At 35.9% G+C, this 72,089-nt stretch overlaps 1 protein-coding gene across 2 annotated transcripts; it reads right to left on the bottom strand.

Annotated features, from left to right (window-relative positions):
- Window positions 1-36,859: 36,859 nt before the first annotated feature.
- HMGN3 (high mobility group nucleosomal binding domain 3) lies at window positions 36,860-62,861 on the bottom strand. 2 transcript variants are annotated; one of them, XM_039853042.1, is made up of 6 exons: window positions 62,687-62,861; window positions 48,289-48,339; window positions 41,958-41,987; window positions 39,152-39,202; window positions 37,884-37,997; window positions 36,860-37,345 (listed from the first exon to the last, which is right to left on the bottom strand). In XM_039853042.1, exons 1-6 carry the CDS (start codon window positions 62,699-62,701, stop codon window positions 37,307-37,309), a joined length of 300 nt encoding a protein of 99 aa, XP_039708976.1. In that variant the 5' UTR covers window positions 62,702-62,861; the 3' UTR covers window positions 36,860-37,306. The 2 variants fall into 2 exon arrangements, with proteins under 2 accessions (XP_039708976.1, XP_039708977.1); XM_039853043.1 differs by having other exon boundaries at window positions 37,925-37,997.
- Window positions 62,862-72,089: the final 9,228 nt, after the last annotated feature.

The raw sequence follows: 72,089 nt of genomic DNA, 5'->3' as shown, positions 1-72,089 counted from the left end.
TTCCTTCTGCCTTTTTTAGCAAGCCCATAATAGCCTATAGACAGCCTTTAAAGTACGTGCTCATAGGGTTGGACATTGCTTGTTTTTCTCTAATCTTTTCCTCTCTCAGTGGCACAACTGCTGGTCCCTCTTTTTCCTTTCCCTACTCTTCATTCCTTTCCTCCAGTTTCCCCCTCTTTCTCCTCTACTCCTCTAAGTAATTAAGGGAAGCAGAGATCTGTAGTAATCAGAGCTGGCCAGGAGTTGAGTTCTGTCTCTAACTCTCCACTGGAAATACTTTAGGTCTTAGATCACTGAGATAGAGGATTCTATTAGAGTAATAAAATACTATAATTATCTTGCTCAGCCATTTGCTTGGTGTATAATGTTAGATAAGTTATCTCTCTAGGCCTCAGCTTTTTATATGTATAATGAAACTAATATGTGATTGATGAGCAGAGATGGATTTATTAGAAAGTCTACGAAGCTTAGCTTCAAGTCCCCTCATCTGCCCAGATCCCTTTCCAAGGGCCATGTGAAGGGCCATGGTAATTTTGTATTATTTTCTTAAAGATCCATGCTCCCTAAATCATATAAACTTCAACCCCCATCAAATGTAGCTTTGCCTCTACAATAGGATTTTGTGAAAATAAAATGAACAATGTATGTAAAGCATAGTTCTGGTTTAATAAAGTTTTGTTTTGCAATAGTAACAATATTTTTCAAAATTTTTCAAATTTATTTTTTCAAATTTATTTTTTAATTATAAAGCTAATGTGTTTGTTATAAAAATCTAAACATTATAAGTAAAAATATAAATCTGGAGTTAAAGATTCAAATTTTTGTTCTTTTTTCTCCCCTCCCTGACAATTGCTCTTCCTTCTCCAAAAATATTCTCTCAGAGTAACCATGAATTAATATTTTGGTATATATTTTTCTATGTCTTGCATTTAAGAGTAAAGATTTCTATCTCAGGAACAAAACAAAACAAAAAAAGAGAGGTATAACACACACACACATACATTTCTAGTAGTTTCTTTAAATCAAAATACCCAGGATTTGAGGAAATCAGGACTGTCTTCTTAAAGATTTGCCAACTTATGAAAGACCATTTTACTAAATTTTATCAGTGTTTGCTAAATAACAATGCACAAATAACCTAATGTCAACCCATGCTGAAGACCAGTTCTTCAATGTGTTCTATACAGGTCACCGTGTGAAAGGCAAGGGAAAGCAAACTCAAATAAGGGAGATGGTGTCAGACTCATGTCTCTTTTATCTTTCTGCTTAGTTGTAAATATTACGTATGTAGCTCCCATATTAAGAATGCAATTAAAATTAGTGTTGCCTCTGTATGCATTTTTTTAAGTTCAAGAGTATGCCAAGCATAGAAGCTGACATATAACTATCAGAAAATTCCTTAGACTATGTGTATGTGTATTATAAAAAATGTATATTGTAGGCATTGTGAAGACCTCTTGGTAAATTTTTAGGTAATTTTTTGCTACCCTTATAAATACTGCCTTAGAATTATTTCCAGCGCTTAGTGTTACATTCTGCCTGCAAAATATACATTTATCCAAGAAAAAGTAAAATCCTTTGTGCCATATTCTTCCAAAAAATAATTATTTTTCAGAGAGAACAGAGATGATTGTTCTTACAGGCTAATTCTTAAGGACATTTCATAAATACTTTTTAAAATGAACACGTCTTATAAACTTGCTAGTTTAATTTATTAAGCATAATTTAAAATTAAATAACAGCTAACGTTCTTGGGGAAGTCATTAACATAGTGTTTACACAGAATTTTGCATATATTTATGTATTCATAAAATGTAATATATTTGTAGCTTAATGTAAAAAATTAAGCTACAATTACATATTATTTTGTCTAATTTATAAATTTGATTTGTTTTATTGTTTTACTATTACCTACACAAATAAACCAATTTAACTTAAATATTAAATTTAAGAGAAATATATGTCAGGTCAGTTAACAAAGAACCTAAATTTAAAAATATATACTATAGTGAGAAACCTGTAATATTGCATAATGTGTTTTTATGAAAGAGTTATGACAACTTTTAATAAGCAAAGAAAGCTCTCATTTGAGTAATTAAAATTTCAGGCCATCTTAAGACATAGATTCCTGTGGTAAAATCATGATTGGCCTATTTTCCTTTTGTATATCTTGTAGCGCAAAATCTATTTCCTCTTGTGCAGTTATACATTTAGTAGAAAACACACACACACACACGCACATATACAACTTTTTCCACAATTATTTCTTTTTCTGCTAGTTTGGTGTATACCCACAAACTATAACTAAAGTGGAACTTGCAAGTCCAACCACTACTAAAGCTTAATTGCAAGCAATGAAAACAAAGTCTGCCTAATTAAACAGAAACAAATTGGAAGAATACAGTTTAACTCACAGACTCAAAGGGAAAGCTGATGATCAACGCTGTTAAGGGCAGATCCTAGAGCAGTTCCAGGGATGTAGGTAGAAGGAGCTAGTGGACACTTAGCTCGTAGGTATGAGTCTGTGCCTGCCATTTTTCTGTCTCTGCAACACTCTGCTCAGGATTCAGATTCTTGGGAAGAGAGATCTACCTAATCTACAGTGAGATTGTAATGATTAGGTATTCATAGTGCATATGGGAGCAAAGAAGAAGGCACCCTCTCCACTATAGAAAAAGATCAGAGGGCCAGGGATGGTTGTGAGGGAACTCAATGGAGTTTGGTTCATTCATTCAACAGTTATTGAGCTCCTTTGTGAAGACACTGTGTTAGGCAAAGGAAAATGGCCATGGAAATGCAAGATAGTCTAAGATATGAGAGTGAGGGAAGAGGGAGCAGAGAAAAGGAAAGACATTTTATACAGAAAAAGCCAAGAAACAGCACACCTGCAGTTATTACTACATAAAAACAGAATAATACTAACAGCTAACACTTAGTGCTTGCTCTTTTCTAGGCACAATTTTAATTGCTTTCCATGTTCCAGTTTATTTTTGAGACAAGAACTGTTATTATTCCTGTTTAACAATTGAAAACAATAGAATGTTTAAGCAGTTTGCCCACAGTAATGTAGCAAGAATGCAGCAGGTTTGGGATTTAAACTTAGACAAGTCAGGCTTCAGGGGCTGGGCATTTAACCACCATGTTCTATCAGCTTTCTGAATACTTGAGTTGTAATAGATGAACAATCAGTCAGTATAAATTTAGTGGGGTTGATATATTTTAGAACAATTTAAATACAGAGCCAGTTTGAAAGAATGAATTAGTACTCACAGCTATACACATTCTTCTTACAATTACATTATCATTTTCTTTGTATAGGTTTTTTTTTTTTTTAAATTAACCTTAGGGCTAAATCTCCTCCATATTCAGTCTCTAGGACAGAATCTTTGGCCAGAAAATAACACTTGGGTAGAGGTGGGGAAAATTTGATCTATTTGGAACTTCTTGGGTTAGAAAAAGAAAACTTCAAATTAATAATAATAATAATAATAATAATAATAATAAAGAAAAAAAGAAAAACATCTTTTGAAAATTGAAACTGTGGTTATTTTGTTTGTATGAAAAATAGAAATTCTAGGTCTTAATAATTCTAAGTGAGAAATAAGATCTTTTGAAGTTGAAGAAAACCTGAAAGACAATAAATTAATGTACTATTGCAGGACAATCTGGTCATACTTTTCCACTCAGTTGTAACATTATCATTAAGAGTTATAAAGTTTCTTATTCAATTATATGGCTTTTTGTTTTCTTAGTACCACTCATTTTAATAACTATGAATTTTTACAAATACATTATATGAGGATACATAGTTGTGTAACTAATTTTGTTTTTTGTTGTTTTTAATTGGTAACTGAAAGAATTTAGGCACTAAAATCTTTAAAAATTAAACAGCAAGTCCTACCGAAATCTCATAATAGAGCTACTCAGCACGAACACGTTTGGGGTCTCATGTAAGAGATAACTTTTTGGTCACTATAGAATTATTTTCATTTAAACAATGAGAATCTTAAATCGAAAGCTCTAACTTTTTCTCTCAGAATTTATTCTAGACCCTCGAACCCATAGACATCTTTTCTTCCTCTGAAATTCCATGACATTTACTCTCTTTTCAACATATCATTGGCCCTTGTCATACTCTGCCTGAATGATAAAGGATTATTGTTTGTGTATGTATATTGTTATTACCTTGTTGGAATGTAAGATCTTCCAAAATGGGAACAGTGGTTCATATTTCTCTGTATCCTCTAAGTACAACCTACCACATTGTAGGGCCTCAGTAAATATGTATTAATAAGATAATTGATCAAATAGTTACCACACTGGGTAATTCAGGCTAAAAAATTTCACAAGAACATTATTTAAACAGTTTGACAGTCTACATTGAATCAAATGGATGATTTCAAAGTTTCATTTCACATTAACTGCCTACTCTACTCACAAATATATCTGATTAAATGCATCAGGGAAGTCATATTTAAATCAAACAACTGTTTCAACTGTGAAAACAATGTTGACACATATGGGCCTGGTCTTCTAGTTCCTTTATATATTTTTTCTCAGCCTCCAGTATACTTCCAAAAAAATTCAATAAATGCTGTGTCATTTTGAGTGTGTATTTATATGACTACAACTTTGTGAAAGTGGTTTTATCATTGTTCCACAACTGTATTCTGATAGACTTCCACATCTCTTTTACTAGTTTACTATATTAGTTTATTATATTACTATATTATTTTATTAAATAATTTGAAGTCAGAAAAGATAATCAATTGTTCCTAGCTAATGTAATGAAGTAAAAATAAAATATCTTTTTTTCTAATAAGTAAACCACATTTTCAATATGTAACTCCATATTTTTTTTTAATGTTTACTCCATTTCTCCCTATTCAGTCTCTAGAACAGAATCTTTGGCCAGAAAATAACACTTGGGTAGAGCTGGGGAAAATTTGATCTATTTGGGTTTTCTTAGGTTAGAAAAAGAAAACTTCAAATTAAAAAATAATAATAACAAAGAAAAGAGTTATATGAATATGACTGGTAGATCTAGAAGTTAAGTTTTACCAATTATACATTTAACAATTTCAAAGTTTCTCTGGCAACTAGATTTACAATTGAAACTGAATAGTATTTTCACACCTATTTCATACCATCAAACTAATAGTTTCCCAAACTCATCTTTGACAAGTGACAAACACACTGGTCTTGATACAGAGTTCTTACTCTTTGGCATGTTGCCAAGCTATGAATACATAATGGAACTTTGGATACATTATATCTGGTAAATAGATTTCAAATACTTAGTTTATGTCACAATTCCCTTGGAAGTTTTGTAACATTATGATAAAACAGAATCTCATACATAGCAAGACAATTGTTCTTTTACATAAGGCAGCTCTCTGCCTTGCTCCGGCTATTCCACTGGCATCCCCTAAGAAATTCACAGTGAATACAGAACATGTTGTGCAGTGTTTTAGTAAAAGCCTGACCTTACAGATACTGGACTCACAGTCAAGCAGCACCAGCCTTGGGCAAAGCCCGTGATTGCACCAGTCCTTGTGGTCAGTCAGGGCTTAAGGCTTGGAGCTCACTCATCAACCTACCTGGTTCTGTTGAGGAAAGGACAATGATTAACATTTCAAAATCAAAGACTTTCCAGTGTATAGCAATTTGCTGAGCTTAAGTCACAAATTATTACACAGCTATAAATTAGGTCCCAGCCACACCAATCAAGGTTGTTCCATGCCAGTAGTTTCCAAATTTATTGACAATGAAAGATTGTCAAAATTTTAGTGCTCATGTATGTTTGGATGAAGGTACATAATAAAATATTACTTCACATACACCTTATATTTATGTAATGTTTTATATGTCATTTATATCTTAATGTAAAAAAATTAAAAATTTGAAAAAGAAAGGACCTCATAAATGATTTGAATTCTGCAAGAAATGATTAAAATTTGATCCGTGGCTTAAAAAAACCATACCCAAGCTCTAATAATGATAAGAAATTAGAGAAATTAAAGCATTTGAATCGTAAGAGTAAAAGTAATAATATATAAAGTTAAAGTAAATGTGCATTTTATAATTTTGTGAGGAAACATGTCTAAAACACTAACATTTTAAATCAGGAAACTGATTTCTTTTTAAATTACCAATTACTTATTTAATATCGGGGCTGATATTTTTGATTCATACTTCAAATACATTTCAAACTTTGTTTTTATGGCAAATTTATGAAATTGAAAAATAAAAACCATTTCAGCACTCTATTGAAGAAAGGATATGAATATTATTTTTCAATAGTCAGGCATCTTGAATTCAGCTAATTTGTATTAGTTTGGATATTGTTTTGGAACTCCAGACCCAAACAGCCAACTGCTTCTCCAGGGCTCCATTTGGATTTCTCACAGGAATTTCAAATTCAGCGTGTCCCAGGTGAACTCTGTGTACCTTCACCCTGCACACCTGCTCACTGGGTCTCTGGGGTAGCTTCTCCAGGTAAACAGCACCACCAGCTGCCCAAGCTGGAAACCTGGGCTGTTTCCGAACTCCTCTTCAACGGCCCTGAAATCCACTCAATCCCCAAGCCCTGTCACTTGTACTAGTTAAATAGTTCTTACATTCATTCTCCTCTCCCTACTCCCTTGTTCTGCTTCAACGTCTGGACTCTGCTCACTTCTATCCCTCGTTACTCCTCCTACCAGTCCCCAGGTCATGTTGAACCAAGTTCAGTTCTTCCAATGTACAATTCTCTTCCATTTTAGGACTTTGCCCATGCTGTTCCCTCAGCCTGGAGCACCTACACCCACTCATTCACCGAGCTATTGTCCACTCCTTTGGGTCTCAACTTAGATATTACCATTTTCAGGAATCCTCTTCTGGCACCCCACATTTGCTTCTGTATCCTCTAGTACAACATGGCAGGCCCTCAGAGAATCTGCTCTGAGATATTTGATCAACTAGATACCACATTAGCTAGAAAATATTCACCCTCTGTTCTTCCTCTGTGCTCCCATATCTCCCCCATTATTGTGCATTTGTTTTAAAGGTCTATTGACTTCTCTAGGTTCCTACTGGATCATAGCAAAGAACTCTTTATTATTTATTAAAGAACCTACTAGGTGCATAAATATGAATGAATTAACATATAGTCCAACAGAATCCCTGAATCTATTTTTTCTCCACATTCTTGAAAATATTTTTTTTTAACTCAATATGAACTTTGAGGAAATTTTTCCATGAATTAATTATCCCGATTTTATTTATTTTTATGATTTAACCTCATATTTTGCTACGCTGACAAGATAATGTTTAATTTTAATTCAAGCATCTCTTCATGGGCATAAGAGCCACACTCTATTGCATATCTCCAGTGAACCTGCTTTTAGATATCCAGTCTTTTCCATAATACATTTAATTAAGGAAAACATGAGATAATCTTAGGCCCTGTGCCATTCTTGGAGAACGCACCTCCACGTAGCCTCCCCACATAGGGAGGTTGTACTCAGACCTGGTCCTCTGCTGCCACTTGAATCCCGTTCTACAAGTTTTCAGCTGAATCTGCAGCTCTTGACTCTGGTTTCTTCTTCCTGACACCTTTTATTGTAGTTGGTTTGAACCTGGCTTCTCCTCCATGCTCTCGTCTCCTGGCCCAGAGATGAGATGTGCCTGCTGCTCGTGTGGTTCTGATTCCGACATGCTCAGGTCAGAGCATGAAGCTGCTATGGTCATTACTTTGAATGCTCTTGCTTTCAAAGTTGCTTTCTATCAATAGTCTATCTTACTCTCAGAGCAACCAAGTACGGGAAGGCATTCATCTTCAAATCTTTTTCTGTTTATAGTGGGGCTCCAAATTTAATAATGTTTTTTCTCATAACTGATTTACTCTTTCTCACCCACTGGATAATGCAAGTGCTTTAAATTTACAGATTCACTATAACTGAGTTTTTGATGGTTTAATCAGTCTCTGAGGCATGTTAATCTCTTTGAGAAAATGCTAATTATATGACATTTTTCTCTTCTTCCATGTACTCAACTCTAAGATACTGTCATGATGTCATATGGGAGGAAAGTGGTGATGAGAAGGAGCTCTGGATTCAGATGATGACCTTGGTGAACCCTCACTGGTCTCTGCAGTTGAGTGCTTGGTCTAGTTCCTGGATTGTGACTGCTGGTTGCTCATAGTCCCATTTGCACTGTGGGTCATTGTGTGAGCACCCACACTGGACCATTTGCTTCTTTGCCTCACCCCTGAATCTTGTCAGTCCACTGGGCCTTCCTGGATCTTTGCTTTCCCCACCAGAATATACAGGCACTTCTAGATCCCCTGATCACTGCACTTAGGCCAAGAGAGGCAGGAGACCACACTTTACAGTCTAGATAATTTCTCTCCACTAAGTGCCATTGCTGAGCCATTCACCCACATCTCTTCCTAGGATTCCACAGAGGGAGAAAAAGCAAAAGCCCTCTGATTTCAGGTTCTCCAAAATAGTAGAGGCACCACATTCCATCAGTGCTTCTGTTTGCAAAGGGATGGTTGGGACTGGGTCTTAATTCTTACCCCTGTCTCTCGTTTCTTTGCTGAAAATCTTCCCTAGGCCAAAAAAAGTGGCCTGACCTCTCCTTCTCCTTCTCCATGATCTTCCCAAGTTGCAAGGTCTTCCCTCAGGTCTTATCCTGAATTCTGTCTATCCTTGGCATTTGATAACTTCCATGGACAAAGTCAGCATGGAGCTAAAAGTATTTAGAAAATTGTGCACTCTTTCAACAAAGCCTGGATTTTACAAGTGTTTTCTTGCTGGAAACTCAAAAACCCTGCTTTGAATATTAAAAGCTGAGTATTGAAATCCTTTTTATTTTTGCATTCTAGCTATACTATAATCTCAATGCCTTGGGCAGAATGAGCAAAGGTCACACACTAAGAAATGCAAAAGAGAACAACTCATTATATATATATATATATATATATATATATATATATATATATATATATATAATTTTATATATATATAAAATTCCCATTACAGTATTGATATAGAGAAAACATATTAACTATAGCAAAATTCCACTAATTTAGACTGATATTGAAGTCAGGATAAATTAGCAAAATGTTTAATTTTGACAATTACTAAAGAAAAGTATTATTAAAGTATGTAGAAAGAAAATAAAGTATGCTTTACCTATATGAACCAATTTGTCTTAAAACTGATTTTACAAAGGAGGAAACAACACAGAAAGATTGATTTGCCCAGTGTCAAGTATTTGGTAAGTTTTTTTGCTGGGTTTGCCTGGCTTTGGAATCCCAAAGGATAACTTTCATAAGCTTATCTTTAAATAATAAATTCTATGAAAAGTCCTTTAACAAATAGATGAAAAAATGTAATTAGTATATTTTGTATAGAAATGGCAATCCTTGAAAACGTTTTATTCTTCTAGTAGTAAATCTAAAAAAGTCCATTGTATATTTTCATAAAAAGTACTTCATAAATTTTACAATGAAAAAATTAGCTACTGGTTTATCTAACTATTCAGAAAGTCCACCTTATAAGGATTTGCCTTAATACATTTTTACTGTATGGTTTCCACAGAACTAAACATAATCTTTCCTTATGATATTTGCCATTTTATTTACTTTCCTTAGGTACTTTGTAATTACAAGATGTTAAAATATTTAGTCAATTCACTAAATAGTAAAAAAAAAAAACAAAAAAACAGTCAAAGGTCACAGACACTTAGCACTACTTAACCAAATAGCCACTTGAACTGACTGAATTGGCACAATGTAGAAAAGTTCAAATTTTCCAGACTCTTGATTTAATAGTAAGATATATAGAAATAAAATATATATGTAAATTACTTGTTTGAAATAAAAGGCTTAATATTCAATATGGTCAGATATTTTAGACTAAATAGACTTTTGAAAATTGAAACCGTAAAAAAATTAAAATTTTATAATAACAAACTATAACAGAAATCATTTAAAATTTTCTCAAAATAAACAAAAAGGCAGTAAAAGAATGATTTAAAAATATTTTATTAAGCTTGGTGCCCAGATCTTGGTTTCTAATACCATTTTCCAATAAAAGAAATCAAAGCTCCTTAGGAAATGGCTGATTCTAGGATGGAGGCAAGGAATATTCATGATCAGCCTGGAGTATCTTGTATGCTGAAAAATAAGGAAGTGCTTAACTCCCCTCACCCCTCCTCAAAAAAAACACACACTTACAATGACAGGGTTATGACAAAGGGACACAGGAGACAATTAAAGAGCTCCTAGTGACCAAAGCTGGAACAATTTGAACAACAATTAAAGTAGTATAGGTTTTACCCAAGGTATATAATCATACTGATATAAATAAATGATTAAATAAATCCATGAATCATACCGATATAAATAAATGATTAAATAAATAAGGGAAAAGAAACAAATCTCCCATGCAGAAGAATTAAAAAAATTTATGTAAATATTCCACCTAAAAGAGGTGGAGCATAATTTTCCACTCTGTAAATAGGAGCTTCAAATAGAGCTTTCTTCCATAGGGGACTATATGGAAAGAGGGAAAAGAGAACAACTTTACATTGGAGAAGCCTGACAAACACTGCCTCAGCCAAGTGATAAATCAACTGTGATAAATCATGTGTATAATATATATCTTTGAAATGATAAGATGAAAATGGCACTTTACCTTTGTGGTCTTCCTCCTCAAAGCCTTTCTAGTTTAATCACAACAAAGACATCAGACTAATCCCAATTGTGGGGCAGTCTACAAAATACCTCACCAATACCCCTCAAAACAGTAAAGGTTGTTAAAAAAATAGGGAAAGACTGAGAAACTATCACAGCCAGGAGGAGCCTGAGGAGATACGACAACTTAATGCAATACAGTGTCCTGGATGGGTTCCTGGAACCGAAAAGGAAAAAGGGACCTCTTATTTTGTTTATTAATCATAACAAATGTACCATACTATTTGAAGTTGTTAATAATAGGAGAAACTGGGTATAAACTCTTTATACTATCTTTACATTTTTCTGTAAATCAAACTAATCTAAAATAAGAAAGTTTATTTTTAAAAAGAAGCTACATATGGATGTTATGTTGGACAGCACAGTTCTGTATACAACTAATAATATTCAGGAAACGCATAAGATTGAAAAACATGTTAAACTATATCACAGGATGCACTCAGTAAAATCTAGGCTGTAGAAAAGACTACGGGACAAATGACCCAGTTTCTTCAACAAATAAATTATAAGAGGAAAGAAGAGAGAGAGTTGAAAATTAAAATAGAATTGAGACGTAGCAATCAATCACAATATGCAGATCTTATTTGAATACTGACTGAATGAAACTGCAAAAAAATATTATAAAGCATTTGGAAATTTGAATACATACTGAATATTTGATGCTATTATTAAATTAGTGTTAACTTTATTTGGGGTATGATAATGCTATGTGGTTATTTTTTTAATCCTATCTTTTACAGTATTTAAGTATTAAATTATATGATCTTAGATGTTTGCTCCAAAATAATATGGGCTAGGGGAGGGTAGATTGGAGGTACAGATGTAGCAAGATTAACCATAAGTTGTTAATTGTTGAAGCTGGGTTAGGTGAATGGAGGAATTCTTTATACTATTCCATATGTTTATGCACATGTCTAAATTTTTCTGTAATAAAAAAATTAAACGAAATAAAAACTACAAAGTAAAAATAACTTTCTAATGAGCCTTACTGTATAGTACTCTATTTCTAAATAGTAAAGTGTTTTCCATTTCACCAATTCTCAAAATAGTAGCTTGGAGATAGAAGTGACATTTAAGCTATGTCTACAGAAAGCCAAAAATCTACTGGTTGATTTGATTAATTCAGACAAAGAGCTATTCAATTTAAAAAAGGAAAAAAAATCAAATTGCTCATTTTGCTGAATTTACGGAATAGTATCTTGTATAATGCTATACATATAAGTGATTAATACTTTCTGGTCAATAAATCAGTGAATTTTACACTTGTTTTGGTACCTTAATGAAGACACAATTTGGCTGTCAACAACAAATATAAGAAAACCCAGAAACAAAAGTAAAAGTCTAGCTCTAGCAAAATTATGAAAAAGACATGTATTTTCCAAATATTCACAGGCAATGGACATCGCTATAAACAAACACAGCCTAAGTTGATGACGAGAACCACATCACAAAACTATTAGTTTAAATTTTGATAAAATTCTACCAAAAGTTATAGCAATATATATTTCTGCTCTATTGGTATGTCAATGGCTTATAGAATATGTATGTATTTTTAAGCCTAATGTAAGGACCTTAATATGTAGAACCCTTTAAAATTTACAAAACACTTTTATGTTGTGCTATATCATATTACCTCATTTTGTGACTTAGGCAAAAATAGGTAACATTATCTCTGTTTTTCAGGTAGAGAATAGGCTCTCAGAGGCCTCCTAGTGTCATCAGTGCCAGAAGCAGAGGAATGGGAAAGGGAACCCAGGCGTTTTGGCACCAAGTCCAGTGCTCTTAATGTTCATGCTTAGCTGTCTCTCAAGGGGAAATATATCATATATTCTTGTGGCTTCTACTTGGGTTATAATGGAAAGAAAGTTGACATAAGTAAATATCTCTACTTTAAAAACACAACCTTATCTTCTGCCAGTCTCTAGCAGTCAAATCATGACAGTGCTTTTTTTTTAATGACTGATTATTATAAATAGTCAATATTTGGGGCAAAGTAATGCTCCATTAATATTACATTCTGTTTGTCCGGTGATGCACTTTTGAAATCCAAAAATTAAACTCTGTGAGGATGCTAAACACTCTTCTCAACATTATTAAATCCTTTGATGTTGAAAAGAATACTTATTAAAGAATATTAAAATATTATATAATAACTTTACAATGTCAATTAATATGAAGCTCATCATTCTGGTCCATTATTTGACAAATGGCTTCATTCTTTTACAGTGTTTTTCTCCAAGAAGACATCTGTTTCTCCTCAGTAGATTTAGTCCGTTTATTTATCATGCCTTTAGTGCTGCTCGAATCCATTTTCCAGCCTATTTTATGTGCAAAGAAAACCATTCATAATAACTTATGTGTGACTGTTTCTCACCTCCAGTCAGTGACCATTTCCATTCAATCTATTTTAAGCAATGTTTTAGAATCAGTGTATCCTTTGCCTTTGCATATATTCTTTTTCTAACTTTCTCCAATGACTTGCTTTTGCCTTTGTTTTTAATTAAACCTTCCTCTTATGGTTTCTTCCTGAGTATCCCCTTTGGAACTAGACAGATACTTGTTTTGCGCAATAGTATGTTCAGTCAAGAATGAAAATACAGACATGCGTTTGTTGCAATAGGTTTAAGTGGATTTAATCAGAATGCAGTTTAACAGTTCAAATACATTCATATTTCAAGGACTACAGAAGAACCTAACATTATAGGCACTCAGTTTCAGCAATATGAATAAACCACATTGTCAAACACTGTACCAGTAGAAAATGAATGTACTTCCAAAATCTTTTTCCTGATCCACTGCAAATTGCTTGATCCCACTGGAGACAGAGCCACAGGGTTGCCAAAGTGTATTTTCCCACTTTACCTCATGCAGAATAATTAAACTGAGAGGATTTGAAATGTCACTTCACAAACACAAACTGAGGAAACTGGATAAGATAAACTAGAAGAAATTTCTGGGTTGGAAATAATGCCTGGTGGGCCATGGCAGAGCCACAGTGTATGTACCTGAGAAGCCTCATATATGGGTGAAGGTCAAAGATGAGGACCTGGTGCTGAAGTTCAGGGAATTTGATCTTCCTGGAGCATTCACACCAGGGAATTAAGGATGCTATCTGCATATGTCTTCAGGTGACTCACTTTCCTGCTTCACCAAATGTATTAGTTTGTTATTGCTGCAGTAACAAATTGCCATAAATTTAGTAGCTTAAAGCAACAGAAACATATTATCTTGCAGTTCTGTAGATCAAAAGTCCAGTAAGGATCCCACCAGATTAAAATCAACGGGTTAGCAGGTCTGCATTCACTTGAAGGTAAGCATAACAGATTGAATCTCTCTCACAAATCTCACCGACCCTATTGTCATCACACCTCTTTCTCTGATTGTAGTTGGAAAAGAGTCTCTGCTTTTAAAAATTCATGTGATTAGATGGAGTCCATCTGGCTATTTCAGAATAATTTCTCCATCTCAAGGTCTGTAACTTTAATCATATCTGCAAAGTACCTTTTGCCATAGAATGTAATGTATTCACAGATTTTGGGAATTAGGAAGTAGATTTCTTTTGGGGGGGGGCATTATCCTGCCTACCATACCAAGTGAAGGGTCAATCTATAGCTTTCATGTAATGTGAGCAAGAAATAAATGTTTGTAGATGTACTGAGATTTGGCTATTATTTGTTATTGTAGCAAAAGGCAATAGTGATTGTCATTCTGCTTACTTTTTCATTTCACCATAAGATTATCTATCTATCTATCTATCTATCTATCTATCTATCTAATCTATCTCTAGTATTTTCTTGAGTTTGCAGTTTTTATACTCTGGTTGCCTTTAATTAACATACTTATTTACAGTTGCCAAGGACCGAGTCATTAAGCATATAATTTCTCATCCTTGGAAATAGTCCTTTGTTTGCTTGCTTGCTTGCTTGCTTGCTTCCTTGTTTCTTCCTTCCTTTTCCTTCCTTCCTTCCTTCCTTCCTTCTTCCCTTCCTTCCTTCTTTTAAAGTAAATTGGTAGGTATATACAAGGAAGGAAGCTTGCATCACTGGGACTTTAGATCCCAAGCCTGTGCTACATGCTCACTATTTTCTGAAAAGCCAAAATCCATCGCTGTCTGTTTTCTTGAAATTATGTTATAAAATACATGTTTTTTTTCCTAATTATTTTTAATTATGCCCCTATAGAATTAGTGCAAATTTCCCCTACTTGTTTATCTGAAAACCCAGTATGTGGAGGGAGGGTATATTCCCCGATGGCACTATTTACATTTTAAAGTATCTAAACAGGATTAACTTCTGCAAATCCTCTCCAACATGGACATATCAATGTCATTTCAATTTTTGTGTTTCCACTAAATTTCCCCAATCAGTGATAACAGATGTTATTTGCATGTGTGAGTTTATTAAGTATATTATTTTTTAAAATGCATAAGATTACCAAGAAATCTATCCCTTCCCTAAAAGATGCTATAATTCTACACTATCAACTTTTCAAATATGTGAGATGTAACACTTTTGAGGCATAGTAATATATATCTGTTGAAAATTCATCCTTAGTAGAAGGACAGACTAGCTTTGAAAAGCAGCATGACATTCTCTTTATTTTACAATTGCTTTAATGGGCCTAACTGAAAGTGCACCACTGGCCCTGTTTCAAGACACTCCTAAATCTGAATTGTAAAAAAAGCTTTATTTTAAAAAAAAAAAATCTTTTTTAGAAGTTACCAGTTGCAGTTACATAAAATCTTAATGCTATTTAAAACATCTTAGATTTAAGCAAAGAAAAAGAGTAAAACAAAAGTTAATATTCAATAAATTAGGTTAAAAAATAATCCAGGATGTTGAGAATGTCAGAATATTTTTATGCCTTTTTGTTTTTTTGTGAGTTCAAATGTATCCGTACTCAAAAATAAAAATGTCCAAAATAAGGGAAGAAGGATTTCAAAGGAGGTTTATACCGTAAATTATAGTAGGTACTCAACAAAAGTTGAGAGAATAAATTGGACTGAGTTAAAAAAAAAAGTGTCTTTTCTTCAGGGGCTAAGAAAATGGGAAAAGGCACTTTTGGAACATTGCATGATTATCTAAATTTAGGTTAAGTTGATACCTATTTAGAATTGATTGTGAAAAGAACATGTTTAATCTCTTGACTATAGATTTTCTTATATTAAACTGAATGCTTCCTTAGCAAAGAGAAATTTTACTTCTTTTAGGTCGAGACCAGCAGAGTGTTCAAGGTCACCTGTGAACACTGTTTTCTGAAGCTGACTTTGCATTAGTGAGGACAGTGCCATGTAAGTGACCAGGCACAGAGCAGATCTTAATAATACTGGATCCAGGAGTCAGGAGCCTAGGGGTGAATCTTAGCTCTGGAAGGCACCAGGATGCTTTGGCCAAGTACTTATTCTTTTCTAAATTTCAATTTCTACCCTTGTAAACAAAGGATAATGATGTCTCTGTCACAAGATTGCTGGAAAATTTAACAAGATTCTATAAGTAAAATGTAATGAGCTAAATGGTGGTCCCCGCGATGATTATCTTTGTCCTAATCCCTAGAATCTGTGAATGTCCTAATCCCTAGAATCTGTGAATGTTAGCTTATTTGGGAAAAGAGTCATTGACTATATAATTAAGTTTAAGAATCTTCAGATGAGGAGATAATCCTGGTTTAGCAACTGGGTCCTAAATTCAATGACAAGTATCCTTATAAGAGTGAGGCGGAGGGACATTTGATAGACATAAGAGGAGAAGGTCATTGGAGACAGATTGGAGGGAAATAGCCACAAGTCAAGGAGTGCCTGCAGCTATCAGAACCAATGGATTCTCCCCTAGCGTGTTTGAAGGGAATGCAGCTCCCTCTTCAAATGCTGGCACCTTCGTTTCAGTTGTCTGTCCATTCAAACTGTGAGAGAATAAATGTCTGTTTTAAAACACTCAGTTTGTGATAATTTGTTATAGCAGCCACAGAAAACTAATATGGTATATAACAGGTTTTTAATAAATTTTTTTCTTTTTATTCTCAAGCCATTATTTTATGAGAGTACATTTTTAAAAGGTATACAACATTCAGTGATCCCCATTTAGGGACTTTGAAGTTATTCACTCAGTGAATGTCCACATTTCTATGGTCCTTAATGGCTAAAGATACAGAATACAGGGAAGCCCTTGGAGTCTAGATGCATCAACAGAAAACTAGCCCAGTCTGTGTCAGTGGGACATCTACTGACATTAAGGGCTGGAAAATTATTTTAAGGGATAGTCTCAAGTCATGCAATGTCTCTTGCGTTTCTCACCCCTGCTCTCTAAATGCTAGTAGTACCTTTTCAATCGTTGTGACAACCCCAAATCTCCCATCTTGTCCATTGCCCCACCTGCTGTGATATTAGCCTAATTTAAATCACTTAGGTCTGCACTTTAAGTCCAATTTACCTCAGGCCCTTTAGGGTTGTCCTATATATCTCCTCAGAAATGACTCTTAGCTTTGCCCTCTGTCCTTAAAAACTTTGTCTAAAACTGGCCCTGTGGTTGCTTCTTAGAACATCCTAGAGTAGGCTCTTCACCCCATTCTGGCCCCTCAGAATTCTTGCTTCAGTACTGGCTGTTGAGCATCCCCCAAAAAGAGAGGCAGAATTTGGAGAGAAATTTAAAAGTTAATAAAAGAGCCCAATGTTATCAAAAATAGAGCTCGCTTATTTGTGTATTTAAAGCTACATATAAAGTGTATTTCACGCCATTTAAAAATGTAAAATGTAGTGTAAGTTCTCAAAAGATAGGTTTAATGTATCTCAAATGTTATATGTTCAATTAATTTTTTTAAAGTTATTCTTTTTTCAAGTTAGAAAAATCTGTGAAAGTCTTAATGTTTGTAATCATTAACTCAGTGAGCTACTTCTAGAAATCTATCATAAGGGAGGAATAAAGTCTTAAATGTGACCAAAGAAAATATACAAAGATATGTTTTGGATTATTGTTCATCATAATACAAATTTAAAACAACCTAAATGTCCAACAATAGAAGAATGTAGATTGTTTTTATAGATTATGGCACATCTAGACAATGGACTCATATGCAACAATTAAAAATCATGTTTACAAATATTTTAATGATGTAGGAAATACTTTTGATAGTAAAAGTGGTATATAAAATTTATTCTGGACAAAAATAAAGAATAGATATTTTTCCAAAGAAAACATACCAAAGGCCAACAAGGTACACGAAAAGGTGCTCAACATAATTAGTCATCAGGGAAATGCAAATCAAAACCTCAAGGAGATTGCACATCACACTTGTTAGAAAGGGTATTATTATAAAGACAAGAGATAAGTGTAAGTCATAGATAAAGGGTAGAGATTGGTAGGTGCCAGAAGTTAGGGGTGGGGAAAATGAATGATGGTAGTCAAGAGCTAGAAGCTTTCAGTTGTAAGATAAATAAGTTCTGGGGATGTAACATACAGCACTATATCAGTTATGTGACTACAGTTAACAATTATATATTTGAAAGTTGCTAAGAGAGTAAATCTTAAAACTTCTCATCTCAAGAAAAAGACCTTTAAGTATGTGAGGTGATGGATGTTAACTAAACTTACTGTAGTAATCATTTCAGAATACATACATATATCGAATCATTATGTTACACACCTAAAATGAATACAATGTTATATATCAATTATATCTCAATATAACAGGAAACAAAAAAACAAAAATGGACTAAGGTTTTGAACAGTGATTTCTCTCAGAATGATATACTAATGGCTAACAAGCATATGAAAAGCTGCTTGACATCACTAATTGTTAGAGAAATGCAAATCAAAACCACAATGAAGTATTACCTTACACCCATTAGGATGACCACTATGAAAAAAACAAAATAACAAGTGTTGGTGAGAAGGTGGGGAAATTAGAACTCTTATGCACTGCTGGTGGGATTATATAATAGTGCAACCACAATGAGAAACGGTATGGTGGTACCTCAAAAGTTAAAAATAGAGCTACCGTATGATCCAGTAATTCCACTTCTGGCTATGTATTCAAAAGAATTGAAAGGAGAGTCTCAAAGAGATATTTGCACATCCATGTTCATAGCAGCTTCATTCACAATAGCCAAATATCCATCAATGAATGAATGGACAAACACAATTGATATAGACATACAATGGGATATTATTCAGCTTTAAAAAGGAAGTAGGCCACAGCATAGATGAACCTTGAGGACATTATGCTAAGTGAAATAAACCAGTCACAAAAAGACAAATACTGTTTGATATCATTATATGAGGCATCTAAAGTACTCATTTTCATAGAAACAGAAAGTTGAATGGTGATTACCAGGACCTAGAGGGAGGGAGAAATGGGAGTTGTTGTTCAGTTGGAATAGTGTTTCAGTTTTGCAAGATTACAATGTGACTATACTCAACACTACTGAACTACTGAACTCTAGTGAACAGCTGTATACTTAAAATGGTTATGATGAAAAAATTATTTTGGAAAGACTTTAAAATGAATAGATAGAAATATGTATAATAAAACAAGATTAAATATTGAAAAAAGAGAATATAAAAAGGAAGACAAGAAATCTGAATTAAAAAAAACATAAAATTAAGCTACTGGTTTAATTTTCTTCTTTTTACTTTTATATATTTTCTGAAATTTTCAATATTGACTTACAACTTATAATTAGGAGATTGCTGTTGTGCCTTTGATGAATTTGGTAGAAATTTGTTAAGTTCTTCAAAGAGGGAAAGGAAAAAAGTGTCATGTGCGCAGATATAGTGCCACATAAAATGGCTGCAAAGGGAAAAGGGAAAACTGCCAAGAAGGATTGGCCTTGGTGTTGTTGAAGGGCCACTGGCCTTATTCTCTGCATGGAATTTAAAAGGTGTGAAGCCCTAGGTCCTTTAAGGGGACAGAGTGCTGAGAGAAAGAGCTTCCCCGGACCACAGTCTTATCTCATGGACTCTTGCCATGAGTAAGGAACAAGGTGCAGGAGAAGGCTTAGTGCAAGTGGGGAGAGAGGCTGACATTCTAGCATTTTCTTCCGATGAAAGAAAAAGTTATTGTTTGCTTTCGTTGTTGTTTCTCCAGACCCCAAATTTACTCCCAGGCTGTAAGATTCCATTAATTCAGGCAAATTTTGGGTGAAGTCAAATGAAAAATTATGGAATTTGTTCATGATTCTGAAAAATGTTAACAGTTTTATTGAAATGCAATGTATAGACCATAAAATTCACCCACTTAAATGTACAAGTCAATAGTTTTCAGTATATAAACAGAGTTGTGCAGCAATCACCATAACCTAATTTTCATCACTCCAGAAAGAAATCTCATATCTATTAATAGTTACTCCCCATTCTCCATCTCAGCCCTAAGTAACCACTAATCTACTTTCTGTCTCTACAGATTTGCATCTGATAGACATTTCAGATAAATGAAATCATATAATATATAGTGTTTTGTGACTGGCTTCTTTCAGTAAGCATATTAATTTTTGAGATTCATCTATGTTGCAGTATGTATTAGTATTTCATTCTTTTTTATAGCTGAATAATATGCCATTTATGCTATACTATATTTTATTTATCCATTCATTAATTGAATGACATTTGAGTTGTTTCTATTTTTTGGCTAGATTCTTAAACTGCTACTTATAAGCTCCTACATGGAGCCTATTTCCTAGAAGATGTTCTTTATGAAAGTCTTATTGAGTGTTTAACCCATTTATATTAATCAAAGACATAGAGTAATTGTTACTCAGAGTGCCCAAATAGCAAGATAATCAATTACCAATCATTTATCCTTTGAGATAATTAGTGTACTAAACTGATATAATCTCAGTCACAAAACAGAAACTTGACATTTAGCTCATACAGCTTTAAGTAAAATGTCTTGTTTTCTGTAAGGTTTTCTGATATAATGAAAATAATGTACAGATTCCCATCATTACCTCTGAGGCCATTGAGGGGCCTGGAGATAGGACCTGAGGTTGGCAGTCTCTGTTTCAAATTACGGAAAAACATAACAGGCACTTAGCTTTATTGTTTTCAATTACATAAAGTAACAAGCACTAATTTCCAAAGCATTGACATAAAATATCCCCAGGGGATTTGGTTTAATGAACAGCTAAAAGTGATCTACAATAAACGTATTTGCTATTGTATATAAATGATGCTCTTAAAGAGCTCTAGAGTTTTCTTCTTAGGGAGGTGAAATCCGGTTTAGCCTACTCATTTGTTTTTGGTGCACAGAATGGATCCTTCCCCAGTGCAGTTTGTCCCAAGGATCTCCGGTGGTCCCCAGAAAAGTGAGCTCAAGTCCTTTCTCTCCCTGTTGTCTTTTCATGCAGCTTGCTTCCACCCCATGCAGAAAAGGGCTGATCCCAGAGATCTGATTTCAGCACATGGAAGGGGCTACTTTTTCCAGGATTGGAATGAACTATCAAACGAGTTTAAAGGTCCAGCAATTTCAGGTAGAACCTCTTTTCTCTAACTCCATTTTAGCCCCCCTTTTTTTTCTTTTCTCCACCACCGTGTTTAGCTTTGCTGCCCTGGTCTGAGAAGCAGAAACAAAACAAAGGCAATGGCAACTCTTTAATGATTTTTTTTTTTTTTAAAGAAGGCCTGATGTTGATGACAAAGTAGGTAAAGTCTCTTGAAACTGAAGCTATCCGAAGACTAACACCTTTTTTCATACTCCCTTACAAATTTGCCTTGGCCTTCTTCTGCCCATAGGCTAGGTCTCTTTGACCTCACTTCGCCTTTGTTAAGAATATCTGTAGCAGAAGGTCCAAGTCAGCTCTATTAGTCAATCCAACTACTGTAACACACAGACCCAGACCTCAGTGACTTAATTCGATAAAAATGTATTGTTTTCTTACATCACAATTTAATGTGGTTGGCAGTCCTTCAGGAGGTACTCAGGCTCTTTCTATCTTGTGACACCACCATAGTGAACACATAGCCTGGTCATTAAGAAGGGGTGGCCGGCCTGCAGGTAATTAACATCACTACCTCCCAACTTCCACTGGCCAGAACTCACATGGCCCCAACCTAACTGCAAAGTAAAATGGGCTTGGCCAACACTTGGCAATGTCTGCCAAAAAGACTCTGGGCTAGGGGACAAAAGATAACTTTTCTTTTTCTCTGGAGGTCTGATTCCATTTTCACTGGAAGAGGCTTCTCATCACATTTTAGCAGTAAATTCTGAGACTTAGATTTGAATTTAGTGATTAATGGGCATTTTTCTGGGGCTAGATCCCCAGATAGTCCTGGTTTATCAGGCTGAAACACCATCTCAGTAACATCTAATAGTACCTGAATCAATAGTCAGAGATTCTGAAAAGTAAAATTCAAGAGCTTTGCTGGATCTATAGGATTAAGTGGATTTTGTTTAGTATTATATAAAAGTAGGAACGATCTAATAGTGTACTATGGCTCTGGCCCTTTTCTGATTTGCCTTGATGGAATTTTCCTACTATTGAAAAGGTTTCGACTTTGGCGAACAATGCTGCTGGAATTTTCATTTAGGCTATGTCCGCAAAGGACTATAACCTGACTATAGGGAAGCAGTAAAGCCAATTGGTTAGAAGCACAGGTTCTAGAGTAGACTGCCTTGGGCCATTTATTTAATTCTCTGGGCCTTAGTTTCCTTATCTATCAAAAAGGGGCATGAAGATGGTAATATAGTACCCACCTGGAATCATAATGTGAATTGCCTTGCTTATCTTACATTCTACCTCCCTCCTTGGGTCCTTCCTTTCCTGTAGAGGTTGAAAAGCTAAAAATCTGCATTTCTCAACCCCCTTTGCAGCTAAAGGTTTGGATGTGATTTAGGTCCTGTCATTTGGATGGATTTGTTTGAAATTTGGAAGGCAAACATAAGGAGGCCTTCCTCTCATCTCAGTTGGCTATTTTTCTGCTGGCATGCAAAAACCTGGAGACTTGAGGTTTCATCCACAGCAAGGTTCCAGTATCCTCTTTGCAGCTTTCTTGGTGTCGAATACTGTGACAGTGGAAGCAGCATCTTGAATCTGGTTTCCTGTTCTGAGACACCTTTATGAATTTACTAGCTTCAGTGACCTTGAAAGCAGTTGGTCACCCAGCAGGCCCGTCTGTATTGCTCTGGAAATTACTTCTGGAGGCTGAGCTCAGAAGCTACTTCTCCAGCCCTTCTAAAAATTTTGTAAACACCTAATTCCTGTATTAAATTCTATCTTGTTTAAAATACTTAGGATGGTTCTTTTACTTAATGAATCTTGATGTAATCGACATCTCAGAGGATTTCTCTGTTTTTTTTTTTTTGGAGATAAAATGATAACTGTAAAGCACTAAAGCCGGGTATGTAGTTAAGTACTTAATACCTGTGAGTTTTATTATTATGCAGACTAATGACCAAGAAAGTGAAGTGAATCTGCACAAGATCTCCAAAGAATTCCTTTTCTGATGATGAATCTGATTCTAGCAATATGTCACCTGGTAGCAAATAAAGTGAAGTTTAGTCATACTCAGTTAATTTTCCCACATTCCTTTCACATGCTAATTCAGGAAAAGCTATTTGGCCCTCTGCTGACCCCATTAGAGTGATAATTCACCTGGTCCTGAAAGGGCACAACCCCAAATTACTCTTTAGCTCTGTGAAGACATGGATGGAGACACAAATGCATCAGGAAGAGAAGTATTTTATTAAAACTATATCTTTTTAAATCAATTTATTTAATTGAAAAAAACAGCTAAAGATTAATAACTGGCTACACAAAAAAGAATGCTAATATAAAAGAAGAAAATTTGAAACAAAACAAAATTGTACTTGGTCACTATGAAACTTTCTAAGATTTAAAAAGCCCAATTTAACTATTATTTCATCCTGAAATTCATTCAGCCTGTTTTTCTTATAAATTATCTTTTTAATGGAGCCTCTGCATCGAAGCCACAAGAATTGTCTTCTTTTGCTGTTCCTCTTATTGAGCTGATATTTTGAATATGAAGTGGCCATTAACTTGACACATATGAGAAATTTTCACAACTCATTGTCATTAATGAAAATTGGGTGGCTTCTTTTTGGAAAGGGCAGATGTTTGTTATCAATGATAATGATGTTGATTTTTTGACAAAAGTGAATTTATTTAATTAGCTTTTTATGGAAATTATAATAATTCATTTTCACATAGACACCCTTACAGAACTTGATACACATCATCTATCATCAAAGAAGACTCGCTGGATGCCACATAAAAGAGAGAAACCAGTCTGATGGGATTCTTGCTACAACTTTTATTACTGAATTGGGGCAAGAATTATTCCTAAATTCCTATTTCTTCATCCATGAAATAAGAATATAGTTTCTCCTTTCATTTATTAAGGTTAAAGATTATAATGTATGTAAAATGTTTAACACAGTGCCTGGCTAAACTGTAAATTTATTGAGTTATCTCATGTGGTAGCAAATAAAGTGAAGTTTAGTCACAGGCAAGTTGCTTTAGTTTCCTCGTTAAAACTTCTTTGCAAAATATTAGAACAAGTTTATGTCAAGGCCTAGTATGTGTACATAACTATTATTATGCCTATTATTATCATTCTTTACAAATAGCCAACTCTTTTTAAACCAGAATTGACAGTACTACCAAAATCAAAAATAATAGATTAAAAAATAACAAACCAAAACTTAAATAACATTGTCTACAGGCAAAATGCCCCTAAATCGGTTCATGAGTTGCATTGTTGCATTAAAACAAACAAACAAACAAACAAAAAGCCTTTGTTTTTCCTGCTGAGCACCTGTTTATTTCAATTACCAAAGCATGAGAGATTCTATCTGAAAACTTTTCTTCTGAGCCAAGAATCTAAATTTATTCCACTGATGGTTTGCATGATATTTCTAAATAGGAAATACGAATTGTTCATAAAAGTATTAAATATTCTTATAGTTGTTAATGAGAATGTTTCATGTTTACAAATGTGATTTGAATTATAAGTGGGTAAGACTTTGAAAAGCCAAAGGCAGAAGGCCATTGGTGGGAATCACACCACTGAAATTTCTGCAATGCTCACTTGTACATCCTCAGAATTATGTTTTCATCTTTGTCTGCAGACACTGAAAGTTGTTGAGAGTTCTGAGTGTTCCGTTTACTTTGCTTTATGAAAGCCAGCACCTCCATTCTGGTGCAAGCAGGCAACCGGCTCTTGGAGTTCAAGGAGGTAGTGTTTCTTTCCAAACAACCAGTGCCTCTGGTGCCTTTAGGGAATAAGGACTCTCACCGCCCCCACCCCACCCCTGAACTTTCTTTGACTACCTGACTTGACTTTTTACCTCCTCTTGGTCTGTTTCTTTGTGACCAGGCTCATCATGCACTTCCAGATAAACAGTGGTACGAGCCTGATTGTCAAAGTTCTGCCCTCCCATGTCAGTGCTGCGATCTATCACTTAGGTCCTCATACATCTTGACTTCCACTCTGGATATGGCCTAGAAATACCACAAGTGGGGCTCTACCCCTCAGGGTTAGAGTATTTGACACCAGAGATTACAACATAGGAATTAGAAATAATGAATAAAATCCTCTTTCTGTGGAAAAAAATGTTATTTTTTATTCCTTTTTAATATCTCTCAATTAAAGAAAAAACTTTATTGAGGTGAAATTTACATACCATAAAATAGACTCATTTTAAATATACAATTCAATGATTTTTAAAAAATAAATTTACCAAGTTTTGCAATCACCAAAATCCAGTTTTAGAACATTTTGGACTGTTCATTGCTAGTATATAGAAATACAATTGATTTTTATACGTTGATCTTGTATCCTAATATCTTGTTGAATTTTTTATTAGTTCTAATAGTTTTTTCTAAATATAGCATTCTGTCGTTTATGAATGAAGACAGTTTTACTTCTTCTGCAATTTTTAATCCAATATTAGATATCAAATCTAGGCTCCTCATGAGAAGGAGGTGCTGGGAGGAGGTGTTGATTTTGGTCCACACAACCCTCAGAGGTTACCTGTGTAGCAAGTGATAAAAACAAAGAACCTATTCCTTGGTTTCAAGAATAGGCTACCTCTTTATGATTACTTATAACTGTGGTTGTAATTATATTTTACATTTATATTTATATATTTATTTGTAATTGTAGTTATTTACCAAAGTTAATGAAGGTATTTTTCTTCTTGGATTGAAAAAGAAAAGAAATGGAGGACTGGCAATTCAAATATATTTCAGTAACATTTAGGGATATAACCTGTAAGCTATATACTGTAATTTCTACTAGGTGTTCTTTGCCATTACTCCTTTCTCAACTAAACAATGAAAGAATTACTCGCTCTCGAAAAAAATTCTTCTTTATTTTTCTTCATAATTTCTCAATAGCACTTGATTTGATAGTTTCGTAAACTCCCTTCGACTTCATATTCATTACTAATTTATTGCTAAATCTTACTCCTCTCTTAAAATATAGCTCTTGAAGCTTATCTCTTTAAATTGTTCCTCTCACACTTTCTCCTTGACCAGAGTTATTTTCTCTGTTGGTAAGGCTATTCAATTTTCTTCCACACATTTACTATTTCCCATTTCTTTTAATGTAAACCTTTCCTATTGTTCTTACTTATAAATCACTTCCATTCACTAAAAATCATTTTCCATCCTTGTTCTTGTAAGAATAGACATTTACTGGCCTCCTCTCTTGTTAACGCTATTCCCCTCTCAAGATCTTCATTATCTTATGAATCTAGTTTGTATTCCATGTATACATACACATGGTATCTCTTCCAGTCTGTTTTGGCTAATCTTTTAAGTTTTAAGGTGCAAAGCAAGCTAAATATGAGAGGACTTTAGTCTTCGCGTAGCTACCCTCTTGAAATCATTTCTCCTCTATCTATTGGAGAGAGTTGCACTCATGCATTCACATATTTACCAAACTGGAGACTTGGCTGCCAGGGAATGTGTTCTGTCTAGTCATCTGTGTACCCCCAGAATTTAGCACAGGTCCCAGCACAAAGATGCGTTTTCCCTGCCTTGGATGACTAGCACCTTGAAAGTGCCTGATGACCTGCTAGGCTGTAGGAACAAGAACAGAAAGCAGAAGCAGCCAGGGCTTTGATGAGTTCACATTCTAACTTCGGGCAGCACGAAGAGAACAACAATGGAGGCACAGACAAACTCCTGGGGACACACAAAGAAAATATCTGCCTAGGGAGGTTCAGCAAAGGTTTCAGGAGGAAGGTGCCAATGGAATGAAGCCTTGAAGGAGTTTTTGCCAGAAGGGAATCTTAAGCAGAATAGTCCCACAGACATTTTAGCTATTGAAGCAAAGCTGAAAACAACAGTATATTAAGAACAAACATTCTGGGTTCTAGTCCTGTCTTTGCTATTTTATAGTCATGTGATCCTGGACATGTCACTTATCTGTGTTCCAATGTCCCATTTTTTAAATGAGAAATTTCTGTGAGGATCATGTGAAATGATCCATGTGCAAACTCACTTGTAAATTCTAAAACATTATATGAAAGTAGCTTAATTTTAATATATGCAGTACATACGATATGAAAATTCATACTCCCTGTTTGACACCCAATATGTACTATTTATTTATTTATTTATTTAAATTTTATTAGTTTCAAGTATACAGTACATTGGCTAGCCATTCATATAGTTTATAAAATGATCCCCCTAATTGCTTTTTCTATACTATTTATGATTATAAAATATTTTACATATAATGTATATTATTATATATAATGAAAAATTATCATTATTTAAAAAATCAAGCCCTAGGGGGAGAAAAACATATTATTTAGAATTATGTATGTAAAACACCAGAGGAAATACCTGAAAGTATATGCCTTTGGGAAGAGGGCTTGGTGGAAAGTATGTAGCAGGTAACTGTTATGTACTTCTTGACTTTGAAAACATTTGATTTTAAAAAATAAAATAAGTTAAAATTTTAAAAGTTAAAGTGGAGAAACACAGAGAAGGATGTTTGTGACTTGCAACCCTCTGTTCCATCATATTCTCAAACACAAGAGCACAGACCCAGCACCCCTTGGAGCCTGGCTTCATACCCAGACTCCTACACTGACTTTTCTGGAGAGGTTACCAAGGTTCTAGAGGGCATTTTTTTTTTTTAATGGGTGCTGCACTATGTCCTCAGAGGCTGTTCTTCTGTGGAGTCATTATTAGTTGTCACAATTGTCAGAAGTGGGGAGGTGGGGGAGTGAGGTCTGGAGGGAATTACTATGTTTCTTAGGCAGGAAGCAGGGATGCTAGACATCCTGTAATGTGTGAACAGTCCTGTGCAATGTAACATTGTCCTACATCTCTCATGACTTTCACATGTTCCCCTGGGCATTCATGTAAGTTAAAAAAAAATCCCATTAATAAATTTCTAAGCCTAGACCCTAACTCTGTTTTAACATATACACACTGAATATTCTGAATATTTTTTGCACAGTTTTAAACATTGTGCTTAGTTTGGAACTTTAACAAGTGTTGTGCTACATTTCAGAAAATCACATCACCAACAATAATGTCATTTGTAGTATTTGAGTCTCCACTACAATTATAACTGTTGCATCATAGTGATTCCATGCATACCTATAAAGATATTTATCTCCCATTTCAAAGTTTCAAGTATTAAGATAATAGTGGATAATTCCCTGAATATGTCTTATTTTTCTTAAATCTAAATTTATTTTGTGCATCTATCCACTCCATTGTGTGTTCTTGTGAAGTCACACTCAAACATTTACATATCAAAACACATTGTTTGTTATAAATTACTTTTCAAAAATATAGTTTCTTCATTTTGTAGTTAGAGCAGTATATTGAGTTTTCAAAATTATGCCTGTAGGTATGTTATATTATCTACAAGTTTTAGTTCAGGATAGTTAAAGAGATGTTAACAAATATTTGTTTTGTAAAAAGGGTGGGTCTGATTGAGTGGAGTAAAACTGTTTTGAGAAGCCTTGGAAGTTCTTTCTTGTATTTGACCGGGATTCTCCTATTGCTGCTTGATGACATTTTCCATTTTTCAGTTATTTCCCTCCTCCGTTTGAAGATGGAAAAGAGATACTCAGAACCACCTTAAAATTTTCTTTCTCTTTTTCAAGTTCAAAAGTATAAATGATGTGATATCTTGTGCTCACTAGGCTTGGTATAAAAAGCCTTTTCTGGATATAAATACAATTTTGCATGGCTCTAAGTTCAAAAATCTATGTTCCTGTGAAATCAGCCAAAAGATGGCAGTAGCTTTTCTGCAGTCTTTTCACTACAGCCTTTCTTGAGTGTCCCTGACCAGGGGACTGACTGGTCCTGCTTTATGATCTGTGGGGCCTCCCATGTCTTCACCCCCAGAGCTAGGGCCTGCTGCACTCTGCATTCCAGCCTTTGCACTGCTAATTCACCAAACTAATTAGGCTTGTTAAGGGTCCATAAAGGCAGAAATCTACTGGAGTTTAGTCTCATTCATTTCTTTCAGAAAAACTTGCAAGGAAGCTCCTGTCTGCTTTTGGAACAGGAACAGAATCTCAAAGGCTTGGCGTAAGAGACAGTTGAAGGCGCCAACCTCCCAGGCCAAAGATTCTACTCACAAAGAGTCCCAATTCAACTTTTTCCCTTGAGGAAAACTTCAAAGTATGCAGGACCCAAAATATTCATGTAATGAAAATAAACCGAGGGATAACATACTTAGTTGAGGCTCGCTGGAAACACATTTCTCCTACTATATCTCAATTCTCTCTGCCTCAGGACTGCCTTGTGGTACTTAATTACCTGTAATGAGGACAATGTCAGGTGTTCTGTTGTTCACTCACTGATATAGCTTACCAAGTGCTGGGCACCACTCTAAGCACTTAAAAATATTAATTCATTTAATCCTCATAACAATCCTGCGAGATAGGACTCTTCTTAATCTTACTTTATAGATTTTCCTTTGGTAGTGTTTTTTTCTTTGTTTCTTTTTTTCCCCACATAAGGTTTTAGGACAGTACATAATTATGTTTTGAAACCTTTTTTTTTTTTAAATGATTGAAAAAAATCAGAAAATGACTATAGTAAAGATCAGAACAAAGCATAATCTCAAGACACAATGTTTGGAGTTGTGGGTTATTTTTTGTTTTAGGAGACATATAAACCACTCAAGGAATTTCACAGAAGAGCACAAACTAAAACCTCATAGAGATTTGTTTGGACATTGGACTCAGTTTATCAGAATAAAGCAGCTAAATAGACCAGATCTCTTGGATTTCTCTTGTTTTTATATGCTTTTAGCATTACCTATTTTCCCCCCTACTAGTGAGTTGCTTACCTCTGGGCTTTTGGGGGATGGTAAGAGAAGAAGAGCATCCTCACAACCTGTGTAAGCGTATTGTTCACACATCAATGCACATACTCAAAGAACAAATGTCCAGCTTTGGTTTGACTCCTGCAGAGAATCATCCATACTTTCCGCTTGCCCCTATATAGTGCCATTTATCTGGAAGTTTTTGTGATGATTTGATCAAAATTTAATGCATATGCAGTTAGTGTGTTTAGAAAATTACCAGAGTGCTTGCAAAGTCTTAAAATATATGGCCTGTTAAAATTAGAACTTTTCTATTGGATGGAGCATTTTGAATTTTGCAAAAGAGGAGTATATAGGAGCATAACTTGTCAGATAGATCTTCCTTAAAGAATTTATTTAGGGTATTGAAACTTCTACCATTCTTATGTTTGAATTCTGAAGGACATGTCATTTAGATTTGGATTATTGTCAACTATCAATTAGTGGAGAGAGGTGTGGGACTGCTCTCTCTCTCTCTGAAAGCATTTTTTCCATGCCACTGAAATTTTACAGCAGGCCTCCTATTAACAAGAATGGTCAGAGAATGCGGCGGCCTTGTTACTTGGATAAGGAAAAGTTTTTGAGAAAGCCCATTCTGTTAGAGCTCTTGGACTTCTTTATAAAATTAATTAGTCCACTTAATGGCCTTAGAAAACAAAGTGTGTAGTATTAAATATCGCTGAATCTTTCTTTCAGGGTACAGTGTCTTGCTATGCCTCAGGGTCTTCATTCTCAAGGCCCATTATTACACAGAATTGCAGTTAGAGAACAGACAGACAGGACTCAACCTACACTGCTCCCTGAACCTACCTACTCTGGAATTCTTTTCACTTATATTCCTGACATAAGCTTTTTTCCTTATCAGCGAGATACACAAGTTCTGGAGCAGTCTGCCAACATTTAAATTCTAGTTCTACCACTTAACTGACTGTATCACCTTAGGCAAGTTAGTTATCTGTTCTTAAGTTTTCTTATCTATAAAACAGGCTATCCAATTCATTAATGCTCATGTTATGAGTATTAAATATTTATACAAAAGTATGAAGGAGAATGCCACGCCTGGTGTTAGCCAAACTGTAAAGCTTTAGGGCATAGTGTCAAAGACTGTCCTCATTTCTGACATCATTTGCAAGTTCAGAGAGTTCTCAAAACCACCCAGGTTTGATAATGCCATAAAACTGGGAAGACTCAAAGACTCACTGAAAACTATTACACTCATGGTTAATGGTTATGGTTTATTACAGAGAGAGGATACAAATTAGAACAGGCTAAAGGAAGAGATACATAGGGGGATTCCAAAGGCAAAATCTTCCTTGGCCTCAGGATGTGTTACCCTTCTGGTATCAGTGTGTGACAATGCACGTGGAGTACTCCCTACCTGGGATATACTTCTGATTTTTGGAGTCCAGAGTTTTTACTGGGGCTTCATTACACAGGTATGATTGATTGAATGATTGCCCAAGTGTTTGAACAGTCTCCATCTCCCTGCCGCTCCACCCACCTCCTCCTGGAAACATGAATAACAAAGACACTCTTATCACTTGGGAAATTCCAAGGATTTAAAGATTACTTTTTAGAAGTTAGGGACAAAGGCCAGACCTCTCCTTGGTTCAGGCAAAATTCTTTACTACGCAGCCTAGCACAAAGTAAATACTCTCTTAATGTGTATAATTATCATTATTAATTGTTCTCTTTCTCCTATAAGAGGGTCAAAGAGAAATATTTTTCCCACTTTTAATTTTTATTGTGAAAATATACAAGCATTGCAGAAAAGTATAAGAAACCTTGTATACACCCATCACTAGATTTAACAATTAACATTTTGCCAAATTTACTGTATCTGTGTAGATGGATATATGTATACATATGTTGCATATATAATATACATTACATATATAAAATTATTTAAAAATAAGTTGTAGCTACCACAGCTCTCTCTTTCTAAAAAACGTCAACACACATTTCCTAAGAACAACTACAATTACATCTTAGAAAACTAATAATTCTCTACTATGCAATATTTAGACTATATTTTAATTAAAGGGAGAATATGAGCTAATCGAGGGATCCAGTTGGTTGCCGGACTCCTCTTCCCTGGACACTGTGCTCATCCTGTTTCTCCCCTGTGGAAGGGTGGCTCCACGTTTCTTACTGAATTAAGTCCAAACACTGAGAACCACCATTCAAGGCTTCTATGACTATGTGGATCTCACACTCCTAGCCTACAACATCACATTCCCAAATGCACTTACATAACATTTCTTGAGTTCTTACTGTGAGCCAGGCATTATCCTGAGTGCTTCATGTTCGCAGTCTCAGTTCCCACGGCTTTCTACCATCAACCCTCTACTCTAGTCGTAGTGTCTCTGTCTTTCCACATAACCCGTGCACAATGATAGCTGAGTGGAGTTATCCTGTCACCCAAGCCTTTATAGGTATGTACGCTGGTTCACTAGCCTTCAGGCTGTGCTCCGCAGGTTCAGCCAGTGAGCCTTAGGAGCTGCCTCAAATGCTGAGGTTACAGCCGAGAAAGTGGCCATACGCCCCCTGTGGCTGCCCTCACTCCATCATCCAGAAAGAATTATTGGTATCCTAGTGCTTTAAAAAAATGGTTTTATAAACCATTAATGAAATCTGACGCAATCATTCTACACAATAAATGAAAGCAGGAAATAGTGAATCGATTTGCTCAAATATCAAAAACATGGTTTTGTGAGATGAACCTACTCCAGGTATATTTGACTCCACACCCTTCTAGAGTTTATGAAGGTTGTCACTGTGTCTGACGGATCCTCTAGCTCCTTTCTGGCTCATCCATACCTCCTGAAAGAACTGAGAGCATCTACGATTTCATTACCATCAAATCTTTCCCCAGCTGCCCAGAATGTTGTCTTCTCTGGTCTCCTAGAGCCTTTAGACTGAACTGCACGCATGGAACACTTAATTTTGTACCCTGGAGTCTTTTTTTCCTCTTTTATGTGTTTTAGTTTTGTCTCTTCCCTCCAAGGTCAGTAGTACTTTGAAAGTCAGGAGAACAACTTGGCCTTTTAATTAGTTCACCTAAACATTTCAGCAAACATTCATTGAGTAATTAACTAGGAGGTACCAGACTGGCTCTAGGTAGATGCTCTTAAGAATATAAGGATGAAAAACTTCCTGCCTCCCGAGACTCAAACTCTACTTGAGGAAATAGAAAAGGAAACATTGTTTTACAGTACTAGAAAGAATGAAATAAGTAAAAAAATAGGTCAAGAAAGGTGCTATGAGAATGTAAGATGAAAAGCAACTCATTGTGTCAGAAAAGATCTGTAAAGTTTTCATATATGTCTATCTACCATTGGGTACATGTAGACATTCGAGGATTTTACTCTGTCTCAGTTTTGATAAATCAGTATTAAACTTCCTGAAAAAAAAAAATCCAGAATTACATATGGCCAGAGGTCTGTCTTATCGCATAAGAACAAAGCCAAAAATTACATCTCTTTTCGAGGTTGCTATTACTTCTTCAGCAAAGTGCTCAGAACACAGTAACTGCTTAACAGTTGCTAGTTAGATGCAGCTTGTAGGACTTTGCCTAGGCTGAGTAAACAAGTTTTAAGAGTACCAATCATTACCAATTTCTTGAATCAAATTCCATCAAAAAGGGTAAATGCATATTTTTAAATCATCTTATCCTGATTTAAAACCTGTAATTAGAAGACCTCATTTTCCAGGAAAAAAAAACCACAATTCTTTTGGAATTCAAGATGACATCAGATAGCCACAAAGGTCAATCTCAGTTCTGTGATTCCCAACTCTGAGGTCACCTTCTACCATCCTCCACTCCCCGCAAATGGTTTTACCTGTTAAGAAATTCAAATTCCACAGGTAACTTTTGTGACAGACTGGAAGCTTCTAGTCAAAAATATATAATTGGAAGAGCTGCAAGAAGGACTCAGGACTGATTATTTTCCGGAAGTACAACTAAATGTTAATTATGCCAAGGCCGAATTGTCATTTTTCCCACAGGCATTCTATAGCAACCAGGTGAATAATACTTTAAAAATGCTATTCAATAGGTTAACTTATTTAGTTTCTTATGGGTTTGTTTGTGGCTAACATCTTTCTCAAAGTGGAATCCATTAGAAGAACTATATGAAGGGTTTATCATGAAAGAGGTTAGGGTTCAGTGATGGCTATTGTAAATTTACAACTATTTATGTTACTAAGTAATTAATGTTGGCTTCCCCACTAGATTCTAAGCTCCATTAAAACAGGGGCACTGACTTCACCACTGTGTACAAGTCAGTGGTTTTTGGTATATTCACAAGTTTGGGCAACCATCACCACTAATTCCAGAACCTTTTCATCACTCACCGAAAGAAACTGTACCCATGATCAGTCACTCTCCATTCTCCCCTTCCTCCAGCCTCTGGTAACCTTAAATTTCCTTTCTGCCACTAAAAATGTGCCCATTTTGCATATCTCACATACAGGGAATCATAGTAAGTAGTTTTTTGTGAATGCTTTCTTTTACCTAGCATGATGTTTTCAAGGTTCATTCATGTAATAGAATGTATCAGTACTTTTCGTGGCTACATAATATTCCACTGAATGGATATACTGTATTTTGTTTATCTGCTCATTGGGTAATGGACATCCGGATTGTTCCCACTTTTTGGTTATAAAAAGCTTCTATAAAAATTCATGTAAAAATTTTTGTATGAATGTGTTTTCACTTCTCAGGTATACATCTAGGAGTGGGATTGCTGAGTCTTTTGGTAATTTTATGTTTAACTGTTTGAGGAGCTTCCAAACTGTTCTCGAAAGAGGTTGCACCATTTTACATTCCCACTAGCAATAAAAAAATAGGCTCCAATTTCTTCACATCCTCTTATTTTTCATTTTTGGCAATAGTCAAAACTTCAAATGTATGTTCTCTTTGATTCAGCCATTATACTTCTAGGAAATTATTTGAATAAAAATACATAAGTAGGCAAACCTTTCTGTACAAGAATATTTACTGCAGTATCAATGGCAGCATTACAATATTTGAAATAATCTATATCTCCAATTATAATTAGTTGAATAAATTCAAAAATAGAATGTATATTTTCCTTTTAAAAATATATGAATGTGCATGTGTTTATGTGCAAATATGCACATATATACATAGTCATAGAGAAAACGGTATGCAGTGATTACCTCTGGGACTCAGGAATGGGGGAAAGGACTTTGATTTTTTTTTACTTTATATGTGATTGTGATATCTGATTATTTTGCGAAATCACTGTTAGCACTTTTACAATTTTTAAAAAAAGTAAACTTATGGAGTTTATATTCCTCTTCTGAATTGGAAGCTAGCCATCAATGTATTTCAACTGTGTACTAAAACACGTTGAAAATATTTTTGTAAAGTGTTCACAGGATACCAGCTATTTTTCTTTGGGGTAGAAGTGGTTTTCAGCTTATCTAACACTCACGAATTAAGGTACATTTCATAATCAGAAGAGAAGGAAACTATGAATGAGATTCTGTATACTATGGTTGATATCTGCAGATTAATGACAGATGTGGGACAATGACACAAGAGTAAATTCTGAGCTCCAAAGTATAAGCTGATGGAGGGACCTTGTTTTTGTTGATAACCACAAAAGAAAAGCATCTAAGGCCCTGAGGAACAACAGCCTTTTGCAAGAGTCCCTGAGTGGTGCAGGCGCTATTCATGATCTTAAAAGATTCAAGACTTCGCCTAAGAGAAATCCTGGAATTCAGCTTCCCTGGGGTGCACACGCAGTTACCAAACTTCTCAGGAATGCAAACGACGAAAAAATTACATTTACAAAATAGCTCCTCTGTTCCTGGCACTGCTATGTCCTTCCAGAGAAGGACAGTGCTATGGTTTAAATGTTTATATCCCCCTCAAAGTTCGTATTTGAAATCCTACCCCGCAAAGATGGTGTTAAGGAAGTGAGGCCTTTGGGAGGTGCTTTATTCATGAGGGTGGAACCCTCATGAATGGGATTAGTGCCTTATAAAAGAGGCCCCAGAGATCTCCCTAGCTCCTTCTGCCATGTGAGGATACAATGAGAAGTCTGAGACCTGGAAGGCGGCTCTCACCTGACCACACTGGCACCTCGATCTTGTACTTCCAGCCTCCAGAACTTTGTGAAAAAAATCTGTTGTTTATTAGCTACCCAGTCTGGTATTTTGTTACAGCAGCCTGAACAGACTAAGACAGATACTATGTACAAAATTTAAAAGACCTGGTTCAAGTCCTGGTTTTTCTCCTTCCTGTGAGCCTGAAGTAAGCCACACACTCTCCATGTCCTTATTTCTTAGCCTAGAAAGGAGCTCTATGCCAATTCCTTTCGTAGGTTTACACAAGGCTGAGATGTGGTCATGCTGGGTCAAGAGTTTTCAAAGCTGTGAAGTCCTCAATGAATGGGAAAGTATTTTAGTACAAATGTGATTCTGTACTATTTTGAAAGTGGGAAATTCTCAAGGATGAGTTTATGTTTTTTCACTAGTTCTGGTTTAGTGGAACACTATCTATTTATTAGGACGTCAACAAAAGTGGTGTTTTATTAAGTTTTATATATGGTAATCATTGCCGGCCACTTCTGACATAAAGTGTATTAGATGTAATTCTTCTACACTGGCACGCTCAGATGATTTTATTAAAATAATAACATTTTTAAGTGCCAGAAAATTAAGAAACAATCCTGTTTAACTTACTAGAGATACCATCATGGCACAGACTGTAGATATTCTTTACATCTTCTACGACAATAAAATGAAGCACTGCCTAAATGTAGTAAAAACACTACAAAGAGGTAAGTATTTTGCAGGCAAGAAAACCTTTTATTTTAAACCACAAATAGTCAGCAGGTGGCCACAACTATCCATGTTTCATTAAAATCACATAACCCTAGGTACAAAAGCACCACTGATTATTGCTCTAGAAAAACTGCGTGGAAAAATTCAAATATGCACAGTAAAAACACCACAGTATGCACAGGACTAAATTTTTAAAGCAAATGCATGGAATGCTGAATCAATTTTACACAGAGCTTCCAATATTAAATTGATATTTATTTTACTTAAGGACAATGGAAATTTCCAAAAAAGCACAACTACGAGAAGGTAAAATGTCCATCCTTATATATTTTTGTATGCCAACTAGTAGAGTCCTAAAAAATTAGCATTTACAAAATACTTGGTAAAAATAGCTTTTAAAAGTTGTCCCAAGAGGTACATAAAATCAACCCCAATTTTTCATGACAATTCATTCTCCCTCGTTATCTACAGATTCAGTTTTCTGTGCCTGGAAAAAAAAAGAAAAAAAAAAAGATATAGTTACTATTAAAACTACTATAAGCCAAAGAAAAGTCCACCCCACCAACACACACACTTTTGAACATCTGTTTTTTAGCAGAAATACCACAAAACCTGTTTCAACTCTAGGTGTAAAACAGACAAGGCAGGAATATATTACGCAAACACTTTGCTGCATTTATTGCTTTCTGCTTTTCAAACGACCACAGAAGCTTTACCTGCAAGCTCCCACTGTTCATAATAAAAAACACCACACTACTATCTGATTCTAGTCACTGCAAACATGCAGAATTTTCTACTGTACCCTTAACTCTCACTGTTTCAATCTGCCCCTTTACTGACAGTGTGCTGGGTAGGGTACCTCTGGAGGTTGAGACATTAACAGATGAGCGAGAGATGTGGATCTGCAATAACATTACAGGCAATGAAAAGAGACATTATGAACGTGCTATCACCGGCTGAAGAAGGATCGAGCAATTTCTTTTAAGACACTGATTCAATCAGTGGGAGGTATTTATGCAAAGTACCTCTTCAGCTTTAGTTTCACCATTTTCAGATGGTGTAGTACCTTCCTTTTCAGCTTCCTGCTTTTCCTCCTTCTTCCCTTTAGCACCTTTGTTAATCTTTGTTCCAGGTTCTTTCTAACAGAGGATCAAAAGCACAGACAGACAGTATGTTAGACATGGTGAGACATTAGCTAAAATCCGTCAGCCTAGGATCAAACACAAGGTAAAGCAGAACCATGGCCAACGTGGTGGCTTTTAGGGGAAAACGGGGTGGTTTTGCTGGGTATCAACTGAGTTACAATGAATCACTATGAAAATCTAAATCTAACAGGCAGCTTAGAAAGTCCACTGGACCTTCCCTTCTGGGAAAACATGGTGGTTCCCTTCATTTATTTGTTCAGTGGACCTTCCTCTCTCGGTGGCGTGAGAAGTGGTTCTGCTGTGAAGAGAACAGCAGCAGCCACTGGCGAAGGACGAGGCAGAAGCTGGAGAAGAAACCAGTGAGTGAAACACCTCAGGTGAGACATGGGCTTGAGACTAGAAAGCTGAGAAAAAGCTTGAAAATGAAGGCCTAGCTCTTGATTTTGAGACCAAGCCACAGAAGCGAGCTTTGCTTCAGAGACACCTTCTTATACCGTAATACATATGGTTTCAAACAATTCACAAGGGACAATGCTCTGAAGGGCAGAGTGGAGAAAAGCTATTTTTAATAAGTTTCTTAATAACTCTGTGCTTTAGTTTCCTCATCTGCTAAATGGGATATTTATACCCACTCCAGTAAGGTTGACATATGGGTTAAATGAGAAAAGCAATTAGAACAAGGTCTGGCATAGCAAAGGGCCATATAAATGTCTGTTGGTATTAACTGCTAGTATTAATTATTATGTGATTATTATTAATCAGACTGGACTGCTAAGACCAGTGATATGAAGTCAAAAGCCCTTTTCTCAACTCCTCGAGCTGCTGGCAGCCATGCTGCCCAGGCCCAGGCTCATCTCTTGTGAGCGTCGTGTGGATGGCATGTTCATGAGGCAGCTACCAAACTCCCCTTGGACATGAAGCTTCTCAGAGCAATGTGCTCTTTCTTCAATTTATTGACCAAAACACATTCCTGGTAAAGCTTAAAATGTGCTTTCTGCCTCTTGAGAAAGCCTGTAGCAGTGCTGTTTTCTCCTCAGTACACTTAGCCTGAATCATTAAATGTGATCTTCCTTGGACGACTTTTGGATATGGAATTATAATTTATTCATTGTTTAAAAAACCAAAGTGGGGGTAGGAGCACCTCTTACCTTAGCAGATGTTTTTCTTGGTTTAGGTTCAGGTTTTGGTGGAGCGGGTTTCTGCAAAGATAAATTAAATTATACAAATACTGAGACAACCCTCAGCACCATAAAAAGAACGAAGACTACAAAAGACAATTGTCCATTTTGACTATGATCTTGTTCATTAAAAAAAACCAAACAAACATTTTGCTCTGTTTTCAGCATGAGGTAACAACAGCATAAAGATCTCTGCATTTCATAATTACTTTCATTCTGGGTTCTCAGGTGAACAGCAGATGTGATTAAAAGCTGACTATTTATTCTCTAGTCCAGAATAGCTCTATGGAACAGGTTTAAGTTTCCATCTCCAAAGTCTCTGTTCTTCCTTTTTATCACAGCACAGTGGGAAGAAGAATGACTCAGGTCCTCGGCCAAATGGCTCAATGAATTCGGTCACAGTAGCCTTCCCAATAGTCCAGAAATCACAGCATAATCACAGGAAAGCCTATCTGAGAATGAAGACTGCCGCTGGAGAACTATTTCAAAATCATCTCCAAATCCTTCCACCTCTGATGTAGATTTCAAGTTTGTAGCCGAGCACCTTCCTACTTTCCTCATCTCCATGCCAGTTCAAGGTGACTGGAATCTCTTGCACACCCAGGCACTGACTCCATACATTTTAACCTCATTTGTCCCTAGAGCTTTTAATTAAGAACATGATTATAACGATGAAATGTCCATTTTAAGCTCTCAAGGTTTAAGATTTTTCACAGATATTAGGCAAAGAGCCCAGTAGGCAACTATTTTTCTGTTGCTCTTTATGGTTCTCCTTCCTGTTCCCGTGAGCAGGGCCTACCTGTTCTATGGCCATGGTCCTTTAAACACAGGGCTTTGGACCTGGCCTGCTTCCCAGGGCCCCGAGACTGGGTAGCACATGAGGATGCTGCAGGGAAGAAAACCAGTTCAAACCTCTGGTTTTCTATAGCTATTTTAGGGCAAGTATTTCTCTTATGCAGCTAGAAAAAAATTAGTGTACCTCACTCTAAGCAGTAGGGGGGAATGGTTTTTAAATAGAAAACACTGGCCAGGGTCTCCCCCTGTGGAGAAAAATACATGTTCCTTTCAATGCCTCTAGGTGGTTCAGGTTCACATTCAATCTGGCCCTTTCTATCAAAAGCATAAAGTAAAATTGTAGATGGTTCAATTCCAGAAGATTGGCTGTTAGACATGGCCTTTCGAATTAAAAAAAAAGAAAATTGAGCTTGAAAAGTAAGGAATGTTTTTATGAATCTTCTTACCACCCTAAATCTGCAAGCTGTTCCCCAAATACAGCAGCCTGCATGACTCCTAATATTTTAGGATTTAAAAAATTTTATTTCAAACTTTGATATACTGTTAACAAACTTGTTTTGTCCATTTTCAGCAAATGATTTCCTTTTATATTATTTTCTGTAAGACAGCTCTTTCCCCCTGACTAAGCATTCAAGTGTTTTTATGGGAGAGGAAGTGATGAGGTTTCACAGTCTGTAATCCTGCTGCCCTCTGAGGAGACTCCATGTCAGCACCATGGGCAACGATCTCAGTGGAAGGTACTTATATTGCTGGTTCCTGGTGCTCAGGTAAAGCCTTGTTTTAAATTTCAGTTTTTAATTTACTTATAAAATCTACTTCCTGAATGAGCTGGAGATCCATGGACTACAATGGCTTTCCGTATAATCTATAGTTAAGCCTAAAAAGAGTTAAAAGGTAACTTCTGAACCATGGTGAGAGTTATTATTTGACAAAGCACACCATCTTTGAGGGGTTTTGGCAGAATCTGGATTAACTATGTACACATACAACCGTAATTCCTACCTCTTCACCTTCCTGGTGACTCTGATATCGCTTCCTTAGGTTGGGACTCACATGAAACACTGACTCACTCAACTCAAACTCAGTTATACTTCTGAACTTGTAACTGGTCCTAATACCCATTTCTGTTTTGATTCCCTAACCTCTGCAAAGCATGGGTGTCGGCTGAGGATGAAATCCAGGCTTCCCTGTAGGCCAAATTGGCTTGCAGCTCCTATACTATCTAGTATGGAGATACATGCTGTTAGCTAAGAGGTCATTGTCTTTCCCCCTACATCTCAGTGGGCAGCGTGGGCTGCAGGTATTTTAATGAAAATCTTCCACCAAAGAGCCAGGCTGACCTGTCTTGGCAGAACAGGCGGTGGACCACCAAAGGGCAGCAGATAGGAGCACAAGAACCAGCAAGGACCACGGAGTGGTGAGAAGAGCTGGAGCACACTCACAGCTGAGGCTTGGCCACACTTGCTCATCCCCAGCTTTAATGATCTAACCCTTATCTCTTCCCTGGGCCTGGCCCACAGAGGGAGACTCCAAGTGGCAAAGTGGAATCATTACTTTTTTAAAGATTCTCTAATTCAGAAATGAGGCTAAAGCGTATGGAGTCAGAATACTTCCAGAACATTTGGACTAAAGAATGAGTCATGCACAGAGAATAAGAGTTCTTGTCCACTTTCGCACATCCTATGTATTGAACTGAAAGGCTACGATTTTGCTTAAAGTACTTCTTTTCTTTCAGGGATCTAGTTCCAATATCAAACGACTTCCTGTGATTTATATTCTTGGTAATGGGGCTGGCCACTGTTTTTCACCAACACATCTGACGAAGGGAATCACTTGGCAACAATGGTCGAATTTACTAAAGATCGTGACCATGATTTCCAAAATGCAAACAAAAACTCAAAGGAAACACTATCTTAATCTCCCTTCTGCTGCTTTGCTCTGGACAAAGGAAGTAACACCAAACGGGTCCTAAAATACTCACCGCTGACAATCTGGCAGACCGTCTTGTGGGCTACAAAGGAAACAGAAAGTATATGTCTATATATTGTTGATGATTATACACAAATTGATTTTTAAAAATTCATTAATATCTTACTGTGTTGAAAGAATGCAATGTATGACTCCCATCACCCTCTCCAGGTTGAGCACAGTGAAACATACCCCAAATAACCCTCGGACCCTAACCAAGAGAGAAGTGTTTCTAAAGAGGTGTAGGCACACTGTTGAAAGAAATGGCCTCTCCCATTTAAGGGAATTAAGGGTGTGGCGAGAAAGGAAAGGAAAGGAAGATTGATTTAGGCTCTGACCCAAACCATTATCTCTACCCGAGATTGACAGCAGGAGTACTGAGGTGCTATTTAAAAACTAGTCTCCACTCTTGTTCCTCACAAATGGAACCAAAGCTTGTAAGTTAATACAAGAGACTTATATAACTACATAGAAACCAAAACATCAGGAGTTCTCTGCCTTGTTAAAATAGAGAATAACTACAAATCTTAAAGGCAGTTAAAGAGAAAGCTTTCCTTTTATCTGTAACAAAAATAAACATTTATTTATCTACTAATTGCATATGTTTAAGATTTACATAGAGTAAAAAGTTCGCTAATATTTTCTTTTAATTTGGAAGTTTAGAAAATTTAGAGAGAAACTGTGTTGAGATTGATGTTTTTCAGGAAATCTTTTCTGCAATGATGGTGCAAGTTAGCAAATGAGATGGCAAAGAAAATTTAAAATAGCAAAACTCTTCCAGGCATTTTGGAAATAAGCATACAGAATGGATATTCTACTTACTTTCAGTAAAAGATGGCTCCCCAAGGGATTTCATATTCTATAAGTACAACTTTCTTTAAAAGTGTTTCAGAAGTAAATACTCCATATTTTTTTGTTTTATTCACTGCTTTATCTCTAGTAGAATATGGTGCCACCTAACATACAGTACTCAATAATATTTGCTTAAAAAAATGAACTCAAGCTTTTCTCTTATTCGCTGCTTTATACAGACTTTGCTTCATTACAATAGCTTAAATAATTGTTCAAAAGGGGCAGCAAAAATGATCAGTAGAAGCCCATGTCAAGAGTGCAAGGAATCATGAAATTGTTGAAGCTGTGCTTAGGTCAGTCTAGGTCATCTGGTCAGGCCAAACTGGAAGAAATATTTCTTGCCATCTCCACATCTAAGAAATTTCTTGCTGAAAATAACCACAGGAAGCTAAACTCATCTTTCTTTAAACCACAGAAGGAAATGAAAGGCCTTCATGAATAATTTTAACCCTGGGGTCTCAAGGAAAGATCAGAGCTGGACTTAAGGCCAGCTAGCAGAATGTGCCAAGCCTGGGAGACTATGCAGATTAAATGGTGGCTGTGATGTATCACTGCGTAGGGTAAGAGGACGTATCGCTCGACATACAGTAGGGAAAGAGTGCCTGTATCAGATGCTCCACAGGAAATACCATGGTGTCTGTAAGGATTATCATGATGATGAACTCACGAGTCACTGGGAACCATAACTCAAATTCTGTGATGCTTTTCCCAGGATGGTCAATTGCATAAATTAGATATCACTGAAGAAAAGGCAACATTATCAGTTAACTTGGGCAGTAAGTGGGTACTTGTGCTTCTTCAATATGCTTTCTGAGCATGGAGGAGCAATGGAACACCTGCCAATAACCAGAGATCACAGCTTGGATGCTTCTGTGTGGCCTCAAGAACTATCCACAAATAAAGCACAGCCAGAGTGAGAGTGCTCAGAAAGATCTTCTCCAAGATGAAAAATGGCAGATTCTATGCTAAAGAGGGGTGAGCAAACTTTATCAAAATCCCTCTCCATTTGGTGTCAACCTACATGTACCATGTTGGCCTTATCTTACTGTTCATCTCATCTATACCGCACGGGACCTTTCTTACCTTTCTATAGCTCCAATGCCTAGTGGGGCCCCTCAATAAATGTGGAGATGAACAGAATGAGCAAGTACTAGAAACATATATAGCAAGTGTGAACTTAGTGGAGGTGCTAAGGCCACTACCTCATTTTATTGCACTTGATGACCACATTAACATCAACGGCAAAGCAAGATCCTCCATGGGCACAAAGATTACAACTCGCTGAAGGTTCCAGTGATGGTTAGCATTTTTATTTTTAGCAATAAAGTCTTTTTAAATTGTCTTTTTAAATGGCATTTACATTGCTTTTTTAGACATAATGCTATTGAACACTTAATAGACAGCAGTATAGTGTAAATGTAACTATTACATGCATGGAAAATCAAAAAAATTCATATGACTCGCTTTATTGCAATCGTTGCTTTACTGTGCTGGTCTGGAACCAAACCTGCAATATCTCCAAGGTAAGCCTCACTTACTATACAGTTTGGGGCCTGAAAAAGGGCCAGAATATGCTAACCATTACTCATAACTACCTCCCTATCAGCCAACTAGCTGCCCTGAAGAAACTTTGAAGCGAGGCCAAATCATGTGAAAAACTCCCCAGCTCCTATGCTCTTGCTCCTCTCCTCCCCATGAGAACATCCTAACATACTAAAGAAGCAGGGTGATGTCAGAGAGCCCTTTAGGATTTCTAGAGAGACATTCCAACCAAAGCACTGCCCTGCAAGGGCCTGAAAACTGTTCTAATTCAAAGGACACACTATCTTTTTATAATTCAGGTCACATACAAGAGTTTCAACATAAAAACCTAGGAAATTAATGCAAAAACAAAGTCTGCCTCTCTAGGCTGTCTAAACCAAATAGTCCCTAAAAAGCACATCTTTTACTGTAAACTCATTTTATGACTTCCTGCCCACAATTTACCCGCTCTTCTTTCTATGTCATAGATGTATAAAAATTTTTTAAAAAAATTTTCCTTTCTGGTAACTTTCATAAGAGATTTTCTTTTTCGCTGCAAATAGCAGAGGTTGAGAAAAACCTTTCACTCAGTTAGCAGTACTGGTAATGCATGTAAGTGTGTACACCTTCCTGGAAAGTTCCATCAGCTTTCACAGTCTTAAAATCTATTAATGATCGGACTATATTTATTAGATATAAAATAGACTAGACAGTTTTTTCCTCTTTGAAACACTAGAATTTGAGATATTATTTTGAGACTCAGGCTGTTGGGGAAGAACTATTATGAAAATAAACATAATAATTTTTCTTGATTTTCTTGACTTTGTTTTTGCATTAATTTCCTAGGTTTTTATGTTGACTGTGAAATCCTCAGGAAAAGTTGCCAAAAAATGGTTTCAGGGAAGGAAGGAAGGCTTTTAGAATGACAGGTCACCAAGATAGTTTCAGAAACAATGTGAGGGTTTATCACTGTGGTATACAGGTGGCTGGACACAATGGAATTATTCGGTAAGCATTTATTGATTAGCTGATCATTCTGTAGGTTGGAGAAAATTCTGATGAAGGTTACTCTGGAAGACATAAAGTCTTTTGCTTTTATGTTCTTGAGGCAAGAGCAACATGAAAGTCTAATTTTGCTATGACAAAGTTCAGTAAGATAGGGATAGCTAGATTCAAGTAGAATCACTGGACTTTGCTGAGTACAGCTTGAAGCGTATGGGTCATTCCACTGGAATTTGGAAGTATGTTTATTTTTATGAGATTTCCTAATGCTCCCGAGCCTGACCATATACTTCTAAATAAAACCCAAAATTCAAGTTGCTTTCAATTCTCAAAAACAAACAAGGAACTAAATAGAAATGATCTTCTGTGCAAAACTTGGAAATAGGGAAAGATGTATATCAGAGCTTTGGTGGGGAATGGAGAAGACAGAGAAAAAGCACTAGATAATTGGATTTTTATTATTACCATAAAAAAGGGCATGAGGACAGGATTTCGAATCAGGAGATTCAGGTATCTTTCCTGGTTTTGCAATTTTCAAGTTGTGACATGTAGGGAAAATTATGTATTTCCTTGAGAACATTGCATCAGTAAAAATGAAGATAACATCTGCCTATTATCGAAAACAGCATTTCTCTGACATTGGCTATTCCCTTTCCTTGCTTTATTTTTCTTTATAGTATATATCTAATTATTTTATTTCACTCTCTCTCCCCCCACTAAAATGGAAGCTCTGTGAAGGCAAAGATTTTTGCTTCTTTTGTTCACTGCAGAACCTAGAACACTGCTTGCTCAACATATTTCTGTCAAGGAATAAATCTGTTTTGCCCTCATTTTAGGGTTACTGTAAGGATCGGATAAAATAATGAACATGAAAGGGCTTTGTAGACTGCTGCACGTGATGATTGTAATATATTATTTTGGCCATTTATTGTCCAAATACTAAACTCTGCATTACGTCCTTCAAATATCACAGCAGGGATAGAGATTTTCAAAAGAGGATCCCCTTTGTGATATCCATTCTACAGTCAAGGCTGTACATTCTAAATGACATAATTAGAAAATTCAATCAATTCAATGTGAAGAGGATCAATCAATATATAGTCTGACAGTTCTTTGCCTAAACTACCAGCTAACAGACAGACCTTTTCATTTTTCGAACACTGTTTGATGTCCTGAAGACATATCATGGGTTTTAATCTGGTTTTGATTTAAATGACACGTGGGGTCTTGTCTAGGAAAGATTTTTGTTAGCAATAATATAATACATCTAATAATAATAGAATATTAAAACAATAATATTTTTAAAAAGGCATATAGGCATACCTCTCAGACCGCTTCAATAAAGCAAATACCTCGATAGAGTGAGTTATGCAAATTTCTGGTCTCCCAGTCCATATAAAAGTTATGTTTACAATATACTGCAGTTTATTGTGTGCAATAACTTTATGCTTATAAAAACAATGCACATATCTTAATTAAAAAATACTTTATTGCTAAAAAGTGCTAACCACCATCTGAGTCTTCAGCGGCTGTCACAAACCTTTAGTTTGTAAAAAATGCAAGATCTGTGAAGCACAATAAAGTGAAACAAAATACAACAAGGTATACCTGTAATATAAATAATAAAAACTCTGGGCCTAAAAGACAACTCTATAAGCAAAATCCTTTTACATATGTTCTAACCAGCTTGATTGCTTTTAGTGTAAAAGGATTGGAAAGACTAATCCAAGATCTATTATGTGCAATAGTTCCTAGGTTTTCTGACTGACATATCAATTTAAATAGCATTCCCTGAGGAGAAACCCAAATGCATTTCATGGCCAAATCTAAAAACATTAAGGTTCGTTACACTTAGTCAACTGTCCTACAAATTATATTTTTCCATTTTCAAGAAAATTCAAACATTTATCTTTTTTTTTGGTTGGTTCTAGCATTTGCTTCTAGCATTTGTTTAGTGACTTGACTCTGGATCACAAACTTTACCTCCTAAACTGTTAGACACTGAATGCCAGGTAAACCAACGGTGGAGATTCGGTTATATGTAGTTTTATTTGTTTTGCTTTTAAATGATTTCTTTATAGATTCTGTTAAAGGTTTTGCATTTGGCAGAATGACTTTCTTGTACAAATCTTGTGTAGGGGTTTTGCTATCATGAATTATTAACAATAAGAATCACCCAATCAAAGAAATCTGTAACTAGATGTTTTTGTCTCTCATGACCCTTTTTAGTTTATAAGTTCAACGATAAAAGCTGTAGTTTTCAACACACTGCAAACTCTGTGCAAAAGTGAATGGCTGTCATCACAGTTACCATCTTACTTGCTACTTTTTCAGCCACCTTGTTTTAGACATTCATGATTACCACGGAGGGTCAAATGCAAGCGTCTCTTCCAAGTTCCTAGCTTTTTAGATGTTTCTGTATTTTAATACAGAGCTTCTTTTAGTTATTGCCTAATTAATTACCCTAAGCCCCAAGAATTTTTCTGATTTAAAAAACCAACTTTAATATTTTGACACCTTGTGTATCCTTCCAGAGTTTTTGATTTTAGAGATGACTCTTAGGCAAATATTCAGAACCTAAAAAGTAATTTATAATTCACTCACTGGAGCAGAGAATTTATTAAATCAACAGTCTTTTATTTCCTTGCCATGAAAGGCAGACTTTGTTCTTCTTGATGAATTTACCTATTATCTCGCTTTCTGCCCAGAAGGAATTCTTAGTATCCACTTTAACAGACAGCAGGATTGTCAGGTAGAAACACAAACAACATAGTAAGTGGAAAACGCCTCATCAGTGAACCCAAGTGAAATATACCTAGGCCAAGGGAGATTACACAGTGGTACTTTTATCTCTGGTTTATGTAGTCTCAACAATCTTGTATAGGAATAATATTTGATCAGATGCAGACAATCATAACAATAGTAAAAATTCCATTTAAATAAATACAAGATGTCAAAGACACACTTACCTCCTGCTTGGTTACTTTGGATCCATCCTTGCCCTCTGTATTCTCTGGAGACTATAAAGAAAATATTTTGGTGAATTGTACTTAAAATTAGAAAACATACTCTATATGGAGTTTTTTTAAAAAGCTATTTAATTCTCTGCATCACAGAAACAAACAGATATTTTGTGGGAAAAATTGTAAGAGGATACATTTTTACACACACACACACACACTGCATTTATCTGGATAATTGCTCTCATCTTAACCAGGAGTGGTGCAAGAACTTAAGTGAGTTCCTATTCTCAGTGTACATTCACCTTAAGCAATTTTCATTCTTTGATGATTTTATCATAGTTAAAGAACAGGGACCTAGCAATCAGTGGCAGGGTGCCTGGGATCCACCCGCATGTTCCAGTCGTTTTGTTTCTCTGAGATGAGGGTAGGATGCCAGGAAAGCCCAAGCCAAGTGCAAAAACATATTTTCATCCCATACTTGCCTAGCTTTGACTTCTAGCTCACTTCTCGATGCAACTTGACATATTTATCACGGGTTACTATTTTTCCATTATCAACTCCACACCTCTGCCACACTCCCAACCTCACAGGAGAGCTAAACACCCTGCCACCCCAGCTGATGTGTTTCTTGATTTTGATCCAGCCCCTGGGCAGCACCTGCCTATGCTTGTGACAGCTCAAACCTAACTCCTTTATAGGCTGCATACAATGGAAAAATAGATTTATGACACACCAATTACCTCAATATATTTTTATTGACTAAAGACAATAATTTTAAAACAAACTAATTAGAAAATTAAACTATTTACACAGGATATGAATAGAGTTCCCATGAGGAAAAAATACAAAGCAAACTGATACTTGGCTCAATGTTTGGCTTAGCAAAATAAAACACGCAGTTAATTTTTTTTTAATTACTAATTTTGAAAATAAAAGTAGGTTAATTGAAATAAGAAAAACTTGAAAAATAAACACTAGACCAGTGACAGTAGAAAAAATAATAAATTGTAACAGACTACTGAGAAATTAGCCCAGAAGGGAACAAGGAGCAATAAAGAAATGAATAATGTGAAAGAGAGGTCAGGAGACTCAGTGGTTAATTGAGAAGCTCGACATATACCTAATAGTCATTTCTCAAGCAGAGAACAGAGGTCTTAGTAGAAAGGCAAAGACATAAGCTGAGAATCTTCCCAAATTGAAATCCTGAGTTTCCAAATTGAAAGCTCACCCCAAGCTCACACAAACTGGAAATAAAAATAAAGAAATATAATGAAAAAATACTACAATAAAAGGAAAATGAGAAAAATATTATTAGAGTTAAAAGGTGGATTATCTATAAAGAATTACTTATCAGCAACTACAAAGGTAAAAACATATGGAGTAATGTTCAAAGAGTTGAGGAAAACTGTCAACCTCGAATTCTATATACCCAGTTGTCATTCAAGAATGAAGGCAAAATACTGCAAAGACATTTTAGAATAAAAATATTAAGAGTTTATTATCAAGAGAGCCTTTCTTTCAATAAGGACCTATTACTAAAGGATCAAATTTAGCAATAAAAAATGAATTCAGATGGAAGAAATATATGAGAAATGTATAAAATATGTTGGTAAGTCTATTACCTGTAGATAATAATACTTATTTTTTGTGTGTTTAAATTTTAAAGTTTCAATAGAAACTCTAGACAAGTGCTGTCCTATAGAAATATAAGATGTAATTCTAGATTTTCTTACAGCCACATTAAAAAAGTATAAAGAAATAGAAATTAATTTTTGTAATATTTTATTTAACCGAATACACAAAATTTTATCATTTCAACATGTAATCAATATACAAATTATAATATCTTGCAAATTTTGTACTAATTCTTCAAAATCTGACATATATTTTACACTTCCAGCACATCTTCATTCAGATGCTAAGTTTTCACCAGGAATATCTGATCTGTATTTAGAGTACATAAAGTTTATAGTAGTTTTACTTATCTGGGTTGTTTCAAACATATTTAAAATTTCCAATAGCTGGATCTAATACCAGCTTTAAATTTGAATTGATTCAGAAGTTAACGGTCCTGGTTTTGCTCTGCAGGATGATACAGACAGAACAATTTTAGAGTTTGTTAAAATAAAATTGAAAGATAGAAATAGGATCTATAAACTTACAAATCAAGAGAAATGAAATTAAGGAAATTTTAGAAATAAATGACAGGGATGGAAAGAAAAAAAAAACAAAGGAAAACATATGATAAATAGAAACCACAAAATAAGTCATTAGAAAGAGTCCAAACACATACTTAAACAAATTATACTCATTCATTATAACGTCAAGTGACAGAAGAAAGAAAACAGAACAATATGTGTATATGAGTGTTTTCACAAATTTTAAAACATGTACAAATGAACATTATGGATTTATATATGACATATATATCATAAATACATAAAATCATGGACCAGAACGATACACACCAAATTCATGATAATGATTATCTCTAGAGAGGCTGAAAAGGGAATGGAACCAAGAGTGTGTTTCGAACTTGAACTTTATCTGTAACATTTTATTTATTAAAAAGATCTGAAGCAAATATGATAAAAATATTCAAATTTATGAATTGAGTGGCAGCTAAATAGAAATGTTATTTTCTAGATTTTTCTGTATTTAAATTTTTTATACAAAAAATATTAGCAATATGGGGGAAGGGGGGAGAGACTAGAAGCAAAGCCCAGTTTAATAGTGCCATGTCTACTCCCTAACACAAAATCCGTGACTAGGTTTGCTCACAGTACTTTCCGTGTTTCTTAAATACTTATAAATCTGATTCATACACTGCCTCTCCACTTTCTGCTCAAGACATATAATTCATAATTGCTTCATCTGTGCTGATATGAAAGAGTTGGAGTTGGGCAAGATGGGAAACTAAGGGCCTACAAACACTGATTCAAAGCTCTCCCTTTTGCGCTGTAGGAGGAGAGTGGGGCAGAGGGAGCATGGATTCTTTCAGCAACTGATCAACTGTAATATTCCCTTTCTTTCTTTACACAAAGATGCCTGAGTCCTGCATCTGAGGACACTAAAGTGTACCGAAGGGGACACAACTATATTTTCCTTCAGACGACAATAGGACCAGCAGCCCTTATTAGAAAACCAAAAAAAGTAATTTGGAATTTTTATTCTATAGACCATCCATAAGGAATCAACAGGAAAAATCACCCAATTGCTGAGCTTCTCTTTTAATAAATGGCAGTTACCACCCTACAGAGGGCAGTGTGTGGGTCAAGAGCCCAATTTTCTCCCTACAAACTCAGGAAGGTATCAGAGAAAATGGGAAAATCCTATGCCCTTCAATGGTTGCTTGGGAACACTTCTAGAGGGCACTGGCCTGTGGATTTGTCACTGCAGAGCAAGGTATGGAAGGAAGCTGGGAAGTGTAAGGCCAGTATCTGCTGATGCCATGTTTCATAGCCACAAAGGAGAAGAAAAAGGAGGACTCAGGATTCTTAGCAACGAGTGCTGGACTTTTACATTAAAGTTCCAAAAAGTCCAAAAAGAATTTTCCTTCTAAGATTTTTAGTGACAAGGGCTATCACTTTATAATGTAAGTGAATTAGTTAAGAGCCTAGAAGATGTATGAAAATCAAGTTACCATCAGACAGCAGCCATAGAAAAAAATCTGGTCTCAAATTCTGGGTTATCTACGCTAATATGGAAAAGCTGGGAGTAGATATAACAGTGCAAATAAACAAACAATCACTTCTTTCAGTATGGGGAATGTGTTACTTTGGGGTGATTTTTCTCTAATTTTCTGGCCAATATTTTTAAATTATTATTTTTTATTATTTAAAATTTCTTTTAAAATTAATTTACATTTTTCTATTACAAATCTAAGGCTAGGGAAAAGAAACACAGAAAAACTATTCTGGGACCAAAAAAAAAAATCTAAATAACTCAACCAAAGAAAGACTGAAATGTGTCTGTAACTAAGTCTACCACTCTTCTGCTAAAATTAACATATAACTCTACTACTTAATTAACACAACCTTAATTTCCCTCCTCAAATGGGGGCCCTGTCCACAAAATTCTTATGAGATTTTCCAAATTAACAAGCAGTTCCCTTAAATTCAAATATGCCTATGACATATGAAATAGACACTAAAAATTTTATTCAAAGCCAGGCTAATGGCTTTGTTTAACATCGTTTAACCTTAGCCTGGCTGTTTTCCATTCATTCTGTAGGTGTATTTTAAGACCTTCCATTGCCTTTTTGCATTGCCGTTTTTTTAATGATTCAAGGATTTATTAAGTCATACACGCAAAACGTACTGCTAACTGCACACGCAAAAGATCAATGTAAAAACACTCCACAATTCTGCAATTGCCAATTTAAAAAATTTTGTTTTAGCAGTTAAAAGGTCTAACTTTGTATTTTTGTCAGTGGATAAGTTGTACAGAACTTCGTTAGCATGAGCATGAGGTTTGAGTATAGAGTCAACTCTCTGCCTTGCTTTTAAAAATAATTTTTAAAAATCCAACACTTAGAATTGAGCTATCACATGCAGAGGATTAATAATCAAATGAATATTAGATTTCTTTGCCACCTCCTCCTTTGCTTGTGTCTATTAATTCCATCAACTTCTATAAACCCAAATTGTTACTTATTAAGGTCATGTCAGGCTAGTATGTATTTTGTTGTTCAAGATAAAAGTACTGAGTAAGAACTCTGCTTTAAAAGACTTTGGATAAACTGAAAAAATCAGCAAATCTCTTTTTTTCTAAGAGATACTTTTAGGGAAAAATATCTCACATTGTATTCGGGTAAGTAAAGAAAAAGCCATGTTCAAGTATGTTTAATGAAATTTTATAAGCATAAATATACATAATTCAACAATGGGAGTTATCACTAATATAAAATAAATAATTTAAAATATTTTACACATCTCTTTGGTCTGAATTGCCTCTTTCATGAATTATCTTTTTCAGTGTTGTGGTTTCGTAAGGAATACTATCATGAAGGAAGTACCTGGATGAGGTCAGAAGCCTGCATTCCAGTCTGCCTCATATCTCACGTCCCTGGGCTAAAGTTTCTCAAGAGTAAAACTAAGAGGATGGACAGGAAGATCTCACTTACCTTACTTACATAGCTACTTGTATACTTATTAATTACACTGTGGAAGTGTCTGGTATATATTACAGGGATGTTAGGTACTGGGGTCTTAGAAAAGAATAGGAGAAAAGACCCAGAGGAATAATTATAATCATAATCTTAATAAACGTGTATATTGTATTATGTACAAAGCAATGATCTAAACGAGTCAATCCTCATCAAAATCCCATGAGGTTGGTAAAGTAGCATCGTATCCGTTTTATAAAAGAAGAATTGATTCCAGAGAGGTTAAGTAATTTGCCCAAGATTACTCAGCTGGTAATTTTGCTGATAAGTGGAAGGCTGGCTTAGAGTTCATTCTCTTAACCACTACACCACTCTAAGTGGTTTGTGTAAATTTTCCTAATTTCAAAACTGGGTGCAGATCTGGGATGCTACAAGTGCAAAGGGCTTCCAGTTGGGATATATTTTAATCTGTAGACTTAGCTAAGGAGCACATAATGTATAAATAGAGTGTTTCCTATTTCCCCTCATTTGTGAGCCTCATGGAATAACAATAAAAAATTCCCATTAAAAATACTATTTGTTGAGATGGACATAAATTTATTATTCTGGGGTTTTCTTTTTCTTTTTAAAATTATTTTATATTAGTTTCAGGTATACAGTACAATGGTTAGACATTTATATAATTTATGAAGTGATCTCCCTGATTACTCCAGTACCCATCTGGCTCCAAACACAACCATGACAATAATCCTGACTATATACCCTATCCTAGACTCTAAATCCCCGTGGCTGTTTTGTAACTGCTAACTTGTAGTTCTTCATCTCTATTCTAGGTTTTTAAATGGTCACATATACAGATGTAAGTATTTTTTTAACTCATTATGAAAACTAAATACAAAACACCAAGTCATTTTATAATTTTTATAGTGCTTTACATTTTTCAATGTACGTATGCATTGTTCTTGTATTTGATCCTCTCAATAGCACTGAGGTAAACAGGGGAGGTCTTAATACTCTCATTTCCCCAATAAGGAACACAGGTTCAAAGAGGTTAAGTGACTTTACTCTGGTAGAGTGGCAGAGCCTGCACTAAACAGGGCTCGTAAAGGGGTGTTACCTTTACCCAGAGCTGAATTAACTTCTAGCAAACGGTAAACATAGTTATGATGTTCCTTGTATTTTTACAAAACTAATCAGCTGGCTCTGATGTGATCGAAATGTGACCACTGTAAGGGGAAATAATAAACTTAAAAATTATATTGAGTTAAAGAAAAGCAATGAGAAGTAGACAGAAAGAATATAGTTTAAATATATATGGAACTTTAGAAGGAGTCTTTAAAACTTCACATTTGGATCACCTTAATCTTTGGTATGTTTATCTCCCGTATCCACCATACTCAATACACTACCCACAAAGCAGAATTTAACTAATTCTGTCCAGTATTGTAAAAAAACCATAGCTTCTATCTGCCTTCACCCCTGCAAAAAAGAAAAGCGAGAAAAGAAAAAGAAATTAAAAAAACAACACCTTTCAGAGTAGACTTTGTTTTTATCTTTGTATGGGGTCAAAATAATCAAGATATAATTTTTAAATAATATCACCGTGTATCTTTTAAAAATACCTTCTGTAATTAAAAATTAATCAACTAGTAATCCAGAACACTGAAATAAAAATCCATCTAGTCCTAGGTCCAATAGATTTTCCAAGCTCTAAAGATTTTATTCTTATTTGATGGATTCCAAAGACAAAAGCATTGGCTCATTTTTTAAATCCCATGCCTAAGAAACGGTGGCTTAATACTTACATTACAATTTCTCAATATACTGTATAATATTCAGGTGTATTTATATGCTCCTGGTTATAGGGGAGTATCCCTATTATTCTATATATAAAAAATTAACGAAGACAATGTATTTCAGAAATAGTAAATCCAGCAGCTCATGGTGGAATTTGAGAAAATATGAAGTCTTACTAGATACCCAGTACTCAGCGATTATCAATAGTTGGGTGAGGAAATTGTATAAATATACCTTGTATATGACCCTACAGTCCATCGGTTACTGAAATACCCGGAAGGCTCCATGATAATGTGTCTCTCTCAGAAGCAGAGACCTGAACCCTGAGGCCTGCCTTAGGGATTGATCACAGATAATAATGACTTGTTGAGTAACTTTCTCTGGCACTTAGAATCAATAGCATCAGCCAGTATCTTAATAAAGACACCATTTTAAACAAATGTTTAAAATGTTTAACACTCAAATGTTTACATAATTCTTGATTCTGCCTCATTTTGTTCATTGGGCACCTTTATTTAAATAAAAAATATATAAGGTTATTAGAAATAAGGTTATTAGAAATAAAGAGGATCACTTGATATCTGAGTTGCCAAAGGAAGTATTGTGGTGGAATGGTTAAGAGCAAAATTCCTGAGTAATAGAGGGCTAGGTTAGAATTCCTGCTTCTATCACTTCCTAGCTGTGTGACCCAGGGGAAATTCCTTTATCTCATCAAATTCCAATACTCTCACTGTGTATGAGAAAGGCCAAAGGCTTAATAGTTAAGAGCACAGGCTTTGGAGCCAGACTTCTAGGACTGCAATCCCAACTTGGCCATTCACTATCACTGGTGCCTTCTGCGAAATGGTAGTGTGAAGAGTACACACATAACTGAGCGTTTGGGTGGTTGGGAGGATTCAGTTTATTGATGCAAAGTGCTCAGAACAGTGCCTGTGTCATAGAAAGCCACCTAACTGTTATTTACTGTGGCTGTCAATATCATTGTCTGTGATAGGATAGCCTCATAGAACTGTTGTGAGAATAAAGTGAAATAAAATGAAATTACAACATAATACTTGCTATATATATTTCTAATAACTATACATATTTTTATTAACACAAAGATTCCTAATGAATATAAAGCACATAGCTCAGGTCTGGTACATCCAGGCATTCAATATATGGTAGCTATTTAAATTTTAATAGTAATAAATATATTTATATGTCATTACGGGTATGTTTCTTTTAAAATATTAAATTTTAGAACCAGTTTTGAAATTTAAAACTGTTTTCTCTATTTCCCTATTTCTGAATATGCATATGATTTACTTTATGTGTGACTAAATATTCATTTGCCTTGGGCATATCTAAATGGCCCTCTTCACATGTCCACAGACATAAGAATATCAGACTCAATAAAAATCTTGACTATGAACCAATATATAATTCAACTGAACCCTTCTAAGAAGACAATGAAATGTACAGTAAATAAGCAGTCAGTGAAAAAGGAATTCAACATTTTCATTTGGTTTGTTATCTTCAACACTGATTTTTAAATTACTCAGGAGACTAACATCATATTTCAACATACTAGATATTCTGAAGGCAGACAGCTTAAATGGTGTTTATTTCAGTCACCTTTTCCAAATTGTAACCTACAGGGAAGTGGAATATATTTAACTCTGGTATAAATAAAAGGAGTGTTTTAGGGAGAAAATATAGGAAAAGAGGATCACTTGATATCTGAGTTGCCAAAGGAATTTTAATGTTATATGGAAATATTTTTTAACTTTTTTTTTTCTGTAAGAAAAATCAACCATGTAAAAATGCACCAAATTAAAGCTTATGTTCTTTCAAAAGCACTACATTTCTTATTTGGTTGCTGAACATTTACTCCTAATCGTAGTTAATTAGACATCCAGGATAAGATATGCTTGCTCCCTATCGGCTGTGTGTGCCATTTGTCCTATAAAATAAAAGCTGATGCCTACTACGAGCCTATTATTTCACTGTAGTTTCTTAATAATTAAAATGATCATCATCACAATAATGAACATCCAATTGGCTGTTTTACACATGCCAGGCACTGTGCTAAGAACTTTTCACCGTTTCATTTAATTCTTCTAACAATGCTATGAGGTAGAACATAATTTTATCCTTATTTTACAGATGAGGAAACTGAGTATCAAAGAATTAAGAACTTAGAAGCTTAGGGAAAAGTGAAGTAAACTGCTCTAAATCATACAGCTAGCAAAGAGTAAAGCCAGACCAAACTGAACTATCTCCCCAAAGACCACATGAAATAATTATACTTTCTTCTCTTGAAAACAATTCATTTATGCACTCATTCAACAAATAGTTATAGTACCTGTGCTAGGTGCTATGGCGGGGTGGGGGGAAAAAGATGAGAGCCATCAAAGACTTCATGCTCATGTGGAATTAGAAGGATTACAACGTTAATTCAAATTTAAGTCATCAATCAAATAACGTGTGCCAATTTAGAAACATGGTACCAGACAACCACCGTTAAAACACAAGAGAGTGGTTAAAAGAAAAGGATCGGGACCAAGAAGTCACTGAATCTTTACTAGTGAGGGAGGATGGCTACTGTATACAATCTAATCTAAACTGTAGTAACAGGCCTTGAATTTAACTCCCTCATACTACAAAGAAAGCAAGACTTCACAGAAACACCAATGACAAATCATCTTTTAGTAATAAATTAGCACTGATTCTTTTAAGATTAAAAAAAAAGAAAAGCTATAACTCTCCAACCCTTTTAACCAAACAACTTTTTGTCAGTGTTTTGTCTTTGGACATTCGGTCTTGTCAAACCTTTAAATACGCCATAGCTCACAGCTTTTCTTGTGGCTTATTATCACTTGTCATGAATTATAAATACTTGTATATGTATATTACCGACCCTGTCAGACTGAAAGAACCTTAAAATAAGGGCATTTACTCATTCACTTTAAAAGAGATTGAAAAAAAAAAATCATTTACTTTTCCAAGGTGATGGTACCTTGCATGAAGGCGATGCTTAATAAATGTTTATTTAACATGGAGTGAGTGAGTGAATGAATAAAATGAACAACCCTGCCATTCTGGAGTTTTTACTCAAATATAAGGTCCATAGCAATATTAACTCAATTAAACTCAGTAAGCATTTATGGATAGCATACTACATGTCAGGCCCTTTCATATTCAGACAAGGAAACACAATGTGGCTAAGATGGCAATTCTCCCCAAATTGATTTATAGATTAATTCAATCCCTATCAAAATCATGGCAGTCATTTTTATAGACATTTATAAACTGATTCTAAAATTTATATGAAAATGTAAACGATATAATAGCTAAAACAGTTTTGAAAAAGAACAAAGTAGAGAACTGGCATTACCAGATTTCAGATCTTACTGTAAAACCATAGTAACCAAGATAATGTGGTATTAATGTAAGAATTGACATATAGATAATGGTACACAAATTAGAGCTCCCAAATAAACTTTTACATTTATGATGAACTGATTTTCAACAAAGCTACCCAGATAATTCAGTGCAAAAAGGATCGTCCTGTTCAACACTGGTGCTGGGACAATTGGATATTCACATGCCAAAGCCAAAAAAAAATTGCAAGCCTTTTTCTGTAATATGTGGTGCAAATATTTTTTCCCCAGTTTTTCATAAGTTTTTAAATTTTAAGTGTTTTTTCTTTTTCTTTTTTTTTTGCCATATTGACATTTTCACCTTCATGTAGTCAAATGTATCTTCATTTTCATTTATAGAGTCTGTCTCTGGTGTTATGACTTGTGATGTTCTTATGAAAGAATAATCAGAAATCTTGAATATTATTAGTTAAGCATCCCTTGTCCCAAGCCCAGCACTACTGGGCCATTCCATTTTAAGGAAAGAGATAAAACGTAATATTTCAAAACTAGAGGCAGACAGTCTTTTTTTCTTTAAACCTTTAAGTGTAAAGAAACACTAGTGTTTACATCCCAAATTCCTAGAAAAAAATGTCTCATTAGAGAATTTCTGATGTGACACACTAGACATTTCCAATAGTTCTAGTAATGAGGAACTGTAAAAATAAATGGAAGGATGTCAAAATGTGTTTGCTGTTGCTAATCATGCCAGATCTATTACTCTAGGCCTCACTGGCTGATGTCTCTTTGTAGAACACCAGATCATCACCTAACAACGTGACCACTGCAGGAATCTCTGGATGTCTGACCAGAACAGTCTAGAACTCAGTCATATATTATATTATCCCACCACCACTTGAGTCCATGCATATTATAATTTTCCCTGCTATTCCACTCACTATTAATGGGTGGTGGCACATAACCTACCACTCGTTAGGTAATACATATAAAAGAAACTCAACTTTATTTAACTCTCACAAACTCAGAGATTTAATGTTAACTGAAGAACACACTGTTGAGTGCAGTACTGTTTCAAAAAATACTACGGCAATTATAAAAAAAAAACATTTGGTTTAACGTAGCTATGACTAATACATACAAAGAGATAAAACTCACAAAGATATGACTAAGGAATGTCATAATGCTGTTGTACATTAACGTGGATATTATGGCCTCTAAATTGTAAGACTGAAGCCTGGTCATGTTAAGATACAATCAGAAGAGCTTTCAAATGCCTGATAACAGATAATGACTGTTTTTCTCTTTCTATATTTGAGTCCTACACACATTTTCAAGACAAGCTCATATTCAACCTTCTTTCCTTATCTATCCTACCGCTTTAAAATTTACACAATATATTCTAGAACACATATACAGGCTTAACATTATTCAATTATTTTGTATCTGCTACTTTGGCATTGAATTATATATGAGCTTCATGAGAGCAATTAAAACAATGCTAGGATTACAAATGTTTTTATTTTTAAAATTTTATTTATTATATTTTTATTCTAAATGTTTTATTATTAATGCTGCTTTTTACTCTGAAGAACAGCCTAAACAGGTGCTCATTAAATAACCTTTTTTGATTTCTGGGAAAAAAAAGTGAAAAAAGGGGCCAAGATGGCAAAAAGTATTGTGGGAGCACTTTTAACAACTATAATGTAGAATGGGCAGTCCTTTAGTCAAGAAAAATATTGTGGAGTGTTATGTAAATGTTTTAGCAGTTACCCCAGCTTTATAGATCTCCAAGAACTATGCATAGATTGTGTCCAGTTCATTTCTTTGCATCTAGGCAGGCTTTATCTAATGACAACGGTTTCCAATGTAAGTTCCAGTGAACTCAATGATTCCACAAGGCTACTCTAAGGTTTGACTGATGGATGGGATGGCCACAGTAGCCAAGTTCAATTTGTGGCTGCTCCTGTCCAGGCCTTTGGGCTCCAGGTATAAATGAAAAGCCTTCCTATTAATCAAGGAAAGGGTTTGCCATCTCTGATGAATACTCTGATGTCCTGAGGGATAACACATAGGTGCCTGTATACAGGTCCCCTAGTTCCAGGATGCCTGGCTAGCTTCTGTATGGGTGCTCCCTGTCTTCCAGAGAAATAAAATAATAATGAAAAGCCAGTTTTTCTAGTGCTCTTCTTTTCTTCCCTTCTACTTCCTTAAGAGAGGTGGACAGTGAGAGAAAGTAATGGTTTCACCAACTCTAGCTCTTGAACAACAAGGATTCTACCACATCAGGGCCCCTCATACATAAAGGGTTCAAGCACATCTAACTTACTGTTCATCTAAATTTGCTGATTCCCAGGAAAGGAGATGGCACCAACTTGATAACCTATTTCTTGATAATCAGTTTCTTTGACTCTACTAGAATTCCCAACCTCATCATTAAACCTCACATAAAATGCTGAAAATGGTGGCATCGTTTTAATATCCTCTATCTAATACAACAGGGCTGGAAAAGCAATACTTTCATAAAAATTAAGTTTAATAAATCTCAAGTATTGATACTTTTAATATGCCATCCATCTTCTAAGGCTGAGAGTCTCTCTGGATTTCCTACATTCTTACTGACCCACCCAGCATTAAATAAAGAAAATAAGTAAATAATGTTTGAAAGTAAGGACTTTGGCCCACAGCATCTAATTAAATCTTTGGTACTAGTTATTGTTTGGTGAGACATTGGATAATGTATGTCTTTAAACCCTAGTTCAATGGCAACAACACCTCTCAAGGTGTTCTGAGGATTAAATGAGATAAATGCAAGTCAAACTCTTCCCACAGTAAGAAGCGCATAGTATGTGCACAAATAAATTTAGATTTTTTAAAAAACGTTTTAATTATTGTTTTTTAAAAAGTGATGTAGAGACAAGTTTCCAACAAATTCTCAGTAATGACAGATAAGGCGAAAGCTCTTCTGTATTTTTAAAACCGCTTCAATATCTTTAAGTAATGCATTCACTTACACAAATTAGCCCACAGTGTTTAACTGATAAAGCACGGTATTTGTAAAGCGCTTCGAATTTAATACCCTCACTGGTTGACACTGCTGGAAACACTGGAGCAGGCAATGTGAGGGTGCAAAGCATTTTTTTAGAAACAGCTGCCACACATCGGTTTTCTCCGGGTGGAGGGAAAACTCCTCTTCCCTCCCTGGGACAATGACAAGTCGCAGCCGGACTCCAAGGGAAACAGGCGTCTCTGTACGAGACACTTAGTATTCTGGGACTGCGCGGAAGGGGACATAATAGTCCGCATGGAGCAGAACATAAGACTATTATGCCCCCACTTCCCTCTATGCACGGAGGGGTGCCGGAGAGCGCGGACCCCGTCTTCTCCGACTGCGTGTCGGTTTGGGTCGCGGGAGTGGAGCTGGTGGTCAGTGTCCTTGGCAGTCACTGTGGGCGCCCCAGGCGCCGTCAGTCTTGCACATTGCCAACTCCGCGGCTCCCACCGCGAACTGCTGGGCAGGTCCGGCCGCCACGGGCCCCGCCTGCGCCGTCCCAGCCTTGATTGACACTAGAGTTGGTACATACGGGTCTGCAGCGGAGGCGAGCAGGGGGGTGAGCGCTATTTTAAACATGGCTTTCCTTCTCCCTTAGCCTCAAAGCCATCGTCGCGCACCCAGCCGTGGGCACGACCCACATGGGAATAACCCCTACATCTGTCCGACTTATTTATCTTTTTTCAATCTCCCTATGCATGTACTTGTTTTCCTCCTCTCGCTGCTTTCCCTCCGCACTAATCAAAACCTGGCAGTTTGTAGAGGAAACTCCCCTCCTGGAAGGAGGAATGGAAAGAGCTTCTGCTTCTTGTTGGCGGTGGAAACCATTCCGGAGAGAATGAGTTCAATAAAAGGGGAGCCGCGACGCTGGTAAGAAAGTGACACTTAGAAATCGATAAGGACGAGGGAGGGAAAGAGGGAGAAATGTCTGCAACAAGCATCTGAAAACAAGCGTGGAGAGCAAAGAGATTCGCAATTTCCGAGTTACTACAGAGCGCATTCCGCGCAACCCCTTGCAATAACAGGATCTGCTGTAAGCACAATTTGAAGGCCTTTGAAAAAAAATTTTTTTTTGGTAAGACTTACCTTTCTTTTCGGCATAATGACTGTGTTCGTGCAGCTAAAAAGTAAAGCAACGGGCTGGAACTGCTGGCACCGCCGCTGAATGTTGCCGCCGCCGCTGCAGCTCCTCACGCGTGGGGCACGGCCTCTCCGACCTACACCTCCGCGGCTCCCTCCAGGGGCCCTCTACTCTGCCTTCCGGATCCTCCAATGAGGAGCGCCGGCAGCCGGCCGCGAGGCCCCATTGGCTGCGGCAACGTTCTAAATTCCACGAGGACACGCCCACCTCTGCGCGCTCAGTTCAGTACGCACTGTTGTAGTTCCCACTTCATCGAAAAATCTGCCTGGCGACTGGGCATGCCCAGCTCAACTGGTAACCCACAGGCCACAAGATGCTGGAGTTTCATTGTTTTGCCGCTCCCTGTTTGGATTGTATCAGTGTGGGCCTTCTAGGTAAGAAGAAGAGTAAGGATGGACACATTAACTTTATATTGTAAATATACACATAGCAGACACTATATATGGTTGCTACCCATAAAAGCTTGTAATGAATTTTATATGATGGATACCTGTAAGAGTGAGAAGGCACTCTGTTCTGGAAAAGTCTGGCAATCTTCAAGGCTCTTGGTTTTCCCCTCTAGGTATCTAGCGACAGTAATCTCTAAAATTACTCAGCTCTTGGTTTCTGAAATCTATGATTACAAATTACTCACTAATCCAGCCTATTTCAAACGATACTTGAAGATGAATAAGATATTTGTTATGGAAATTAGAAAAAGAATAAACAAGATCAGAACAGATTGTTTTATATTTGAAGCATATATTTAATATACATAATTTAAATATGCATAATTTGATGTTTCTCAAAAGTTCTGCCAGTCTCTGGGCATTGCAAGAATACTTCCGAATTTATTTTTATGAAATCAGTTTTACCCTGATACCAAAACCAATGAAAGACCTCAAAAGAAGAACACTGAGACTAATATCCTTCATAAACTTAGACACAAAAATCTTGAACAAACAAAATTTTAGTAAATGAAACCCAACAACATTTAAAAGGATACTACAGCATGACCAGTACAGTTTATCTTGCAAAGATGGTGTAACATCTGAAATTCATCCAATGTAATTCACCATATTAATTGAATAAAGGAAAAAACCAATATGATTTTTCAACAGATACAGGAAAAGCACTAGTGAATGGATAAACGAATCGTGGTAAATACATACAATGAAATATTATTCAGAAATAAAAAAAAATGAAATATTCCTCCATGGATGAATGTTAAAAATAAAATCCTACATGAAAGAAGTCAAATACGAAGGCCATGCTGAATAATTTTATACATGCAAAATTATAGAAAAAGCAACATTAGGCAAGATTAGTCTCATAATCATATCAGAAGGCAAGAGTTTACATCATGGGAAAATATATTAAAGCCTTACACTACAAGTATGGCCAAATCCACTTCGGTCACACAGATGTTGCAAATATGTATAAAACAATGTCATAAAGTAAATTAATTTTAATGCTTGATTTTCTTAATTATTAATTGCAGAATAATGAATTGGTATCCTAGCAAACTCCAGAAGTGGTCAATGACTTTCTTTTTTGTAATGTCTTAAGGAATTCATGGATTTTTTATATATTTGTTGTGCTTTAATCTATAACCATTATTACTATTTTATTTTTGATGCCCACATTGCCCCAATATGAGAACTTTTTCAAATTAATGTCTGTGTCCTTTTGACATCATCCCAATTGCATTTGATAGATTCCGTGCTTTCAGACATTCAGTGGATCATGATATACTTAAAAGAACTGGGGTAAAACCAGTTATTTGCTTTATAACTGGATAGAAACTTTGAGGTTAATAATTTTACCATAAAAATAATATTTATAATGAAGTTGTCTTGAAAGAGAATTCATTTGCAAGATGCTTGATGGTTAAAAAAAAAAAGCCAGTGAAGACATTTTTAATTAGGTATGTGTGGGAAGGAAGCTGGGTAGTGCTTGAAATCTGGGTTGAATTGTTTTTCTTTATGGAGATAAAAAGGTGTCCTGATGAAGGTGGGGCTACGATGAAGTTTTTTTCCCTCTGCAATGAAAAGTGACTCATGAAATTGGCTTATATAGTTGATATTTTTCTAGGCTAAACATTCAGTCAACAACAACAAACAATTGTGAATGTTTTTACTGCACATAGTAAAATGGCTGCAATGAAAATGAAGCTTGCAGGTTGGATAAAAAAAAGTTGATTGTGGAGATCTTGGGTCATTTAAGTCTCTTATTTCATTTCCGAGTGATGAAAATAAGAGCTTTGGTTGTAAAATAAATAACAGCATCGGTTCTCTTACCTTTGAAGTGGGTTGCACCCACCTGAGCAGAACACTAGGGAATGGAGGGTTCTCTCTATACCTTCAGGAGACTTTAAGGTCTGGGAAAATGAGCATAGACCTCTTCTGGCAGTCCTGAAGGTAAGAGGAGTAGGCAAAGAGAATGATTTGGTGGGTTGCTAGAATTCTGGGTTAGTAGATAAAGACACCTGAGGAAAAATGAACATGCCACATGCAAGACAGCAAGGAGGCCAACCTGTTAAGAAGTAAAGACTCATTGTTTATCAGTATATTTTGCTAGCATTTCTCTTGCTTTGATATATTAACCTCTAAGACAATAAACTCTTTTCTACAGTATGTGGATACTATCTAAGCCAAGATAGGCAGTGGATGAATGAAGAGAATTATTGCCTGAGGAAGAAAGAAGGAAAAATTAGTCAATAAGTTTCTTTTCCAATTCTAGCTCTTTTCCCCTTCTTTCCTACTCAGACGGTTAGAATCCTACACCTACCCTAGCGTTTTTCAAACAGCACGGCAAAACTATTTATGGTATCATGACTATCATTAAGGAAGGGTGGGGGAAAAAGAGAGAATGAGAGAAAGGGAGGGAGAAGGAGAGAGAAGAAGAGGGAAAAGAAAAGGCAGAGCATAGAAAATAATAAAGGTAGCGTTCTATAAAACATTTTCGTTTTCCATACATTCCCACATAAACACACACTACACACTTGTACACATATATGGTGTGTGTATTTCTGTTTGTGTGTGTGTTTTCTAGGTTGTGACTTGAAATATATTTTTAGAATGGGTCTTGATGAAAAAAGTTTAAAGTTCCTGCATAGCCCGAATGAATCTTATGGATCTTTGGGGCTCCAGTAATTTCTTCCTCTGGAAGAAAGGTGCTTGATCTTCAGATTTTAAAAGGAAATTCTGGAAAGAAATGATCACTTGCAAGTCACTTCCTTCTTGAGCTGTCCTTCCTTCCCTCTTCTACTCAGGCTCTCTTAGGCTTTTGCTCTAAGTAATGGAAAATTATTGGAGAAGTCAGGTCTAGAATCTATATATTGTTGCTCCTGATAGTTCTGTAATTCCAGTTTATATTACTGTTCTTCAGTAAATAGGCCAAAGAATTTGAGAAATGAATGAATTTAGGAGTGTAGCAAAACAATATCAAAACAACAAACAAGAGGTGACAAAAGAATATTCTATTTTGTTTTTATTGGTCCAGTCTCTAATTTGATTGTATGCTAATTTTTGAAGAGACCACGTTTAGTTTTTACAGTCACTAGGACAGTCTATGAGCCACTGATCTCAAATCACAGGAGCTGCTTGATAAAAATACAGATTATGGCTGAATCTAGGAATCTACATTTCAAACAAGCTTCTCATGTGATTTTTATACTAGAACTTGAGAATTCTAGTCTAGGCCTTAGCTCTTAACGAATATTTGCTGAATGTTGGTAGTTAGATTCTAGTGATGTGTATCTGTGAAAGTCTGTTGACTTCTTAATGCACTTTCAAAGCAGGAGTAGGTGAAACTCTACTCTCTTCCACAGACCTCACCTTAATCTTCAGATCTTAAGAGTTCTTGTACTTGTGCTCCATCTCTCCTCATTCCAGTTTTTCTTGGCACTATCTGCTTACTGCACATTCAGCACATTCTTATTCCTCTTCTCTACTTGCAAGGAGCCTGAAGGGTGATTAAAAACTATACCTCAAAATCTCTGGAAAAGCACCTCCTTTCATCTTTCCAGACAGCGCTTCAGGAAGCTCCTGGAGCCACTGGCAAGATTAAATTCCCTAGTCCCATATCCCCAGTGGAAATCTAAAATGCCCAGAGCTCCACAAGCCACACCCTTTCAAGATTTTATTATTTCAATGGTTGTACAAGCATACCTTGTAAACTGCATTAATAGCAAGCGGGACAAGGGTATTCTGAGATCTTCTGAAAGGAACCCAGTTTTTGCTTTTCCCAGGTTTCAATCCAATTTAATCTGTGTTCAGAATCTTTATCTCAAATATGTTTTACATAGGTTTCCAACTCCCAGTCCTTTTCAGGTTCAGTCTCTGTGTTATTTACATCTCCTTGTTGCTGCTGTTTAAACTTACTGGAGTGTAATTAATTTACTCTTTGTAGCTCCCAAATGACTATTTGGGGATGAATTAGCCATGCTCAGTAGCTAGAACCAGGGATAGGACCACATTCATTCACCCATCCCTTTCTGCCAGATTGTTAGCATGTCCAGTGCCAAGAGCTAGCCATGTTTAAGGAGGTGGAAGTGAGGGAAGGGACTCCTCAATGTTCAGTGTGAGGACAGAGCAAAGTAAGGACACAGCAAAGTAAGGACACATCCTGCCCCCATAGGGGAAAAGCCACAAGCTTCAAGGTGCCAAAGACCAGTTAGGTATTGTTGCAGAGCTCTTAGACTGGGTAATATGGTCTTGTAGACAACTGCCTCTGCCATTATGCTCACATAGGACCACACCCTGCCATCTACACTGGAGATCTTGGCTACCCATTTTTAATGTCTTCTCCATTTTCTTCCAACCTCAGAATTCTTGGGAGCTTATAAGAAATATCCAACAGCCTCATTCCTGTCATTATTTATGGTGGCCCTGCCCTTTAGGGGACTATTTCCTTTTTTCAGCAGTGCAAAAAAAAAAAAAAAAAAAAAATCAAGTGTAGGGAAAAGACAATGAAATGAATTATTCTAGAAAACATATAACAACGACAATTAGAGGTGATTTTTCGGGTTAGTTTAATTAATAACTATTATAATTCTCAAGCACTAGGTAAGAATGAATACAGGTAATAAAATAAGTTTTACCAGGTCAGAAGAATTCTAGCCACAAGGCAATAAATATTTACCCAATGATAGAAAATCAGCCTGAATATGTGCCATAACCTTTAAGTTTGCTTTAAGCACAGAGGTTTGTTGTTGTTGTTGTTATTGTTGTTGTTTTTTAAACATGGGATTGTGTTAGTCCCACAGAAAATCTCATCCTTTCCCCTTTCTCATTCCTACTTCCACTTTGTTCTCCAGAATCTTTAACAAATTTTTTTCGTTAGTTTGCTTGTTTTCTGAATAATCTGATTTGCCTCTTTATATGTCAAAAGAGTTTAAAGTTTTAGCTATGTTTTAAACAAATGCTTATCAAAAAGCCCTAGATTTGTAGTTACAGGCTTGAATTCAAATCCAGAGTCATCGAACTATGATCAAATTACTTAACCTTTTTGAACCCCGTCTCCCTTACTGTAAAATGAGGATAATAATGTTTATCTGAGGCAGACACTGCTAGTTACCTGCCTAATATTCACACTAGCTTTCTTCCTTACTAACAGAATTCTGATTTGGGAAATAGTTTTAGCCAAAACAAAATGAAAACTTTAGTTCTCCATTTCCCCAGCAGAGAGAGGTTGCTATGTGACACTGTTTTGGAGAATGAGATGTGTGCAGAAGTCACGAGACAGTAAACTATAACAGGGCAGACCTAGCTCTGCAGGTGCCTTCTGCCTTTGTTCTTTCTCTTCTTCCATGCTGGAAGTTGATAATAATGTCTGGAAGTAGAACAGCTATCTTATGTCCATGAGGATGAGGGCCACAAGTTTAAGGGAAAGAGCAGAAAGATAGGCATCTGGGTCCCTGTAACAGCCCTGGATTGCCCACTCCAGACTTCTTATTATGTATGGAAAATAAACATCATACTTGATCAAGCACTGTCTGTGGGTGTTTGTGACATGCAGCTGAATAAGATCCTTAACTGATATACTACCTCGTAGAATTGGTGTGAAAATTGAAAATGATAAACTATGGAAATGCACATATGCCTGAAACATAGTACTTAACATATTTTGTTTGAAGAAAGTGTATTATATTCCCCATGGATTATAACAGAGAGCATAGGAAAATTTTAACTTTTCCTGAATCCCTAAGGGCCTGATTAGGAACATTTAATATAAGCCTCTTAAAATTAAAATAGTTGGGGATACAGACACATATGACAGTAGAAGGATACTTCATGTAAAACACCAAGGTGTCCAGCATCCTGGGAGATATTTATTCAACTCATCATAGCCTAGGTCCTCTTCCATTCAATTCTTCTATCCCCCATCCTTCTCCTTATTGGAAGCTGGGATAGTTAGCAGGTTAGACAAAAATGTCGACTCTGTTGGAACCATGGAATAAGGCACCTCTAGACTCCTTCCCACCCAGACCAACAATGAAGAATAAACATCAGGAACAGAAACATTCATATATAAATTAAATAGAAAATCCAGAAATAGATGTAAGTATAATTAAGGATAGAATGAAGTTAGCATTTCAAATTTAAAAAAATTTGATATATTCTTCAATAAATGACAATATAATTTGCCATTCATTTGACATGATGGTCAAATTAGATCCCTACCCCACATCTATACAAAAATAAATTTCAAATATATTAAGATTGTAAATATAAAAAATAAATATAATAAACTCATAGAAAAACTAGGTGGGGGTAAAAATTATAAATAAGTTTTATGGTTGCTGTAGAATATGCTGCCTGCCCTACACTGTGGCCTACAGCCATGTGAAAAGGGATGGACACGTTGGCTTTTTGCTCAACTCCATCTTTGCTGTACTATGTCTCCCTGTACTGCAGATGCTGGAGTCTAAACACCACATCCCAGAGCCCACTGCAGCTTGGGTTCTGGGTGTGATTTGGGTTTGGCCAATTGGATGCACTAGCATGAGATTTGGAAAGTAGAAATTAGGAGGTGGCCACATTTATCTAGGTCTGCTGCTTTCTGTTTTCCTGAGACAATATAAGCAGAGATCCAAGGCACCAGCTTTGTGAGTTTTGAGAGGCAGGACTCCCTGAATCCACTCTGTAGACAAAGACAGATAGCAGGTGTGGTGTGGTCTGGAACCGGCAGCACTAGTGGCTTCTTGATTGAGAAAGTGTTTTTATTCTTATAGAATCCTGATACTAGTGGATTCCTGATTGCAGAAGAGGCACAGCTACTTCGATGACCTGGTTCTGGGGTGTGACTATGGTAGAGTTTTCTGAAAGTTCAACCTAAAGTCTGTTTCTTTAGTCCTCCCAACAATCCATAAGCCATTGAATCCTTGAATCTATCTCTTCCTCCTTAAATCGAACATAGTGAGTTCTGTTCCTGCATCTGAACTCAGAGCTATAGAACTTCTATTAGTGTTGATTACCAAATATTTTCAGTGTTGAGTGGAGCTCTCTCTTCCCCCTGAAGCTATGATTATGGAGAGTTTTACTGTTAAAAGTGGCACCAACTTAGATTAAATGCAATTGTGGCTATTTGAGACTCAAAATAACCCTTGAATTCCCTACCATAGATAGGTAAGAAGTACACTGAGAAAACTGCTTTATTTGTAAGGCAGAGATATTCTTCAAAGCCTACTTCAGACAAGGCCCAGAAGGATAATGGAAAAGGAGGAGCCTCCCAAAGGAAAATCCAAGGACAAATGAGAACAACAGAGAGCCCCTCCTAGGACACCCCCCACTGAGCCTGTTCAGGAAACATTCCTCACCTTTAGGTTAGGGGGCCTAAAACTTCTGCCCAGTCTAATATCAGAATTGCAACAGGCCAGTGACTACCACGTTTTTCTCATTCTTCCTATTCTATTCATTCATTCATTTAATTAATTAATTAATTAATTAATTAATTATTTTCCCCCTCTTTAATTCCCCTCTGCCACTTCCACCCCTGACCTATGGATGTTTCTGTTTCCCCTTAAGAACTGATCCCTGAAGATGGGACATCTCCTCTCACATGCTCCTGGCTTGCACCCAGGGCCTGGCGCTCCCGGAGCCTGATCTGTGGCTCCACCTGGGGCGCGAACCCAGAACCTTCTGCATGTAAAGCAGATGTGCCAACCACTACACTATAGAACCACCCCTCGTTCTTCCTATTTTTAATGTGAGCATTTATTATAGTTATCTTGACCGTGCCACCACTAACTAGATTGTGTGTGTGTGTGTGTGTGTGTGTGTGTGTTTGGGGAGGATCTCTAGATCAAGATGCACATGGACATGTTGTAGGGGCTACTTGTATATTATCCCCTGATAAAAAGACTACCATGCCCCACCCAGAGATCTTGGGCTTGAGCTTGGTGCCATCACTGACACTTTTGAGCTATCTTCCCTGGAAAGGGAGTGAGTGAATGCATTTTGTATGTAGGAAGAAATATTTCATGTGCAGAAGAGGAGAGTGTAATAATAGCTAGTACTGTTACCAAATATGTCTGCTTTACTTCTTATGGGCCAATGCTAGGATTACACTTCCCTTTCCCCAACTTTTAAAGTTAGGCATAGCTATGTAACTTATTTTAGCTAATTAAATGTGAGCAGAAATGACATTTGTCTTTCCTGAGCACAATTTTTTTTTTTGTGGTCAAAACCACATAACACAAAATTTACCATCTAACCATTTTTAAGTATACAATTGTGTAATGTTAAGCATAATTACATGAGTGTGCTTGTGAATCAGATCTTTAGAACTTTTTCATCTTGCAAAACTGAAATTCTATATCTACTAAACAACAACTCTTTTACCTTTCCCCCTAACCCCTGGTAAACACCATTCTACCTTCTGTATGAATTTGACTACTCTAGGTACCATATAAGTGGAATCAATCATATAGTATTTGTGTTTTTGTGACTGCCTATTTTACTTAGCATAACATTCTCAAGGTTCATCCATGTTATAACATGGGAAAAGATTTCTTTCCTCTTTAAGGCTGAATATTATTCCATTATATGAATATCCTACATTTTGTTTATTCATTCATCTGTCAGTGGACATTTGGGTTGCAACCTCTTGGGTATTGTGAATAGTGCTGCTGTGCTGAGTGCTGTTTTTGAGAGCCAGTGTATGATTCACCATATTCCCTTTTTCTTGCTGCCATGAGCAAAGAAACACACATTAAAATGAGCTTTTCTCAGACTGGGTCTCTGAATTATTAAAATGCTCCCTATTGAACATGTATAGTGAGTCAGAAATAGCCTTTGTTATTTTTAAGTCACTGAGATTTTTGGGTCCTTTTTTTATTCTCTGTGAAAACTGTTAAGTTTTTAA

This window comes from Pteropus medius, unplaced genomic scaffold (assembly GCF_902729225.1).
Source record: "Pteropus medius unplaced genomic scaffold, Ma_sr-lr_union100, whole genome shotgun sequence".
Lineage (NCBI taxonomy): Eukaryota > Metazoa > Chordata > Mammalia > Chiroptera > Pteropodidae > Pteropus > Pteropus medius.
This window is presented reverse-complemented; position numbering and strand designations above follow the sequence as displayed.

Excerpts from the sequence above, each read along its gene's own strand:
- HMGN3 (XM_039853042.1), bottom strand. Across the intron at positions 41,988-48,288 it reads CCAAAGTAACCAAGCAGGAG|CCCACAAGACGGTCTGCCAG; the intron begins GTAAGTGTGTCT and ends TTTCCTTTGTAG. Across the intron at positions 37,998-39,151 it reads CAAGAAAAACATCTGCTAAG|AAAGAACCTGGAACAAAGAT; the intron begins GTAAGAGGTGCT and ends ATCCTCTGTTAG.